The 69,154-nt window shown below is 46.9% G+C and overlaps 1 protein-coding gene across 8 annotated transcripts; it reads left to right on the forward strand.

Annotated features, from left to right (window-relative positions):
- The first annotated feature begins 5,893 nt into the window (after positions 1-5,893).
- Positions 5,894-60,403, forward strand: JDP2 (Jun dimerization protein 2). Of its 8 annotated transcripts, none has more exons than XM_065595533.1 (4): positions 5,894-6,046; positions 47,096-47,319; positions 53,598-53,702; positions 59,234-60,403. In XM_065595533.1, the coding sequence occupies exons 1-4, from the start codon at positions 6,004-6,006 to the stop codon at positions 59,417-59,419; spliced, it is 558 nt and encodes a 185-aa protein (XP_065451605.1). In that variant the 5' UTR covers positions 5,894-6,003; the 3' UTR covers positions 59,420-60,403. The 8 variants fall into 8 exon arrangements, with proteins under 8 accessions (XP_065451605.1, XP_065451608.1, XP_065451606.1 ...); XM_065595536.1 differs by lacking the exon at positions 5,894-6,046 and adding an exon at positions 32,909-33,017; XM_065595532.1 differs by lacking the exon at positions 5,894-6,046 and adding an exon at positions 33,699-33,782.
- The last annotated feature ends 8,751 nt before the right edge of the window (positions 60,404-69,154 follow it).

Consider the following 69,154-nt stretch of genomic DNA (forward strand, 5'->3'; position numbering starts at 1 on the left):
ACTGGCCCTTTGTATGCACAAATACCTGTTTTGTGCAAGTAGTCATGATAATTGTGTGTGCTAAATAGGCATGCAGTTGCATGCATGTTTTATCATGCAGCGCTGGACTCCTGCCTTTTGAAAATCAGGCCCTGGATAATTAAGGTTTTTGGATTCACTTTCAAGTTCCCTGTTCGTGTAATCCCTGAGACCCTCCTTCCTCCATTTTCAGAGGCAGCTGGTGAACGGATTTGTCTATAGATTATGCATTTTATACTCGTGCTTCTACAAAGCTCTCTGGGCGCAAAGAGAATTCTAGCTGCAGTTATGTCTGTTGTGGAATTCTCAAGATTCTCACCACCACTCTCGTTTAAACATCCACCAACCCTGCTATAAACAACTGAAAGAAGGTCGCCTTGTATCTTGGCTGACAGCCAGGGGTAGAGGCAGCTCTGGTGAGTGGTGTGAGACAGAAAGTAAGCAAAAAGTAGTGTCAAACCATGAATAATCTCAGTGAGGACTGACAGTAACCAAGCCAGACAACCATGGTGCTAGATTCTTAATATATAATTTATTTCACTGTGAAGATACAAAATGCGCTGCAGTCACAGCCAAACTGAAAGTGGGGAAACATGATAGTGGCAGGCAACTCCTTTTGCACAGCCCATATGATTATGTCCCCACCTTTTGTCCTTTTAGAACAAGGTGCATGCAACTCTTGAAGGGCTGTACAAATGTAGAATCTGCCCATTAGATGTTTCTCTGGTCTAGGATTCTCATGGATACTGGAGTTAAAACAGGAAGCACTGATTGTATCTTGTTAGTGCTGGAAAGAAAGCTGGACAGTCTCTGCTTGTGAACAGGGCCTAGGCCCCAGACTAAAGGACTGGATCAAACTAACCCGACAATAAGCACTAATGCAGCAAGTAACATACTGTCTGAGACAGGATCCTGATGGTTTTGAGGATCAGTGGGCTCCATTCTCGGCTACGTGGACAAACACTGGTTGCATCGCCACCCCACCCCATAACCAGATCTGACCCCTGGAAAGTGATATACCTGGTGATGCTCCCCAATGTCCCACTGCCCCGTCTCCACTGGCTGGTGTTATCGAACCCCATCTTTGTTATTCTAGTCAATAGTAAAATAGAGTTTTTAAAAAACACTAATATCCCCAGCCTAATACATTTCTCTAGCCCCCAACTGGATTAAGGGGCTGTCACCGTGCAGAGCCCTCTCGCACTGCAACATCCAGTAGCTGTTAGCACCAGGCATATGATCAGTCACATGGATGTTATCCCAGCTAACGGGCCCTACAGTGTAGGGAAGAGAGATTGCAGCTGCAGGGCCCTCCTGGCTGCAACAGCTGCACAGCTGCCAAACTGAGGGCCACATTGGCAACAGGTGAGGAGCCCAAGGGCTGCACCTAACTTCATTAAGATCAAACAGAGTGAAGCCGTCTTTTGTAGTTCTGCAGAGCTGGAGTATGCAGAGCTGTGGCACACAAAGCTGAAGTACGCAGTCTGCACCCAGGGAGCCTGCGGGGGCAGCCCATTCTTAGGGCAATTCACCAGTGGGGAGCGCAGTAGGTGATACCATTTTACTCTCTGCCAGGTAGCTTTAAGTTCCAACCAGGGCTAACAGTGGCTGCTTGGGAGATGGACTGAGTCAACGCATCTTCACATACCCTGGCAATGTCCTCTCTGATGATCCCAGCCCACTTGGGAAGCTGAACTGCTCAGCTCTGGGACCCTGGCAGAACAGGGGTTTGCAAGTGGTTTGCACCTCTGTGCTGCTCTGAAGGCAGACTATCCACTGCCGGTTGAGCTCAAGCAGTGAATTTGGCCTTCACAGTCCCAACGTGCAATGTGTCAGCTTGATCTGAGTGGCCTGGAGGCTCTGTAGGGGCCACATTTCTGTATTAAAGGTGAGGATGGATGTGGGCTTCAATGTTGAAATACCTGGGTCACGTGCTGGGCCATCCCTAAGTCTCCTAGGGGAATAATACAGAAATTATGGAGATGCTGTGGGATCAAAGGACCATGTGGGGCTGTGGAGTGGCTGAGCAGAAACATGTGCTGTCCCAGTGCCAGTCCTTTGCAGTTCATCACCACCTCCCTTGGAATGAAAGCTTTTCCTTAGAACTTGTCGACACAGGAACATGGCTTGTGAGCACCTTTTGGTTTTTCAGGATAAGCGGCTTTCATCCACACACACATTCTTTTTTCTTTATGTTGCATCTTTATCTCACTATAATGAATCCACTTAGGAAGTGCCATAGCTCTATTTCAAACTCACTTATGCTGCAATGTTTGTGTGGACACATCCCCATGATGAATTAACTATACCTCTTCAGCTAGTCCTCCGACTTCTATCCCACTCCATTGTTTCACATCTGAATTGGCCTGTCAGGTTACCTGCACACTATCTGCTGCTCCAGGGTCATCTTCACAGCATGTCCCATTCTCTTTTTTAAATGCCAGCATACATCCAAGTGCATCTATTTGTGGCTCCAGCTGACATCAAGTTCATAGACCTCTAGTCCATTAGAGCCATCGTGCCCCAGTTTTCCCTGTGGTTGTGACAGGAGATCCTAGGCTTCCTTGCCAGAGGGAGGCAAGTTCAGTCTTATCTTTCTACTAGTCCCTAGAATGCAAAGTCCTACAAGCTGCTAGCAGAGCAGAAGCAGAAGAAGAGGTTCTCCTGGGACATGTGCCAGGCCAAAGCCAAGGAGCTGTGGCAGAAGTATGAAAATGCCAAAGACAAAAACAAGAGTTCCAGGAATGCTCCCAGTACCTCGAGTAAGACTCCCAGTCCACATGTACACTATGAGGACCCCGACCAGATTTTTGCCCGATGCTGTACACTTACTTTGGAAAATTACAGTGCTGAGTGGATGCTGTTGTTCCCAAGGGAAATAGCTTGAGACATTATAGATAAAGATGTGTGAACACATGATTTAGGAAAATTATAGAAAACCAACCCCCCCCCAAAAAAACAAACAAACAAAAAAACCCCCACAAACAATGCCAAAACAGCTTTCCCTTTTAGATCAGGTCTTTAAAGAAAGGAGTCAACAAGGAATCAGTCCTTGCAGGAGAACAGGGTCTGTGGCCGAGACAGAGGGAGAGAGGCCCTAGAAGTATCAGTTGGTGAGTGTCTCTCTCAGCACTCAGCTGAGTCACTCATAAAAAAGAGGAAATCAGGAGCAGCAAAAAGCTGTCAGAATAATGGCAAAGCAGAGCCATCTAGGAGGAAGGCTATGTAGGACAAAGGGCTGCCAGCCATGGAGTTTTGTGGTTAATCTGCTTTGGTAGAATCCGCATACCCTGGCATGTACTTTGTCTTTCTCATCAATGTTCTGCTCACTGAATGGGACCATCAGCCCCAGGCAACAGGCAGAGTGGTGGTGCTTAGACCAGTATCCTAGCAGGAACGTGACTGAGTTGTTCATTGAAATGCTGGACTCAAACCAAAACCAGTCCTGTTTTGGAACAGCTACAATATCCTCTGGATTGGAAAACAACACTGGGGGCACCTTGACCAAGGTTTCTGGAGAGCAAATACCAGGGAGTTTCCATCCAAGAAAGATCCAGGCAACATCTCCTTACTGTAAACAGAACAAAAGTGTTACAGTTCTCTGATTCTTAAGCACAGGAGGGTGTTGAAAAGGCTGTTGAATAGGAGCGCTGAGCACCTTGTGGGGTTTTATGCTGACTGAGGGAGTTGTGAGTGCATCTGTAGGCTGAGCTGCCAGTCTGTGTCATAATCACCAGCTCTGAGCCCCCCTCTGCTCCTGAGTTCTAAAGATCTCCAGAGGCTCGTAGCATCTTCGTGGACACCCCTGCAGGCCGGGAAGCAGACCAAAACATCAGCAGTATTAGCAACAAATCTGCCATCTGGCCCTAGGCAGCAGAGCAACTCAGGAGTTTGGCTTTATTTATTTTTCTTTTGCCTTTGGAGCCTTCACTCTTCATAGAAGAGGGTCTGAGTCTGTCACCAACACACATTGTGAGCTTAGAGATACATAAAACCCTGACTATTCTAAGGAACCCAGCTCAGGCATGTTTAAAAATAATTGTTTCTCATAATTCTTTGACAAACTGAAGCTAAAATCTCATTCCCCATGGCCTTGTTTTGTCCGTTGTGCAAGAGTGCTGCTTTGTGGCTGCAGACCTTTGATATATCTAAACACTCTGAGTCTGTTCTTGCTCACCCTGACTTTACACCCATATGAAACCTCATTGATACCAGTGGAGCTGTTCCTTGTTTACCTTGGTATAAAATAGGGGCCTGATTCTGATCATACAGTACATATATAGTATAGCTATATCTCTCCTTCTGCACCAAATAACAAGATCCAGGCAATAGAGATGAGCTTGATGGAGTGCAGAAACTGAGCATGTAACAGTCAGATTGTAGTGCAAACAGTGGTCCTTGCTCAGGCCTGTAAGCAGCTTCACTGAAAGGCAGATTTTCATAGGGGCATGTGACTCGCCCAGCGATTGCTCTGCAGTCCCAGGGAAATGGTCTTTGGTTTGAGCATTATCCTTCAGGAGAAGTTCTTCAGAGCCACCCAACCTTCCTTTTCCTCCTATATGTTCTGGTGCCTGGGTCATGAGTCTCTGCTCCTGTGAGCTGAAAGACAGTGGAACGTTCAGAGCTTTAAAACCTTTGGAACAATTTGTCTATATTTTTAGCAGAGCTGCTTTTGAAGGCAGTTGAGCAGGCGCAGGTATTGCATCCAGGGATGAAGTCACTGTGGCTTCCTGGCTTCCTAGATAATAAGCGGCACTTTGAGTTCAGCAGTGGGAGGTTCACTAATCCCAGGGGATGTTTCTGGGAGAAGGAGGAGGGAGGAGAGGGTGTAACTGGTAAAATCTGCAGGCAGCCAAAACCCGGTGTTGTAATGTCTGAGTTTGGAAAGAGCCCCGCTGATATCACCCTGTGGAACTGTTAAGAGGCAAAATGCAAGAAAGGAAATGAAGTCCTTTCCAAACACTGCAAATGAGAGAAATTAATACCCACTCCTCCCACCCTATAACTGAGCTTGAAAACTTCTTTCACAGCAAGCCAGACATCCAATAGAGCAATCCTTCATCTTTTCCCCTCTCCCTACAACTTCTCTCTATCTATCCTTACTTATATTTGTGACAGAGGCTATACCACCGTATCTGAGCTCTTCCCAAGTAATTAAAAATAGACTTTTTAATTGCAAGACCTTTCACACTCATGGTGCATCAAACCAGGATAACACACGGTTCTGTTGCTTAATGAAGAGCCTTTATGGAAATGAAGTCAGGCTAAACACTGATTATTAATCTTCAGTGTGCGTTGTTTTGCTGATATGGTCCATCTTCTGTCACAGGATCCTAGGGAAGAGATGAACATGTTCAAAATAGTAACCAGTTAATCTGGAATATATGTTCAATACTTCATGGCACTAGCAGTGTAAACAGTGACATCACCCAGTGAACATTTGAACCAAGTGATTGATTATTGCCTTGATTTTTCTCAGCTAGAATGTGGAGAACATGAGCATTAAATATTTTCCCCTTAGTGCTTTCTGCTGGCTGGTGTGCCTTGCTGAGAACAAGTAAAAACAATGCACCGTAGTTTGCTTTGGAGAGGCGCGCATTCTCTTTTAACAGGTTGCTGGCTGTGCCTAGAATTCCTACTCAGCTCCTCAGACTGTGCTTAGGAAAGTTGGCTGATCCTCCCCCCCACCCCCAACATCTGTGATGGGGAGGGATATTATTCCGAGTTTGGCATGGTTCCTATAACAGGGTGGCCTGCCCCTTTAAGGGTCAAGAGGCCTTGGGCCAGTCAGTCCTGTTCAATCAGCTGTGCCCTGCTACACCTGTGCAGGGTTGGATTTAAGAGGAAGGAACTTGGAAGGCCAGCAGTGGAGGGCTGGCTGGAAAGCAAAGCAGAAGGCTGTGAAGAGCTAGAGGAGAGCACAAGGGACATAGAGGCCAGTGGAAGACTCCAGGCAGGAAGGCCTGGGAATGAGGCTGAGGGGAGATGTGGAAAGGAGCGCAGGAAGGGCAAAGGATGAGTGCAAAGGGTAAGTAGAGGAGTGTTTGAGTCAGAGAAGTGAAGACCGACCTCTGAGGAAGGAATAGTGTTACCACCTGGCTGGTCTTTTTGTGGAGTTGCCAGTTGCCAGAAAAATAATTTAATCTGCCATTTTTTTTATGTGGATCTAAAGGTTTGCGTTATTATCACAATACACTGGGATATCTAAGGTTAAACGTTTCTGTGTCCAGCTAAAGATGCTACAATGTTGCTGTTAAAAATAAGAAATTGCTGGAATTGGCAAAATCAAATGGCAAATACAAATTCAAGAAATAGACTCAATGGATTTTCTTTATGTATAATGTTCCAAAACATTCACATTCAAGCATGTAGTTTAAATTATTTTTTCCCCAAGCAGCATTAATTCTATAATCTCAGTGAAGACAGACACAAACAAAGCAGTTTGGAGAAACATGACCAAGGTAAGAAAATGATGTTATCAATGTGTTCTCTCTCTAGATATAAGTGGCTGTTGAAGGGGGGCGGGGTGGACTGCCTTGTGGTTGAGTGTTGGGGTTGCAGCAGGCTTTCCTTGTGTGTTTGGGGCATTTTTTGCATTTCAAAGGTGGTAACCCTAGGCAGGAGGAGCTGGGCCCAATTTGAGGCTTGGGCAAAGACTCTGTTTTGTGTTTGGTTTTGGATTTGTATAACCTGGAAGGAATGGGTTTTTGTTAACGACTTAGCAGGAGGGTCAAGTTGCTGAGGGGAAACTGCAGGCCCACCCCATGCCACCAGAGGGTGCTCTGAAGGCAGCAACCCTGTTAGCCCCGACCTGGTCTCCTATTCTCATGCCTGTTAGATGGGGAATGTCCCATAACCTCAGTAAGGCAATCTGGGAAACAATGGATATGATGACTACCAGGGAACAATTTGTATAGTGGGGGTGCTGAGAGCCATTGAACCAAACTATAAACCCTGTATATGATGGAAACCACTTCAAGCCAGGGGGTGCGGCAGCACCCCTAGTTCCAGCACCTATGATGACTACAAAAAGAACAGGAGTCTTTGTGGCACCTTAGAGACTAACAAATGTATTTGAGCATAACTTTTGTGGGCTACAGCTCAACGAGAAACTGCTGAACTCGAATTAATATGCAAACTAGATACCATCAATTTAGGCTTGAATAGAGACTGGGAATGGCTGACCCATTACACACGTTGAATCTATTTCCCCATGTTAAGTATCCTCACACTTCCTTGTCAAACTGTCTGAAATGGGCTATCTTGATTATCCCTACAAAAGTTTTTTCTCTTAATAAATTAGCCTCTTAGAGTTGGTAGGGCAACTCCCACCTTTTCATGTTTTGTGTGTGTGTGTGTGTGTGTGTATGTATATATGTATGTATATATATATAATCCTCACTATATGTTCCATTCTATGCATCCAATGAAGTGGGCTGTAGCCCACAAAAGCTTATGCTCAAATAAATTTGTTAGTCTCTAAGGTGCCACAAGTACTCCTGTTCTTTTTGCGGATACAGACTAACACGGCTGCTACTCTGAAACCTATGATGACTACAAGCCACTTTCCTGGATGTTCCATGGCATGTTGTCCTCCAGGCCTCACAGACCTCAGCAAGACAGACCACAGAGCTTCACATACAGTCTTCAGCCCTCCATAGATCCTAGGCTCATCTTGTCTGATGTAGACACATGGATGTAGATACCAGCTGGAGGTGGAGGAGGAGAGCAGATGTGATGTTTATACTCCAGCCTACTAGCAGCACTGTGCTAGTTAGTATAATACTGTCCCTGAGGAGATAAAAGTAGCCAATTGAAATTAACTTTCTAAAATCCCTCACTACTTCCTCCTTTTTTTTTTTTTTTAAACATCTAAGGATGGTGGACAGTAAATTAGACGGGAGTCTGCACTGTGTTATGGCTGCAGAAAAGGCCACTAGGATTGTGCAGAGTAGTCCAGAGAAGGGAAGTGATAATCCCTGTCTATACAGCTCTGGGGCAGTCTCACATAGAATATTGTGTTCTGTAGTGGAGAGAGAGATTAGATCTGAGTCTTGGCTAAATGATAACCAAGGTGGAAACCTGCAAATAACTGCAAGAGGGGCTCGGGGGTTATTTAGGGTGGAGCATGAGTTGTGAGTATGAGTAATGGAATGACATTAATAAAAGAGAAAATTTAAAGTGAAGAAGTACAAGATTTCTGCAAATAAGAGGTATGGGACTGTGGGATTATCTCCTAGGGGATGGAAGCCCAATATCTGTCAAGATGTTCATAGCAATCATTAATAATTATAATTAATAATAACCAATAATGTAAAACTCGACTTGACAAAGTGCCAGGGCTGTATAATAGAGAGAACAAGTACAAACTAGAGTAATAGACCAGATGGGAGCTAATGGGTTTTTCTGATTCTTACTGAGGATTGGACCTGGGGGTTGGACTGAAGAAGCTGCGACATGCAAGTGAGTTCTAATTACCTCCCTGCTGTAATGAAATTTAGGCTGAGTCAGTTAAGTCCCTTGGGCTGAGAGATGAATTTGCCTCTCAGGCCTCTTGGCTGAGGCTGCTCAGTTGCAGAAGGTGAGTGTCTTCTGGTGTCAGTTTTGACTGTATTTGATGGAAGCGGATCTCCAAGACCCTTGAGCTGGTTTATTACACAATCATACCATAGTTGCCATCCTCTCTTCCTCAGCCCTTTGGTACCACTGTGATAGGGGCTGTGTAAAAATGCATGAGAGAGCATTAAGAATAAATAAATTTCCCACTAAAGAATGGCTGCAGAGCGTGTGAGCGGCAGCTCCTCCAGGTGCCCAGGAGAGGCCTCCCTCTGGGACAGGGCTCAAGTCCACTGAAGCCCAGGACTGAATTAGCACTTCTTGTGGAATGGTCCCTGACTAACCTGGACTTGAGAGTGAGCTCTATGAGCAGGAATGTGTCAATGATATGCCAAACTGTGGGAAGTGAAACCTGGCTCTTCTTGCTCCCTGTCCCGACAGGCTCCAGCCCCGTGGTGGCATCACACCAGCTGGCGGGGATTGCTCAGAGTAAAACAGGAACTGTCTGCTTTATGTTTGAGTCCCAAGCCCATCTGAGGTCTCAGCCTGCAGTGAGTTAAACTGCTAGGCCATGAGGCAGGCAGGGGAGGATGTAAAGGACACAGCAGCAGGTGTGTGGGAAACAATTGGAATCTGTGACCCAGGGGAACAGCTTGGCACCTGCCTTCTCCAACCAACCTTCATGTCTCATACTGTTGCTATGACTCATCACTACCTCTTAGAATCATAGAAGATTAGGGTTAGAAGAGATCTCAGGAGGCCATCCAGTCCAACCCCCTGCTCAAAGCAGGACCAACACCAACTAAATCATCCCAGCCAGGGCTTTGTCAAGCCAGGCCTTAAAAACCTCTGAGGATGGAGATTCCACCACCTCCCTTGGTAACCCATTCCAGTGCTTCACCATCCTCCTAGTGAAATAGTGTTTCCTAATATCAAACCTAGACTTCCTGCACTGCAACTTGAGACCATTGCTCCTTGTTCTGTCATCTGCCACCACTGAGAACAGCCTAGCTCCATCCTCTTTGGAACCACCCTTCAGGTAGTTGAAGGCTGCTATCAAATCCCCCCTCACTCTTCTCTTCTGGAGACTAAACAAGCCCAGTTCCCTCAGCCTCTCCTCGTAAGTCATGTGCCCCAGCCCCTGATAATTTTTGTTGCCCTCTGCTGCTGGACTCTCTCCAATTTGTCCATATCCTTTCTGTAGGGGGGGGGGGGGCAAAACTGGACTCAGTACTCCAGATGTAGCCTCAACAGTGCCAAATAGAGGGGAATAATCACTTCCCTCGATCTGCTGGCAATGCTCCTACTAATGCAGCCCAATATGCCATTAGCCTTCTTGGCGACAAGGGCACACTGCTGACTCATATCCAGCTTCTCGTCCACTGTAATCCCCAGGTCCTTTTCTGCAGAACTGCTGCTTAGCCAGTCGGTCCCCAGCCTGTAGCAGTGCATGGGATTCTTCCGTCCTACGTACAGTGATCACGTATGTTTAATTCCTGTCCTGTCTCTGTGAGGTTCTTAAAAAGAAGCCAGAGAGCTTCACAACAGTCCCCATCCCCAGCACCAGAGTTAGGGTCTGAGTGAGAATCTCTACCTGAGCACTGATTGACAGCTACCCCAGCATCAGACATCCTGGGTATCCTGGCCTGGCCCACTAGTTCAGTTGATGATTATCTCATTCTAATGGGAAGTCATAAGATCAGAGGGAAAATGTGAATGAGAGGGTGATGGAGGACTGACTGTGCCCTGAATGCAACTTGTCTGATTCGGGAGAGGGAACTGGTGATTCAGGATCTGAGGAGACCAGCACAGATTGAACAACTGTAGCTGTTTTGCAGGTCCCAGACCCACTGAGCTCCACTCATGGGCAATTGGCCATGGCACAAGGGAAACCCTGTAGCGATTGTAAGGATGAGGGTAGGATTTTCAGCAGTCTATGTGGAATCCCCTTCTGTTGTTTGGTCTCTGCCTCACAGACTTTCATTCTAAATTCTACTTGACACAGAGAGGGACAAAGATAGGCAAAAATGGGGGAAAGGAGAGGAAGGATTGGGGGGAATGAGAGAGGTCCCCTTGTGACCCAGCTCAAGGCAGCATGTGCGCATCTTGGTGGGTCTGTTAAACTATTTTTGGCTTTTTGTTACCTTTCCTCCCTCTTCATGTTTCGTTGTCATAGCAGGAGGGAGCTTGAGGAAGGGATTTTAATAAGGTGAGGGAAGTATCTTGGTGAACATGTCTGAAGAATGTTGCAAGTATAAGGGGTAGCATGGAAGGAGACATGGAGAAACCTGTGAGATAAGAATGGAGGCTGGCATCATTGGTGGAGCAGAGAGTACATGGGGAATACAAATGGAGCCTAGGCCTAAGATGTAGGGGTTGCATGATATTGGGCTTTGAAATCAACAGGGAAGTGATAACACAGCAAGATGAGATCTGCAATGTCAGCCAGAGCAAGTTAATGGAGGACCTAATCTGCTGCTGCACGTGTCTGCTGCTCCACTTCACCACTTGCATTCTCCTGACTTTGGCTTCCTCTGGTTACAAGCCCTCCTTAGCCTTTTTCACCATGGGGCAGTAGAAGCCTGTGCCCAGCAGCTTTCTCTAGATATGTGTAGCTTCTACTGCTGCTGTGAAGGGATCAGTTCATGGGACGTCTTTGTCAAGAACCTCTGGAACTGAATGAACAGATGACACTTCAAGTGCAATTTTACATAGTGTGCACCTTTTTAGGTCACCGAAATCCTGGTCTGCAACATTCAGAGGCTCATTAGGCACTTGAGAGCCAGCCTGAGCATCCCACTGCCAGATATGGACCTCCTTTTAATATGCCCACGCTGGAAAATGGGGTCGTCCTTCATGTTCCTCCCCCATTTCTTTACCATCATTGCAGTTTACTCAATACTAAAGCAGCTTCCACTCCTGGTGTCTTTATATAATAATAAAATGACTGTTGAATGAATGGGGAGTCCCATGAGGCCAGAGTGTAGATTTTCCCTAGAAAAGACCTGCCCTGGGAAGAATGCTGGAGGAAGAGAATCTCATGCCACAACTGTGGAGATGTCTGTGATCTGGTGGGTTTAGGTTCTTTCCACAGAGGCTGCTATTTCTGCACTATCTGATCTGGGTGCGATGATTCCTTGCTCTATGAATCACCATGCATTGCATCCCTTGTTTTCTGTGGACAGTCCATTGTGCTTTGTGATGACATTTTGCTCAGCAGAGAGTGACCGATTGTGATGACTTTGTGGTGGTTAGTACATTTCCACTTACTCTTAATAAAAAGCCTGTAAAATATGTGATCTATGAAATGGTACTTGTCATAATAAAACATTCTCAGGGTTGGTAGCAGTGAGTGTAATACAGGGAGCCCACATATTGCCCAGCCAAGGGCCACACTGGCAGTTTGCCAGGTTGACTAATTCCCCTAAAGTAGAGCCAGTTGCATCCACCTTCATCAATAACCTGGCAGGGAAGGCTGCATGATGCATCAGCCAATGGGACATGGTTGATCACATCAACACTAAACATGGCTAGCTGGGAAATAGACTGTATAGGCTTCATGTCTGTATTAAGAATGAAGACCGATACAGGCTGCACAGTAGAACTCCTCTCAGGAATCTATATTTTATTGTCTTCTAAAAGGCTCTTGGAGGTCTGCAAGGCTCATAGGAAGCCCCTCTTCTGCCAGCCAGAGGGAAAAATCTTTGCCTAAAAATAAATCAAAGGCTGGTCATCCATGACCGTGCAGTTGCTGCCTTCCTCGCTAGTGTGGGCAGCACCCCATGCAAAAATCCTGTGTGATCATTTTGCCTAGCCCCTAGCTCTGGGACTGGCCTTCTTAACCCACACAGCATCTGATCTGATGGCTAAAACCTGAGAAGCTGCAGATTCCTGAGCCGGAGGCACTGGGCCCTGGTACCAGATTAGCTTTTTTTTTTTTATTTCCTTTCATTTAGCAGGATCCTGCAGAGCTGGGCAACTGCCAGTCTGTCTGTCAAGAAGGGAACTATTTTGGGAATTTTTATGATGGAACAATATTTTTTTGGTAAACAAACGGAAAGCTGTTAAACAGGGACCTTCACCTCTCAGCTCTCGGTTCACCTCCCTCACTGCTGAGATGCCACAGTGACTGCACTGTCCAACTCGAAGAGCTCCCTTCGCAGCTCTGGCAGGGGCAAAACAAATAGCAGAGTTTTTTCCTTCCTTTCATTAACTGCTCAACAAAAAATGTGGGGAAGAAAGAGGTGTTTTGGTTCATGTGATGGAAGCATTTACAGAGGGTGTTAACGCCTCAGGTGCCTGAGGGCACACTGGGTATATATCCAAAGATCAGGGGCTCTGTGGACTTGCCCACACTGCATCAGTGAGAACATCTGACCCCTTAATTGAAAGCACTAGAGTTGTTGCAGTTTGGGACATATTACAGCCTCTTTGTGTGTCAGTCTTGGAATGAGTTAGAGTTCTGCTTCTCTGCTACACTGTTAAATGGGCAGGGATGTATTGGGAGGATGAGCTTATTAATCTATTTCGCCCTCCTGTCTGACATGTTCTCTGAGCCTTTAACAGACTTGGAGAACTAGTAGGTAAAGTCAGAAAATCTAAGGGGAAAAGGAGTTCTGGAGAGCTGGCAGTTTCTCGAAGTTTGCAGTTGTGCCTTTAATACTGTCTATCTGATGCAAAGGGAAGATGAAAAGAATAGTAAAGATGGCTGCATCAGGAGCTCTTTAATTTTGTGAAAATCAAAAAGGAATCCTATAAAAAGTGAAAACATGCATGAATTGCTTAGGAGTTCAAAAGAAGGACACAAGCATGTAGAGACAATCAGAAAGACTAAGGGATAAAATAAGTTACATCTAGCAAGAGACATAAAAGAAAATAAGAGGCTCTATAAATACAGTAGGAGCAAAGAAAAAGACAAAGGAAAGCGTTCTTCCTCTGTTTAGTGAGGAAGAAGAACTAATAACTGATGACATCAAGATAGCTGAGGTGTTTGAAGCAAACCAGGCATTAATCTTTCACTAAAAAGGTTAATGGTGACTAGGTACTTAACACAATTAATATCAACAAGGGGGAAGTAACACAAGCCAAAATAGGGAAAGAACGGGTTAAAGAATATTTAGATAAAGCCCTGCCAACTCGAATACTTCTAATTTATTAAATTCATCCTACAGTACTTCAGGAACTAGCTGAAGAAATCTCAGAACTGTCAGAATCTTTGAGAACTCATGGAGGATGGGGGAGGTCCTAGACGACTGGAGAAAGGCAAACCTAGTATGTCCTTAAAAAGAGGAACAAAGAGGATCCAGGGAATTATAGACCTGTCAGCCTCACTTTGATACCTGGAAAGTTACTGGAATAAATTATTAAACAAATGTGTAAGCACCTGGAGGTTAATAGGGTTATAAGGACTAGCCAGCATGAATTTTAAAAGACAAATCATGCCAAACCAACCCAATTTCCTTCTTTGGCAGGGTTACTGCCTAGTGGATAGGGGAGAAGCAGTAGATGTGATATATCTTGATTATAGTAAGGCTTTTGGTACAGTCCCACATGACAGTCTCATCATCAAATTAGGGAACTGTGGTCTAGATTAATTTACTATAAGGTGGGTGCACAACTAGTTGAAAGGCTGTACTCAAAGACTAGTTTTCAATGGTTTGTCAAATTGGGCGGTCCGACAGGGATCAGTCCTGAGTCCACTACTATTCAATATTTTCATTAATAACTTGGATGATGGAGAGTATGCTTAAAAAATTTGCAGATGACACCAAGTTGGGAGGGGTTGCAAGCCCTTTGGAGGACAGAATTAAAATTCAAAATGACTTTGACAAATTGGAGAATTGGTCCAAAATTAAAAGATGAAATCCAGTAAATGTAAGTGCAAAGTACTTCACTTAAAAAGGGAAAATCAAATCCACAACTACAAAATGGGGAATAGCTGGCTAGCTGGTAGTACTGCAGAAAAGGATCTGGGGGCTATGGTGTATCACAAATTGAATATGGGTCAACAATGTGATAGTTTCAAAAAAGGCTAATATCATTCTGGAGTGTCATGTAAGACATGGGAGGTAATTGTCCAGTGAGGCCTCAGCTGGAGTACTGTGTCCAGTTCTGGGTGCCACACTTTAAGAAAGATGTGGACAAATTGGAGGAGTCCAGAGGAGAGCGAAAGAAATTATAAAAGGTTTAGAAAACCTGACCTATGAGGAAAGGTTAAAAAAACTGGGCATGTTTAGTCTTGAGAAAAGCAGACTGATGGGGGAGCTGATAATAGTCTGCAAATATGTTAAGGGGTGCTATAAAGAAGACCGTGATCAACTGTTCTCCATTTCCACAGAATGTAGGACAAGAAGTAATGGTCTTAAGCTGCAGCAAGGGAGATTTAGGTTAGACATTAGGAAAAACTTTCTAACTACCAGGGTAGTTATGCTCTGGAATGGGCTTCCAAAGGATGTTGTGGAATCCCCATCACTGGAGGTTTTAAAGAACAGTTTGGACCAACACCTGTTAGTGATGGTCTAGGTTGACTTGGTCCTGCCTCAGTGCAGAGGGCTGGACCTGGGTGACATCTGGAGGTCCCTTCCAGCCCTACATTTCTATGATTCAATGATACTATGTAGATTGTGAACTGTCTGTGGCAGGGACTGTCATCTTTGTTACTTGTCTGTACAGCATTTATCACAATAAGCCCCTGATACTTATTAGTCACTATTGTAATACAAATAAAAAATGAGTCAGCTGACTTGCCACCTGAAAGAAAGCCTTCCACCTTTGAAGTGTCCATTAGTAGGAAATGTTAGTGTAGTCAGGAGCTGACAGGGTCAGGACAGGCGGCATATGTGGGCAATTGAGGAGTTAGAGGATGTGTTGAGGGAGATATAGGATTGGGTGTTTGTCTAAAAGACTGAAGCTAGCAATGAGAAGGGCAGAGTCTTGCAGCATTTCATAGTGGTGGGACCATAAAATAATTTGTCTTTGAAGGAACCTTTAGTGGGTCAAGTAGTCCATCTTCCTATACTGAGCTAGGTTTGATTTAATGGAGCATCCAGTCTCACTTTGGATACGTGTGCACTGGAATCTTTTTAACTGGAATCGGTTGCCAATTAAATTGAGTGAGCCAACACATTTGTACATGCTAGCCTGGATACTCCACAAACATCTGTTCCGGGGCACAAATGTTTGGACTGTCCAGACTAACTTGTACAGACATGTTGGCTAACTCAGTTTAACTGACAGTAAGTTAACTGGAGTTAATACACTCTAGTGTAGACAGCCCTTTCAATTCTCTCCAGTGATGGTGATTCTCTTCCTTACCTACCACCTTGTTTCATTGTCAAACTGTTTTGATAGTGGTCAAGTCTTCCCTACCGTTTAACTTATGCTTGCTTTTCTGCAGGCTCATCCTGTGCTCTCCTCATTGACTAGCAAGAATTGCTGGTGTGAACACACATTATGGGATCTTTCACCTGTCCTGTCCTGCTTCTGCCTTGGGATCTCTCCCTGACCTCATTAACTCTTCTTGCATTGAAACTTTTGTTACTAAAGGCTTTTGCTTCATTAAAAAAAAAAAAAATAGCCTTCTCCCCTTCCTGGGCAGTAGCAGCCCCTCAATTTCCTTTGTCATCCTGTGGCTTAACCTGTTTCTTTTCTTCCCTTCTGCAGCAGGCTCAGCAGGATGGTTGGAGCCTTTGCCTGTTTGCACCATCCTCCTGTACGCGGCCCCTGGCATGTCTCCTTTGCCTGGTTTTTTAACTTGATCCCAATTTCACTTTCAGGTCTTTAAAAATCTCCTGGTGCCGCCTCTTTATCCCAATGCAAAGGGTAAGTAGAAGTAACATTGGGATGGTCTTCTGCCCTGCTGTGGTATTCTGCTCCTCAGCATGGATCTATCTAGGCACCTCACATATTAATGTAGTGAGGGAAGATGAAGAGGAAGGATGGCCCAATGGTTAAGACACTAATGTAGGACGTGGGAGACCTGGGTGCAAGTCCCAGTTCTGCCACAGATTTCCTGTGTGATGCTGAGCAAGTCACTTAGCCTCCCTGTGCCTGAGGAGTAATTATGCGGCTAATAGTGCTACCCTACTTCACTGGTGGATTGGGAGGATAAATACATTAAAGACTGAGGTGCTCAGCTGCTATAATAACAGGGACCATATAAGACAGACCTATGGTCACACTGCTCCTGGGAGGTATGACAGTATGATTACCCTATTTTGCACAGGGGGAACTGAGGCACAGAGAGAGACTTGCCCAAGGTCACACAGCAAATCTTGTGATCCTAGATCTTCTTGTTCCCAGTGCTATGCCCTTAAACAGATACCTGGGAAGAAACCGTCCATGTGACTCCCATTTCCTGTGATTGCAACACTTACTAACTGTTTAGGAACCTCTTCTATCTCCTCTTCCTGCTTTGGGATCTATAGCATCCACTCTCCCCTACTGCCGACTTCCCCTCTCTTCTTTTCTCCCTTGGTTTTAACCCAGAGATATTCAGCATGCGTATCTCTCATGCCCATCTGCCCCTCTGAGCATGTGTTATATCCCTGATAACTAACCCAGCTCCATTCCTCTTTATCTCTCACTACTGACATGCTCATGCCCTTCTGTAGTTTATCATCTTACTAGGTCTCTGTGATGCACCCAAATCAGTGTTGTTCATGCATGACACCCTCAGTTCCTCCTGTCAACTCCTATTCATGCCATAAAGATGGCTACAGTTTTGCTTTACATTACGTGCTTCTGCAATTTTGTTCTTTCTCCTTTGTCCATCTCCATATCCCCCATTTCAATCTGGAATTTTACCCTTATGTGCCAGTTTGGAGCCTTGTATTCCAGACGTGCAACCACATTTTAAAAAAAAACACCTGGGGTGGGAGCTGGTGATTATCATCTTTGATATTCAAGATGATTAAATAGGGAGGTTTAAAAACAGAAACATGCTCATTTTCTAGCTCCAGAGCTAGCCCTAGTGGCCCTAGTGCTGGCATTGGGAACCCATCCTGCTGAGCCTTCTCAGCATCACAGGTCCTCAGACTCCATAAAGATCCCACAATTGGAAGTGAGCTGGCCCTTTTGTTGCTGATGCATGAGGCAGAGTGGACTCCAGGATGGGTTTTCTGCAGCTAGAAGGGCTCCACAGGGTAGAAAAGCCTTGCTGGGTCTGAGTTGAGGGGGATGTAGGGAACCACATGTAGGTGGTAGCAAGGGCCCATTTTTACAGTGTCCCTTTCCTCATCTTAAAACCCCTGTTGCTGTGGCTACCTGACCCCTTCACCTTGAGCCTGTATAAATACACCCATTAGGTTGGAATAGAGTCTGGTACCTACTGCTGCCTCCCTTCCCCCTGTTACCATGGCTACCCACACAACTGGGAATGATATCACTCTGGTCAGCAGCACATCCAATGGCTGCAGCGTCCTCAGGAAGCAGCTTTCAAGGGGACTCTCCCGTGGAGGGAGGTATGAGGGAAAGCCCTAGGATGGTGGCATAGGAAACCAGTCCCCTCCACCAGGAGTCTTTGGGATCCTCTTTGTTGTTACTGTAGCTGATTGTGGGCTTGACTTTCTCTTTCCCAGCCTCCAGCCCATGGGCACCTCCTTGTCCTGTGTTTATGACATTATTTCCAAGACAACAGATTATAATGGATGTTCTATCCCAAGTGTAGCCTATGACTTCACTGCAGGATAAGGCAGGAGAAGCAGATAGTTCTATCATCTATTATATTGCATTTCCCTTATCCTACTATCTCATTGGAAAACAGGGATCCATGATTCAGCACAAATATCTCTGGAGGGTATCTTTCTAACGATTTAAAATACATGTCTGTTGGGTTAAGATATGGCTGATGTCACTACTTTGGTGGCTTATACATTGAAATTGATCAAAACTAGAAGAATCACAAGTTACCAAATTACATGGCCCTATGCCCTCTCCCTCCCCCCACCAGCACCATTTCTTGCTGTCCTCATTGGTGTATTTGAGTGCTGAGGGGATGGGGAGGCTTTACTCCTCAATCCCTATTGGCTGTGTCTCTTCAAAAACCCTCAGGCTTCTGCTGGGTTACTTTATTGTTTCACACGTTGAACCTGTGAACCTGAATTGTTTCTCCTTCTTCATGCAGCCACCATGTGTCCCTGGCCTACAAATCTCCTAGACTGGAACCCTGCTAGTCGGGGCCAGTTTGGCTGCAGTCATGCCATGTACAGCCTAGGCTGTCAGGGAACCAGATGGAATCTGGTGCTTCCTGCAGATGATCTGTCCCTAGAATTTGTGTTCAGAAGAACTGGTGGTGGAGAGGGCTTGGTAAGCACACAGGGACTAGGAGGCTCTTGGGTGAATAAAGAGCTGTAGGGGTTTGGTAGAACAAAGGATAGAGGGGGACCAGAAGTGGCTTGGGGGAATTGGACCTTCCAAATTTAAAGACGGATCTGATTTGCCTACAGATTTCAGTTTTTTGTTTCTACAGGCTGTTCTGCTCTGTGCCAGTCTATTCTGTTCCATTTAGGTTTGTATACTGTACCTATTGCTGGGACAGCTGAATGCTTTAACTAGCCAGAAAACTACATTTAAAAATGAGTTTTGAAATTTGCTTTTCCTGGGGGATTGCCACTTTGTAGCTCCTTTAGGCTGAGCTCCCTGCATACAGCAGGGACCCCTTACCTCCCATCCCTCCATTCCCCCCACAAGCTCCCTGTGGGCTACCCTCCTATCCCCTGCCAGAGTTTCTGTGTGCCTTCTATTCTCCCCTTGTCCCATAGTAGATTCCCCCAACCATGCTCCCCTCAGGGCTCCCCCTATGGTAGGGATTCTCTGATCCCCCATTCTCACCTTTCCCCCATGCTAGAGGCTGTATGTGCCTCCCTTTTCCCCTCCCTCCCACGTCAGGGGCTGTGTGCATAGCCACCCCCTACTATTATTTCTTCTGAGTGATAAGTTTAACATGTTGACACCCTGAATAAGTATTGTGAGGATGAGCAGAGATGAGATGGGATTGGTTATGCTGAAAGGCATTAATGGGTGCCATCCATCAGTCTACAGGCGAGTCTCATCTTACGCGGGGGTTCCGTTCCGCGGTTAGCGCGTAAAGCGAAAACCGCGTATAGTCAAAACTACATTGAGTTGAATGGCAGGCGAAATCGCCTACAGGTACAGTATTAAAATTGTTGTTTTTTCTCTTTTTTTTTTTTTTTTTTTTTTTTTTTTGCTGACTGCGTAAAGCTGAAATCGCACATGTTAAGATATGACAGACCTGTATAGACAATGGCTGTGGTTTTGCTTAAGAGCTGGCAGAGGCTTCATGTGGCCCCCATTTCCCACCTTTTGGTTTTCCCATTTCCCCCCAAACCAATAGGGTTCTACCAACTAATGTCTAGAACATTCCCTGAAATTTTGGAATTGATTCTACGAAGCATTTGAAAGTTTTTGAATTACATGCAGCCAGACAAACCAAGAAATGCCGTTGAATAGAGCGTGAGAGGCCTTCACAAGCACAGCCAGTAAACTGGATAATTCTCCTTTATGATTTAAAACCCGGAAATGGAAAAGTGGATTAAAAGCAGGTTCCCTTTAGTTGATCTATGGGATTCGTTTGCTGCGAGTTCATAGAAAAATGGTAAAATTGGATTATGGAAAGGGGTAAAACTCCTGTAATTTGGGATTGAGGTGAAAGGATGGAGCTGGGCGAGGGGAGGTTGGGATTGAGGTGCATGGGTGGATCTGTAGTTGGGGACGGAGGTGGGCTTGAGATGCCTGAGCTGAGCTGTGGTAAGGAGGATGCACTGTGCTGCTCACACTATTGCCTAGTTCAGGGCTTCTCAACCTTTGTCTTTCTGAGGCTCCCCCATGATATAAAAAATTCCACATTCCACCTGTGCCACAACAACTGTTTTTCTGCATATCCAGTAGACTAAAAGCCAGGGCTGGTGTTAGGGGGTAGCCAGCAGGGCAGTTGCCCCAGGGCCCCATGCCACAGGGGGCCCTGCAAAGCTGAGTTGTTCAGGCTTTGGCATCAGCCCCGGGCGGTGGGGCTCGGGCTTCGGCTTTTTACTCTGGACCCCAGTGAGTCTAACGCTAGCCCTGTTCTCTGGCTTATTTTACGGATCCCCTGAATCCTGATCATGGTCCCCATGGTTGAGAACCGCTGTTTACATCTAAAAGTTGGGTTGACCTACCTACATTGTTCAAGACTCTGAAAAATGTCATGCCCTGTGCGATGTAGTTAGGTTGATCTAACTCCCACTGTGGATGCAGCTAGGTCAACTGAGGAAATTCTTCCATCAACCTAGCTACCATCTCTTGGAGAGGTGGATTAACTACCTTGATAGAAAACCCCTATCTTCTGCTGATGTAAGAACCATCTACACTACAGCAGCACGGCTGCAGTCACAGTGCTGTAACTAGTACAGCACCACACAGACACACCCTGTATCTAGCTCTGGTGTTGTACTCCCTCATTTTCAAGCATACTGAAGTTACCCTTTTTGTAATGGGTAACTTACTAAGTTGTCTCCTGCTGCCCCGTTAACCTGAGGCTTTACATTAACAGGGACCTACATACTGGCACTCCAGGAACCCCCGTGCTGAGCACGAGGGATTCCTGACACCAGGCACTATGGAGTTAAGTGGTAGGACTGGAGAGTTTGCATACAAAACCTGTACTAACAACCCCCTTTGTGTCACAGGCTCCTGAGTCTTCCGATTTCTCACCTGTCCAGACTGGTTCAGAGAGAAAATGTCTACTTAGAGTTGAAAAGAAAACCACACCTATTTACAGTGGGATTCCCCAGTGCTCACCCCTGGAGTATTAACCCTTCACCCTCAGGCAGGGAGATTACTATGTGTGCTCCCCTGGGCCATTGACCCTTCCCCCTCTAATATAGCAATTGCCCTGAGATCTCAGCTTTTTCTCACCATCTATACAGAGATTCCCCTCTCTTTACATCATCATGTATTAGGGTGACCATATTTCCCAAAGGGAAAATGGGACATAGTGCGGGACTGGCCCTCACTCTCACCCGCCCCCTCAGGGCTCTCTCGTGCCACTCGCCAGAGCCCCCTTCCTCGCATGGGGGGCAGGCAGGGCTCGGGCGTGTACATACTAGATAGGGTGAACGTATTTCCCACAGGCTGGGGCTGGCATCACTGCTCACTCAAGCCCTCTCTGCCCCCTACCTGAGCCCTGCCTCCCCCATGCACAGGGCTGGTATCACCACACACACGTACCTCACTTTTTTGACAAAATTTGGTATTTATTCCATTTGCTCTTGCAAACTGATCAAGTTGGCAAGAGCAAACTGGACAAATGCCCACTTTTGCCAAAAAGGTCAGGATGGCCGGGACAGGGCTTAAAAAAGTGATTGTCTCTGCCAAAATGGGATGTATGGTCACCCTATCATGTATAAAAGTTTTGGGTCCTGTTAGACTTTTCCAACCAGTAAGCCTTTTTCTAAGGGAGCAGAACTCTCACTGATATGTTTAGGTGGGAGCCTCCATCACTTCTGTGTTTTGTCTCTGACCCTAGCAGGTTTCCCCCCTTGAAACATTCCTGCTTTCTTCCCGGCCTGCCTCCCTTTTTGCTTTCTCTCTTTCCCCTGACTTCTGAGTTTTCTCAGAAGGAATCCCAATCTCTGGCCTCCCTCAGGCGGGAGTGTTGTTGTTTTTTCCTTTGGTCGCTATGGGCAGGGATTTCAAATACTGAGCCAGAGAGGAGGGGGAGTAAAGGGGAGGGACAAAGAGTAAAAAAAGTGAGAAAACTAAGTGTTGGGGCAAGTGTGTGACAGTGAGGTGGTGGGGGTGGGAAGAGCTTTATGGGGGAAGAGGTTCTGAACAAGAAATGAAAACTTTTTTTCTTACCCTTTCATTAATAGCATTCTACTAAAGAGCACAAAGGAAGGCAAAAAACCCAGTCTGAATAAATGCAAGTGCAAGAGGTTATTCAAACCAAAGAGGTATCATTCAGAAAATGAAAATCCAACCCTAGCAAAGCTACTAGAAGAATAAACTACAGTGGGTAAAACATAAGAGGGATGCAGGAAGCCCGAGAGGGAATTTTAAGAGCAAACAGACACAAATAACAAGACATTCTTTAGAGAGACAAGGTGGTGAGGTAATATTTTTTTATTGGACCAGCTTGTGTTGGTGAGAGAGAAGAGCTTACACCAAGAAGAGCTCTGTGTAAGATCGAAAGCTTGTCTCTCTCACCAACAGAAGCTGGTCCAATAAAAGATATTACCTCACCCACCTTCTATCTCTAATATGCTGGGACCAACCCAGCTCCAACAACACTGCATACAATACATTCTTTAAATATAGTGGAAGCAGGAACCCTGCAAGAGATGTAGTGGCTCTGCTGGACTACAAGGGCAAAGGGGAACAATTAAGGAGAATAAGGACAGTGCAGAGATCCTAAATGATTTTGTCAGCAGAGGATGTTGGGGAGATACATGCCCCAGAATTACTCTTTTCAGGTAACAGAGATGAAGCACTGTCGGACAGTGAGGTGTCACAAAGGAGGCACTGAATGAACTGATTTATTATAGAACCAGAAATCCCCAGGACCAGACAATATTCATGCTAGCATACTGCAAGAGATTAAGAAAGAAGTGTTTGAGCGACTAATGAAAATACACAATCTCATTAAAATCAGTTACTATACTAGTGGAAGGCAGGTAGCAAATGTTATACTACTTTGGGGGAAAAAAAGTGCTAGGGGTAATCCAAGGAATCATAGGCCAGTGAGTCTTACTTCAGTCCCAGGTAGATTGATTGAAAGTATAATTAAAGCCAGGATTATAAAACATCTACATGACCATACTATCATAGAAACATAGGTCTGAAAGGGACCTTGAGAGGTCATCTAGTCCAGCCCTCTGCGCCAAGGCAGAAGCAAGTATACTTTGACCATCCCTGACAGATGTAAAGGAAAATTGCACCTTTCTAATCTATTAGAATTATTTGAGTGTGTCAATAGAATAGGGAATGAAGAGAGAGATGGAAACCAAATTGATTTGGAGTTTCAAAAAGCCTTTGACAGAGTCCATCACAAGTGTCTATTAAGGAAATTAAGTAGCCATGAGGTGAGCAGGTAGATACTGTAATTGATTAAATACTGGCTAAGAGACAGAAAACATAGGTCCCAAGCATTCGGAGCAATTTGTGTGTGTGTTTGTGCATATGAGGGTCCAAGCAAAGTTAGTTTTGTGCTTCCTCAATCCAGCCACTCTGTGCTGGATCACTGCCTCAATGCAAGGTGGAGCAGCCCAGGATGTGTTCTATGTGCATTAGCAGCCAAAAAGCAAACAAAATGTTAGGATGCATAAGTAGTAGGATGGAAAATAATACAGAAAATATAATGCCACTGTATAAATCAGTGGTTGCCCTCACCTGGAACACTGTGTTCAGTTCAGGTCACCCCTATCTGGAAAAAAAAAAAAGGAGATACAGAGACAACACAATGAAAATTATTTAAAAGTATGAATGTAGTGGTGTTGAAGCCATGTCAGTCCCAGTATATTAGAGAGACAAGGTGGGTGAGGACCCATTATTGGACCAACTTCTGTTGTGTGAGAGCTCTGTGTTCCATAACTGACTGTCCATTATAAGGTTTCTTGCACCTTCCTCTAAAGCATGTCATTCTGTGCACCCTCAGAGACAGGATACTAGACTAGGTGAACTAGTGGTCTGATCTATTATTTCATTATTCCTATGTTCATAAATAACACTGCTCTACAGCCAAAATGCTTCTGAAATAAATGTAGTCAAACTCTACTAATTCTGGGTCACTGAGAACGAAAATGATGCTTAAAATTGTTGTTTTGGCTCTAGTTTTCAAGATATGCTATTGGGTCAGTATATACGACCCTTGACTTGGGAATGGCAGAGGATAAGTGAGTTATAAAGGGAAGGGATCTCAATTTAAACCAGAAATGACTAAAATACATCTTTGACTGGATCTATGAATAAATCTATGACTGGGTTTGGACAGTACTTGCTTTTTAGGCAAAACAATGAATGATGCAATGATGCTGGTATTACGTCCTACATGATATGAATTGCATCATGTTATTCCTAGAAGTCATGGATGATGCAATCATAACGAAGCTTACATCACTCTGCTGAACAAATTGCCCTATATCAGCTCTAGAAATCATACAGTGTCGTGCTCTCTTATTTGTCAGTGTTTGATTTAGCAAAGGGACACATTTCTGTTTAGCCAAAGTGAGCAGAGATGCCTCGTACTTGTGTGAACAGTGCAGATAACTTCTGCTATGTTTGTGGTGAAGTGACTTTTGCATCACAAAAGCGCAGTATAACCACTATGGTTAAGAAAGCCTATCACCTGTATTTTGGCTGCAAAATTGGAGATCAGGACAAGAGGTGGGCCCCACACATATGCTGCAACACTTGTGCAATAAATCTTCGCCAGTGGTTGAACAGGAAAAGGAAATCTATGCCTTTTGCAGTGCCAATGATTTGGAGAGAGCCAACAGATTATACCAAGAATATATTATATCAAGAATGAGCTCTCAGAACTGGAGACTCTCATACAATACCAGCCTTCTACACAAACTTCCACGTGGCTGGACTTTACAAAAATGAGACAAGCCATTTACAATGCACATTTCACTTCTCTACAGAGGAAAAAGGACTGTAAGCTATCTAAACTAATACCTGCCACTGGGGGCTATAACAATGGTACCCTCAACTCCTCTAACAACATTGTCAATCTTTCCAACCACACACTTAGCCCAGCAGAAGAGTCTGTCCTATCTCGGGGACTCTCTTTCTGTCCCACCATCCCCACGAACATGATACAGTTCTGCGGTGATCTGGAAGCCTACTTTCGTCGTCTCCGACTCAAGGAATATTTTCAACGCACCACTGAACAGTGCACTGACCCACAGGAACCCTCCTACCAACACTACAAGAAGAAGAACTCTGCGTGGACTCCTCCTGACGGTCGAAATGACAGACTGGACCTCTACATAGAGTGTTTCCGCAGACGTGCACAGGCTGAAATTGTGGACAAACAACATCACTTGTCCCATAACCTCAGCCGTACAGAACGCAATGCCATCCACAGCCTCAGAAACAACTCTGACATTATCATCAAAGGGGCCAACAAAGGAGGTGCTGTAGTCATAATGAACAGGTCAGATTATGAACAGGAGGCTGCCAGGCAACTCTCCAAGACCACATTCTACAGGCCACTATCCTCTGATCCCACTGAGGAATACCAAAAGAAACTACACCATCTGCTCAAGAAACTCCCAGCTACAGTACGGGAACAAATCTACATGGACACACCCCCAGAACCCCGACCAGGGGTATTCTATCTGCTACCCAAGATCCATAAACCCGGAAACCCTGGACGCCCCATCATCTCAGGCATTGGCACTCTGACAGCAGGATTATCTGGCTATTTGGACTCTCTCCTCAGACCCTACGCTACCAGCACTCCCAGCTATCTTCGAGACACCACCGACTTCCTGAGGAAACTACAATGCATTGATGTTCTTCCTGAAAACACCATCCTGGCCACCATGGATGTAGAAGCACTTTATACCAATATTCCACATGAGGATGGACTACAAGCTGTCAGGAACAGTATCCCTGATGAGGCCACAGCAAGCCTGGTGGCTGAGCTTTGTGACTTTGTCCTCACCCACAACCACTTCAGATTTGGGGACAACTTATACCTTCAAGTCAGTGGCACTGCTATGGGTACCCGCATGGCCCCACAGTATGCCAACATTTTTATGGCTGACTTAGAACAACGCTTCCTCAGCTCTCATCCCCTAGTACCCCTCCTCTACTTGCGCTACACTGATGACATCTTCATCATATGGACCCACGGAAAGGAGGCCCTTGAAGAATTTCACCTGGACTTCAACAATTTCCACCCTACCATCAATCTCAGCCTGGACCAGTCCACACAAGAGATCCACTTCCTGGACACTACAGTACAAATAAGTGATGGTCACATAAACACCACCCTATACCGGAAACCTACTGACCTCTATACGTACCTACATGCCTCCAGCTTCCATCCAAGACACATCACACGATCCATTGTCTACAGCCAAGCCCTAAGATACAACCGAATTTGCTCCAACCCCTCAGACAGAGACAAACACCTACAAGATCTTTATCAAGCATTCGTAAAACTACAATACCCACCTGGGGAAGTGAGGAAACAGATTGACAGAGCAAGACGGGTACCCAGAAATCACCTACTACAGGACAGGCCCAACAAGGACAATAACAGAACACCACTGGCCATCACATACAGCCCCCAGCTAAAACCTCTCCAGCGCATTATCCACGATCTACAACCTATCCTGGAAAATGATCCCTCACTCTCACAGACCTTGGGAGGCAGGCCAGTCCTCGCTTACAGACAACCCCCCAACCTGAAGCAAATACTCACCAGCAACTACACACCACACCACAGAAACACCAACCCAGGAACCTATCCCTGTAGCAAACCTCGTTGCCTACTCTGTCCGCATATCTACTCTGGCAACAGCATCAGAGGACCCAACCACATCAACCACACCATCAGGGGCTCATTCACCTGCACATCCACTAATGTCATATATGCCATCATGTGCCAGCAATGCCCCTCTGCCATGTACATTGGCCAAACCGGACAGTCCCTCCGCAAAAGAATAAATGGACACAAATCGGACATCAGGAATGGTAACATACACAAGCCAGTAAGTGAACACTTCAATCTCCCTGGTCATTCTATTACAGATTTAAAAGTCACTATCATTGAACAAAAAAACTTCAGAAACAGACTTCAAAGAGAAACAGCAGAACTAAAATTCAATTGCAAATTCAACACCATTAATCTGGGCTTGAATAGGGACTGGGAGTGGCTGGCTCACTACAGAAGCAGCTTTTCCTCTCCTGGAATTGACACCTCCTCATCTATTATTGGGAGTGGACTACATCCACCCTGATTGAATTGGCCCTGTCAACACTGGTTCTCCACTTGTGAAGTAACTCCCTGCTCTCCATGTGTCAGTATATAATGCCTGCATCTGTAACTTTCACTCTATGCATCCGAAGAAGTGAGGTTTTTACTCACGAAAGCTTATGCCCAAATAAATCTGTTAGTCTTTAAGGTGCCACCAGACTCCTTGTTGTTTTAACAGATTATACCAGCAATTGTTACTTCTGCATGGTGCCTCCAGTTGGGAAAGGTGTGTCAAAGAAGAAAAAGTGGACTGTGCATTATCCAAACATTCCATCAGCTATACGCCCAGTACCCCACGGAGAAGGACTGCCGGTTCCTGATGCACCAGAATCATTCTCACTTGAGTCAGACGAGGAAGAGGAAGAGGATGAAACTTCTGGTCCTGAACCATCAATGTCACAGGACCCACATTTTCTCCCATCCTCCTCCTCTGAACCACACCTCATAACACAAGGTGAACTGAATGACCTTGTCGGGGATTTGGAACTACCTAAGAGTAAGGCAGAGCTGTTGGGCTCCAGACTACAGCAGTGGAATCTCCTGGCAGGTGATGTTAGGGTTTCCATGTTCCGTGACTGTCAAAAGGATCTTGTCCCATTCTTCTTCATGGAAGGTGATCTTGTAGCCTGCAACAACATCGATGGTATGATGGCAGCCCTCAACATCGTTCACGATCCAGATGAGTGGAGACTGTTCATTGATTCATCGAAGACGAGTCTTAAAGCTGTTTTACTGCATAATGGCAATGTTTTTGCCATCAATTCCAGTTGGTCATGCAGTCCATATGAAGGAAACCTATGACAACATGAAACAACTTTTGAGGTGCATAAACTATGACCAACATCAGTGGCAGCTTTCTGACTATTTGAAGGTTGTTGCTCTCTTGCTTGGTCTGCAGACTGGATACACAAAGTACTGCTGTTTTCCCTGCGAATGGGATAGTCGTGCAAGAGATTCCCACTACATCAAGAAAGATTGGCCACTCCGACAGTCATTGGAGCCTGGGAGGAAAAGTGTTCAGCATCCACCACTTGTTGAATCAAGGAAGATTTTGTTACCACCCTTACACATCAAGCTGGGTCTGATGAAGAACTTTGTCAAGGCCATTGACAAAACACAAGCAGCTTTCAAGTACCTCCGTGGAAAATTTCCAAGGTTAAGTGAAGCTAAGATAAAGGAAGGTGTCTTTGTTGGTCCTCAGATTCGTGAACTTCTTCGAGATTATGCAATTGACCATGCACTGCGTGGCAAGAAAAAGACAGCATGGAAAGCCTTCCAGTTAGTGGCAATAAATTTTCTCGGAAACAACAAAGCAGACAACTACAGGTTGTTGGTGGAAAACCTCCTCAAAGCATACAAAAGCCTTGGTTGCAACATGTCACTAAAGATACATTTTTGCACTCTCATCTAGATGTTTTTCCACCGAACTGCGGAGCAGTGAGCGACGAGCACGGTGAGCGATTTCACCAGGACATTGCAACAATGGAGAAACGCTATCAGGGCAAATGGAGCCCATCAATGCTTGCAGACTATTGCTGGACAGTGACAAGAGATGCTCCATTTAATGAATACAAGAGCCAAGAAGCGCCGAGTAGACACTGAATAGGACTAAACTATGTACATAGTTTTTTGCCTTTGTTTCATAATAAATTTTATTTATATAACCCTTCTGCTGATTTTTAAAGTGTTACATAAACAGGACAGGTGAAATATTATCATGTAAAGCAACCATAAACACATGAAAAGACCTAGGTTTACAAAATTTATGATTAAAACTCTACTATCTACACAATATACATAGACATAAAATGTAAAAACTTAAATGTCTTAGAAACAGTAGCCAATCAGTTGTTTTAATTGTCATATTTGAATTCAGCACATCAAAATACATAATAAATAGCACATTTTATCTCTGAAGCAGACGACTTCTCAAAAATTGTAGACCAGTGTAAGTGGTCTGGACTTCAGTCACTCCCTCTGTTGTGTGTAAGTCATTGAGAGCTGTGGGTGTTCAGTACCTTGCAAAATCAATTTGAAAACTTTGCTCATGTTTGAAAATTTTGACTTAAACGACTTGACCAAGGTCACACAGCACATCAGTGGCAGAGGAGGGAATAGACTTTGGAAGTCCTGAGTCCCATTCCTGTGCCTTAGCCCATGGAATAGGCTTGATGTTAAGAGGCTAGGATACTGAATAGAAAACTGGCTTAAGTGAGAAGCAAAGGGAAGTGACTGATAGAAACATTTCTGTTGGAAAAGGGTAACTATTGGCAAACTCTAGGGGTCAGTTTTAGTGACAGTGTTGCTCATAATAAACAAGTTATTTGGATGAGGGTTTTGGAAATAAGATCTCCAGGTTTTCAAATGCTGGAGGCAGAGCAAATGAGGAGGAGCATTTGAACTGTATTCCAGAGGATTTGGATGGTTTAGTGATTGGGCAACAGATGGCAAATACCACTTAATGTAGAAAGATATTAGATAATTAGTCTGGAAGCTAGGAGCCAATCTGGGGAATCGGAGCTAAATGGAGCAATCACACTGCCTGCTGATCCCAAGTGGGCAGAGAGAAAATCATTAACCCCATCAGCTCTGTGCAGAGCAGCAATGAAAAGCCACATACAAGATGTGCGTGCATGCATGTCTGTTTAGGCATTTCTATATACATATCACTGTGCTACCCAGCTGTAATAAAGAGGGGTGAGGTTGCAGTGCACAAGACCCTTGTTGTAGTAATTAACTACTCAGAATTGTGCTAGATGTTGCAAATAGATCTATGTCTAGTCTACACTTGACTTTTGCCAAATGTTTTCCACTGATGCCCCCGCCCCCAGTTCACCTCCACCAGTTCATCTCCCTAGGGCAGTGGTTCCCAAACTTAACAACCTGTGAACCCCTTTCACAAAAATGTCAAGTCTCGTGAACCCCCTCCTAAAAATGAATATTTCCAGGGATTTTCTCCTTTACCTGAGTATAAATTATAAGAGCAGTGATCTTGGAAATATAAAATTTGTTTTTATGACATGCTTATTACACACTCTATTATTAATTATTATTTTCATTACAGTATTATTACATTATGAAAATAGCAACACTCTTCCAAGATCTCACTTTCATAGCTTGTATCACTTTGAATAAGTCTGTTATAAGACAAGGCTCCTATGTTTCATCAAGGAGTATCAGATGTGAAACAGCATGAAGGTATTTAAGAAGCCAACTCAAAGAGTTCCTCCTACACAAGCAATCAGGTCTTGAGCAGTCCAGGCAAACAACACACATTACAACAAAGCTTAAACTTGTTCTTCATAATAATTTTAAAAACAATACTAGCTGACTGGTTTTTTTTAAAAAACAGCAAAAAAATATCCACCTCCCTTTCCATTTCTTATAAGGAGTCTTGAAGTTTAAATCTCCTCAGTGTGATAGAGATGCTTGCTTTGATCTGCTTAGCTCTTGGAAGTCCAGGGGCTCCAGGCTGCTGGCCCCGTGCTGTCTGGGGTCCCTAGGGACAGCTCTGTCCACCATTAGGGAATTTTTTCCCCAAGAACCCCCTGTAACATTTTGTGAACCCCCAGGGGTTCACGAACCCCAGTTTGGGAACCACTGCCCTCGGATATACAAAGTGCTGGCATAGGCAGCATTTTAAGTACTGTGGGCTGTAGATCTGCTCTGATCAGGATTGGATGAGATGGTGCTTAAAATGCCAGTGGCCATTAGGAGCACTGTCTACATTGTTGTCCTACCATTTGTGGAGCTGGAACAGCAGTAGCAAAGTTGAGAATTTTTTGGCCAAAAAGGCTAGTGTAAACATACCGATAGAAGAGCCCTGCCCCTGCCCCTGGGAGCATACAATCTAAATGTGAAATGTGTCACGAGTAAAGGTGACAGTCAAAAGGAACAGGGTGAGAAAGGACAAAGTTCACAGCAATTCAGTCATACTATCACTTGTTCTTGGCACATGCACAGCTTAGGGTTCTGTAAATGTACATATAAGGAAGATGGAAAAAATGTGAAAATAATTGATTCCCTTATTGAAGGCCTGGCAGACAACGTGAATTAACTCCCACTTAACTGCTTTACCTTTCCGCAAAACTGGGATCAAATTGTCTTCAGTTAAAACTGCTTTGTTGATTGTAGATTCTCTCTGTTTATAGAGCTTTCCATACATACTTCATATTTTTTTTCCTCCTGTGTCTATTGTATTGCTTCATTTTCATACCCGCTTCCTTTATCCTTCCATATACTCTTCATTGCACAAAAATACATAATTTATGTGGACACAAATAAAAATGTACAGTGTTGAGGTATCATCTGTTTATTATATTTTGTGTTCTAGTATTTTTGGTTGTTCCCAACCTCCCATGCAGCTATCACGCTTTAGCAAAGGTTCAGTTTGTCCGTATAAGTGTTTCCCTTGCAATTGCATAGAAAAATATGGTTGTGTGCATAGGAAGAAGTTACTCCTTTTTTAGGCTGTCTGCTTTAGAGACTAGTAGACTAAAGGACTGAGATGAGGAGGAAGGTAGGGATGAAGGTAAGAGTGACCTCCCAGGGTCACAAAAGTCCAATTATATAGTCAAACCAAAATATCCCCAAACAAATACTGCTTTTGCTCTTCTTGGATTAATCTGACCATTCCCCACAGTTTCTTCACAGGGATCCCTCACTGCATTCTCTGCACAAGGACCCCAGAAACTGCTCCTAGCCATCTCCTTGTTTTCTCCAAGCCCCAACCCAGGATATCCTCTAAGAATCTGCTTTACTTCCTCTCTACAGGAGAGACCTACCTTCATCATACTTCACCCCTCTAGTGAGTGTCCTCAGCCTACATATAAGGCCCAGGTAGCTAATGGATTCATCATTCTCCACTAACTCCATCCCCTCTGTCCAGAAAACAAACATTCAATTACCAACAGGTGTGGAGCTTTTCTCTAATTGGGGTTCCCTTCCATGTCTTCGCTAATAGGTGATGGGGCGGGGGGAGAGAAACCCTATCACAGAGTCAGATTCTCCCATCAGTTTCAATAGGATGATTTGTAGAGGCTGGAAGAATGAAGCCCATAATGAATACAAGAGTTCCTGAGGATTGAATTGTGGCAAATGTCCCAGCCACTGTCATCTTTCATGGAGCTCTAGACGAAGAAGAGGAGGATGGGAATGAAGATGTTTGTGAAGAAGAACAGTTCAGGCTTTCTCTTTTGCTTCCCTTCTATGGATGATGAAAAGAAGTGAATGATAAGGAATCAAAAGGAAAAGAAGAATGAGGATGATAGTATCTATCTATCTAGCTAACTAGCATTATTACTATAGTCTCTGGACATGGATTATTAGTTACAGTGAGCTCTGCCCATATGGGACTACTAATTCTCCATCCTACTCTTTGAGTTAGCCATTAGGTTCTTGAGCAGATATCAAGGTTTTCTTGTGCTCAGAGTATCTGGCAAATAATTTTGGTGAAGAGGTGAGTTTAGCAGCACACTACGAGTGGGGCAAGGGTTGGACTCATGTCAATCTTCTTTGGGAAGGAGTCTAGAGATTTGTACCTGCTGTTCAGAAGGCTCTGCCTCTGGTTCCCTACCCAGACTCAGTGAGTTATAGTGTGCCAAAGCATTGCAGCTGCTATGATAGATTTAAGGAGTGTTGATTCTTGAGCTAGCATGGGCCTTTCTCAGCAGTTCTGAAAATGTGATCCATGGACCACATGCTGGAAGTCTAAGGAGAATCTGCATAGTGCTGGCTCCTTATTACAGTTTCCTGCTGTTAAAACTCATTAAAGGGAACTAAAAATGTGACTTTTCCAAGGGAGTGATTGCTGTAGTTGTCCCAAGGCTGTTGTGATCAAGGACAGGAAATCATCCGTATGATTGTGAATGAGAAGGGATGTGGGCTGGGTGATTGTCTCATGCACACACTCCCACATTAACTATCTTTCACTTGAGACATTGTACCCATTATGAAAAATTCTGAGAACCCTAATGTGTGTCAATAAAAGATCAGTACCAGAAAGTGGACATGAATGCTCATCCAGTCTAGTTTATGGAGCACTGGTGTAATATGATCTCTGCAGTTTGTCCTGCTTAGAGGACAGGTGTAATGTATTACCTGCACCTTCCTGATGATCTCATAAGAACGGCCATACTGGGTCAGACCAAAAGTCCATCCAGCCCAGTATCCTGTCTGCCGACAGTGGCCAATGTCAGGTCCCCAGAGGGAGTGAATCTAACAGGTAATGATCAAGTGATCTCTCTCCTGCCATCCATCTCCACCCTCTGACAAACAGACTAGGGACACCATTCCTTACCCATCCTGGCTAATAGTCATTAATGGACTTAACTAGATACATTCATGGAGGTTATCTTTTAACCCCCCTTTTCCCCCTGCCTTCACAACCTCCTCAGGCAAGGAGTTCCTTTCATTTGTTTTAAACCTGCTGCTCATTAATTTCATTTGGTGGCCCCTAGTTCTTATATTATGGGAACAAGTAAGTAACTTTTCCTTATTCACTTTCTCCACACCACTCATGATTTTATATATCTCTATCATATACCCCCTTAGTCTCCTCTTTTCCAAGCTGAAAAGTCCTAGCTTCTTTAATCTCTCCTCATATGGGACTCATTCCAAACCCCTAATCATTTTAGTTGCCCTTCTCTGAACCTTTTCTAATGCCAGTATATCTTTTTTGAGATGAGGAGACCACATCTGTACACAGTATTCAAGATGTGGGTGTACCATGGATTTATATAAGGGCAATAAGATATTCTCCATCTTATTCTCTATTGCTTTTTTTAAATGATTCACACAATGCACACTGTGTGGACGTCTTCAGAGAACTATCCACGATGACTCCAAGATCTCTTTCCTGATTACTTGTAGCTAAATATTTCTATCTTTAGTCTTGGGGGGGGGGGGGCGATTACATACTGCAGGCTGAAGGGATGAACTCATTAACCGCTGGAGCCAGGAGGTCCTCATCAGAGAAAAAGGTGTAGAATATTCTTACCACTGTAAGGTGGAAAATGGTACTTTTGGCAAGTAGAGCTGTTTGAGTATCTAGAAAATCCATGACAAGTCCACTATGATCCTGAAGGCTGGGCATTGTGGCCTTGAAAACCCTGTATGATCTGGCAAATGTGGGTGAGATAGGTGACAAATATGTTAGGGGAGGAAGATGAAGGTGAGTCAAATCATTGCATATAAATTATCCAGAAGGCCTCAGTCTTCTTTTCTGCCTGCTACCTTGTCTGCTTTTAATATTGTGGTGTAAGAGGATTAGGAGAAGTATAAGTGTGGCTGTGTACATATGGAGGATTTGAAGAGAGCCTAGTCTCCCATTAGATCCAGATGATAGAGAAGGGGAGGTGACCTGTTGATGTCCCTTCCTGTCCTACATTTCTGTGATTCTATGATATACAGTTGCTGTATGGAGGTAGCCTTAAAAGTCCTGCTTTCTGTTTGCCTCTTTGCACCCTTCTCAGAGTTCTGGGTGGAGAGAAGGACACAAAACTGAGAGCAAGAAGGTTGATGACCCTTTGTATGTTTATGGTGAAGGAGCCAGCCCGGGCTGCACCTCTCAGATGTGAGTGAGGGTGAAGATCGAGAGCAAGATGAAGCTCAGTGGGTGCCTAGATGTGTGTGCGGACTCATTGCAGCCCCCTCCCTCCTTCCACCTTTCTCTGCTCATTGTCTGGCCCTCACACGTAGGTGGGATGCAGTCTGTTCAGCAGTTCCATGTGATTCTCTCAACTCTTCCCTCCCCCTCCCCGTTTCCAACCAGTAGAAATGAGAAGTGGGAGATCTGGAACAGCCACCCTCAAGGTCTCGCCTCCAAGCCCCGCCGCCCCCCAAAACGGAGCGCTGATGTGGTGGAGAGGCTGGAACACGATGCAACTCCTTCCTGCCCTGGCGGAGATGTGGATAATGCAGAAGAGGGGGCGAGGCAGGCACTGAAGGTCAGGGAGCCTGACAATTCCACCCTCTTCGCCTTCCGTTCTCCCAAAATGTGGGCGGTGAAGAGGGCGATGCACGGGGAGAGCCGTGCGCGCCTGTCTCACGTTGTGTAGCTGACTCCCTAGATCCCCTCTGATCTACAGTGCAAGGCGGCCGCGGCGGCGCGTATGCAGCATGCAGCCGGCTCCTCCATTCCCCCCAGCCTGCTCGCTGGGATGCACGGAGTGAGAAAGAGGAGGAGGAGGAGGTATGTGTCATGCCATGTAGCCACTGCCCCCCACCTCCCGGATGTAGGGCGCGAAGAAGAGGAGTTCATTTGTAGCTGATCCGCCCTTCCCGGGTGTGCAGGGCGAAGGAGGGCCGCAGTGGGTGTGCAGCGCGCTCTGGCTCCCGGGGATGTGCGGAGGGGAGGAGGGGGGTGGAGGTCACTGTCTCTGTAGAGCTGGTCCCACCCCCGGCCTGCGCTCTCCTCCCCTGCGGTCCCCTCTTCTCCACCCTCCCTGACGTCTGGAGCTGGCAGCCCGGCCGGTTCCGCATTCCCGACCCCTCCCCGCAGCCCAGGGGCCGCTATATAACCGGGGCTGATGCAACCCACCCAGCCGCCCGCCACAGCTTGTGGGAGGGACGCACCGGGGCAGCGACGGGGGGCGGCGGCTGTGGTGGCGGTGGCTGCTGGCCAGGCGCCCCGGGGGCGGCAGCTGCTCCGGCTCCTCCCGGGACCAGACTCGGCAGGACGGGCCTGGGGACAGGGGCAGAGCACCGGAGCCAGGCGGCAGCGGAGGGGCTGAGCGTGCAGCCTGTCTCCGGCTCCTGCAGCCGGGCCCCGGGGGCACCTCGGCCGCCTTCTCCCTCTGCACGGTGGGTCTGGGCGGAGCGGGGAGAGTGGGGGGCGGCTCGGTGCGGGGCCGGGAGCGGCACCGGGCAAAACAGGGATCGAGACGTGGAGGGTCGGGAATCTCCGGGCTCCCTCCCGGGGGTAGCATCTGGGACTGGCCTGGCCGGGACCCGGGAGAGCTACAGGCTAGCTGCAAAGCCCGGCCCGGAACCTACACCAGCCGGGGTCAGGGGGGAAGCGTCGGGGGCTCTGGGCCTCTCTCCACATCCTTGGAGCGATCGGCCAGAGGGGGACGATGCTGCCTGTTGCCCCAGGGCTGGGCTGTGCTCTGGGGTCTGCCGTGCTGCCCCCGTCCCCACACGCATGGGGGCGCTCAGGAGTCCAGGGTCTCCTTGTGGTTTCCCATGGGCTGGGGGCTGCCGCGTTCCTCCCCGTGGCCAGAGCAGGGCCGCTGCGTGTCCCCCTATTGACCCCAGGGACCGCCTGCCCGTCATGCCCCCGGAATGTGTGCTGGTCCTGGGAGCTGCTGAGCGGGGTCCGGCCCCTTCTCACCCCCCTGCTGCCGCCCGGGAACGCGCCCAGGGGGCTGCTGGGCAGGGGGCGCTGACTTTCTCTTTTGGAAGGGAAGCTCAGCCTAGAGTTTAGGCAAAGCCTGGTCCCTATCCCTGTCCCTGCTAGTTGGTGTGAAGACTCCCTGGAGTGTGTAGGGCCTGGTGCCAGGTACCGATTGCTTTTATTTCTGTCAAGCCAGTGGTGTGTTAGGGGCTTTATAAGGCTTTGCCCTCAGCAACTTACAGTCCAGCTAGACAAGGGAAGGGAAACAACAAAAGGGAGGTGAAGCCTGGGGCACCCAGGGGTGCTGGAATAATTTGTATATTGGGGTGCTGTGAGCATTGAACCAAACTGTAAACCCTGTATATGATGGAAATCACTTCAAGCCAGGGTCTGGCAACACCCCTAGTTCCAGCACCTATCACCTGTGGCTTTGGGTGCTAGAACTTTATGCATGCTTGGGTGTCCGCACAGCTTCTGGTAGGATAAGGATGGTGGGCTGATAGGGTAGGGCTAAGGCTGACAGACCTTCTTAAAATGCAAAGATAGAAGCTTCCTGTAGGGCTGGCTCCAGAGCCTGAGGGGGAGGGGTAGCTCAGTGGTTTGAGCATTAGCCTACTAAACCCAGCGTTGTGAGCTCAGTCCTTGAGGGGGCCATTTAGGGATCTGGGGCAAAACTTGAGGATTTGTCCTGCTTTGAGCAGGGGGTTGGACTAGATGACCTCCTGAGGTCCCTTCCAACCCTGATATTCTATGATATACTGTGTCTACAAGCAAAATTCTCCTCTTAGGTGCACCTGGACATTCTGTTCTCCTTCTGTGCAAGGAACTTTCACTGTTGTCCCTGGTATCTAGATACTGCACAGATGGGCGCATCACAAAGGGAAAAGGGTATGCCTACACTAGACCCATGGCATTGCTGCAGCTTGGGCTCACGGGGCTAAAAATTGCAGTGGACGTTCAGGCTTGGGCTGGAGCTCAGGCTCTGAAACCCTGCGCCAGGGGTGGGTTTTGGAGCCCAGGCCACAGGCTGAGCCTAAATGGCTCTATGCTGCAATTTTTAGGCCTGTAGCCAGAGTCAGTTGACCCAAGCGCTGAGACTTAGTGCTGTAGGGTTCTTTACTGTAGTGTAGAGGTACCCAAATGAGACCTGCACACGCATGGAGAGGAGAGTCCAGGTTCACAGATGCAGTATTTTGCCCTAACTCTAGCCATATATTTTGGTTAATGCCTGGTTTTGACAGGTTCTGGTAATGCAACTCATTTCAGTTTGGTGCCACAGTGGGGAGTGGGTTTTAGCATCTCTGTAGATTTTGTTTTTTAATTCACCTGTCCACACAGTGAATGTGTGGGTTAAGAATAAGAGAATCTGAATTCCGAAAGTCCCACTTTAGTTTAGTTACAAGGAGAGTTTCAATGTGTTCTGCTATCCCATGAGTGTACTTCCTCCTACTTGCTCTCTATGCCCTTGAAAGGGAGGGAGCCCCTAGAGATTCCCTCTGCTCACTCAGTCCCAAGTCCATTTTAGTAGCCAGGCATAGAACTGAATGGAAGTCACATTCTTTTGTGCTTTCTGCTCCAGAAGGCATTCTTCTATTTCAGTGGTAGCGAAATAGCTTTGAGAGCAAATTGGGGGAAAGGGAGAAATATCGAGACAGAGAGAGAGAGACACACACACATTATGTTTCCATTTTCCTTTAATGAAGGCCCTGTGGAGGTGTATTTGAAAACACAGGGTCTCCTATGCCTTCAAGGAGGGTGAGAACACTCTCTTGGCTGGTTCCAGGGCCATATGCAGTGTATGGTGGGCCAATGAAATGGGGCCTGGCTCATTCTTTTGCTTGTCTTGGCAGCCTGCTTCATGGCTTGTATTACCAGCTCTGGAACGCAACCACTGCCAAACTCTGTGTGTGTGTTTCTGTGCGCGCGCATGTGCACGATCACTGAGAGCACAGAAGAGACAAATGCTTCAGCAACTCAGATAGAAATTTTCATGCAAGTTTCAAGAAACATGCTAAAAATTCTGATCTGGAGGCCTTTGCCAGAAGTCTGCCTTGGGAATTTGCTAGTTAGTTCTTACATGGGGATGTCTAGGAATGCCACTTGTTTGAGAGCAAATTCTTAGTCTAACTCCCACAAATTAAAAGAGAAATACCCATTTATAGGGTGGGTAGGTGTTGTGCAGGGGCTGCAGTCCAAATCAGCCCTGTTCAGAGCACCAATTGGCTGTCCCAGGTTTACTTGCAGTGTAGTTGTAGCTGTATTGGTCCCAGGATGTTAGAGAGACAAGGTGCGTGAGGTAATGTCTTGTATGGGGCCAACTTTTGAAAGTTATCACCTTACCCACCTTGTCTCCTGGGGTTATTTGGCTTTTGGGGATTTAACAGAATCCCAAGAAATGAAGTGCAAACTGCTGTCTCTTTCTGTGGCTCGTCGCCTTGTGCCCTTAAAGCCCCTATGGATATATCTGCGCCTTTCACACAATCTAGTATTCCCCTCCTCGCAGTGTTTTGAGGTCCTGTGTTATGGCCCCTGCTAAAGAGGAGTAAATAGCAAAACTGATGGATATGGGGGGGGGTCCTAACTAGCCAATATCAGAATGGGCAGCTTTGAGCCTGTACAATTGTTCCTCTCACCTCCTTTCTCCCCCACACTCTGGGCTGAGTTCGCTGCTCCTGCTGCACTTCAGTGGCTGGATATCCAGAAGAGTTCAGTATGGTGCTAAGCTCTTTTGAGATTCTGGCCCTTAGTATAACCATGAGAGGTGTGCAGGATGTTGAGTACTTTTGGAAAATCTGGCCCCAAATCTGCTGTCCTAGAGAGTGAGACCTGTAGTGCACAGCACTAGCCACTGTGTTCGGCTACACGGTTCCTCCTTTGGCATTAGAGCAACCCACAGAGGAAGAAGGGGGTGTGGAGTTCCATCTATCACTGACTGGTCTAATGGATTTCCCAGTTGCCGTTAGTGTTCAGAATATTGATCCAAACATCGAAGGATAATTAACCTGCAGCCAGACAACCTAAGGGTACGAATGGGCTTGTCTGCTGAGCAGGTTGAGTATAAACTGACTAGTGCTGGTCATTATTTGGATGGGAGACTTTTAAGGAACACCCCAGGGTTGCAGGAAGTGTTTTGAAGAATATGTACAGGGCATTCTCCTCTCTAGTCAGTGCTGATCCTAGGTCCTCAGTGCAGTGCTAGATGGTGCTGGGCTGCTGGAAGTGCCAGCCTTTCTGATGAAATGTCTTTTAAAAATAAACTCCAGTTCTGACCACTTGTGGTCGTTAAATGTTCCAGGGGATTTTTCACAAGAGTCAGGTTGTTAGCCTCAGTGTCCAGATCTAATTCCAGCTGAGATCATTACTCTTTCCCTCCCTAAATTCCCCCAGCTGTTTCAGTTGGAAATAAGATGGTTCTTATCTTCGTGTCCTAAACTGCTTGTAGCTGTGCATTGTGGTGTTAAACATCTGTCCTGTTCCACTCCAGAGATGATGATGATTTGTATGTGGTAGAGCCTAGGTGCCCTAGTCACTGACCAGAACCCTGTAGTGCTAGACATTGTACAAACACAAAACAGAAAGACAGCCCCTGCCCCAAAGAACTCACAAGCTAACTAGACGGCTGCGTAGCAATGGTGGAAGAGTGTGAGCTTGATGTATAACTTGTTTAGTAGTTTAAAGCTTGGGAATCATTGGGATGGAAGTTGCTAGAGAAATAGGAGGAACAAGAGCTGATTGTTTAGCTCATGGCAGTTAAGGGTTTACTTTCAGATTAGTACATGTGATGGACATGGTAGGGAAGAATCCTTGCGGGGGGAGGCAAGGAGGAGCCATATGATATGATCTGTATCCAGAGCAAGGGATGCCACATGAAGGGGACTGATAACTACCAAGTTAGAAAGCAGTAGGGATGGTTGCTGTGGGAGGGCTTGTGCTTTTGGAGAGCTCTAATGCAGCAGCCCTGAGCTGTAGTTGGGGGTTTAGTGTTGGACTGGGCATGTCTGACAGATGGAGGGCTGATGGGTCACTCCCAGGGGATGGCTGCTCCAGTGGGCTCTGCCGATGGCTGAGCTTTACCTCTGTGGATTTGTAACAAATGTTCTCTTTTAAAAGGTCCTGTTTGCAGCAGCATTGGAGATAACATTCCCAAGTGCAGCCCAGGGGCACTGGAACAATTTGTATAGTGCGGGTGCTGAGAGCCATTGAACCAAACAGTAAACCCTGTATATAATGGAAACCACTTCAAGTCAGGGGGTGCTGCAGCACCCCCCGCACCCCTAGTTCCAGCACCTACTGCAGCCCAAGAGGCTGGGCTGGGCAGCATGGCCAAGCAGTGGGGCTTTCTGCTGAGCGGTGGGACTGGGGAATAGCACTTTCTCTGCTGGGGAGTCTCTCACTGATAGGGAGGAAGGGGTGGAGCTGTCTCTCTGATGGGGTTTGAGGGCAGCCAGTGGATCTCTCACTCACACATCAAGGAGTGGAGGCAGACAGCAAGGCTGTTTGCTTGGATTCGTGCTCTAGTAAAGCCTTCATAAAAAGCCCAAAGGCAGAGCTGTCTCTCTGTGAGACTCTTGTGGTATTTCTGCCATCTGTGTGAAAATAAACAGAAGTTCAAGGCAGAGCCAGACCCTTCCCACACCGGAAATGGGCTCTGGCTTCTATCTCCTGGGGAGCAATCCCCCTCAGCTACTTTGTCTCACTGCCACAGTCATCAGGGCAATGAGGGTCTATTCCTTGGGGCCCAAGAATTCTTGAACAAGGCATTGCAGGGAAGGGTGTTTATAAAGTCTGCTGCATATGACTATTCACATTCTATCCTCTTGCAAGGGCATCTGCGTGGGTGTCTCTGGGAAGGGCATTGATGCTGCTTCTTAAGCCAGCACAGATCCAGGGTCTGACTCTAGGAGTTGCTTTTCTGACTCTTGCTGGAAAGTCTGTTGCCCTTATAGGTAACTCGTGCAATATTAGGCATACAGAAGCTGCCATATTGCAGCAGACTCCTGGTTCAGCTACCTGGCAGCCTGTCTCTGACAGTGACTTATAGCGCTTCTACTATATCCTTGGTAGAGAGAGGGGGATTATTTCCTGAGCTGTCCCAGCTGGTGACTACCTTGAGAGCCCAGAGCGCCTTTGCAGTTTTGTCTTAGCTGATGTCCTACAGCTGATTTCTTCGATGCACTAAACATACTTGACTCCTTTTCATCAGGAAGATCCACTGATTTAATACAGAGCACACAAAAGGTCAGTGGCTTCCATTAAAATTAGCATTTGCCAGTACCTAGCACACCATAGGATGCAACTGCAGGTCTTGGAGACTGCTGTGTTTTGGTTACTGGCAAATAATTTAATGATGGCCACTGTCTGTCATTTTACCAATTTAGACTGCATTTCTGTGGCATTCTTCTGAGCATTCATTACCCTGCAGTCCACAAGAGATCTAAGGTTTAAAGTTATTGCTTTTTAAAGTAACGTGCCTTCTTGTGCTTGTATTGCAGGACTAGGTAAATAATACCGGGCCTTCTATAAACCATTTATTTGAAATATATAATATACTGCATTCATGATGAACAAAGTGAGGAACAGTTGCATGGGAATATCGGATAACAAAGGAAAACTCTATTGCATGCTAAGGCACTCAGCGTATTGAAAGCTTAGTTTTTGCTTAATTTCTATAAATTAATAACATTTAACATAGCAATTTCCTGGGGCCTATCCTTGATGGGGTGGGAAGGCTTGTATGCTCCTGTGACCCTGAGAGCTATGCCATTGGGAGTTTTCACTCCCTGTCAGGATCACCCAAGCAGATTGGTCAAAGAATAGGGACCAGATGAAAAGGAATCCACTGGTCTTCCAGATTGGGAGTTGAGTGATAGGCCAACAACCTATTGTTTAAAAAAAAAAAAAAAAAAAAAAAGTTGAGTTGTGGAAACACAACAAGGTAGCCATTCAGACAAACAACATGCCAAAATAATGGACTCTGTCTTGACAGAAATGACAAGGGAAGCCATCAGGAACCCAAGATTCTGACAGGTTCTTTATTGAAGGTAAAATGAACTAGGAAAGTAGGTTTCTGCAACACTTGAACAACAACCAAAGTAACGCAAACAACCAAACAGATAGACAAATATAATCTCAAAATCAGTGTTTAAGCAACTGTCAATGGTCTGGAGCTGACAAAAAACACTTAAAAATTAAAATATAGCCATAATAAATTCAGGGAGGTAAGATCGGTGCCACTCAGAGGGTACAGCATTAATTATGACTTCCAATATTGACAGACATGGGTTGCCAAAATCAGAATGGTGAAAGATAGGTAGAACTGTGCCTGGTATCAGGGATCATAATTGGTGGAACACTGTTCCTCTACAAATATATCCACAAGGTAATTTGGAATTCCCCAGCTGGAGTTACCAGGAACAAGACTGACTATCTGTGTTTTGGAATGAAATTTAGATCTACTCTCTAGGATGTCAGAGCATACAGAGGAGCTAGTATCTGAAGCGACTACAATTTGTGTGGCAACATTGAAGATCTAATTCTTCTGTACTTTCCTTCATCTTTCTCTCGCTCCTAATATATTTACAGAACCTCTTCTTACTGTTTTTTATGTCCCTTGCTAGGTATAACTCATTTTGTGCCTTAGCCTTTTTTATTTTGTTCCTACATGATTTTTTTTTTATTCATCCATAGCAATTTGTTCATGTTTCCACTTTTTGTAGGATTCCTTTTTGATATTCACATCATTAAAGAGCTCCTGATGGAACCATTTTGACTTCTTACTACCTTTTTATCTTTCCTTTGCATCGGGATAGTTTGCTGTTTTGTCTTTAATATTGTCTCTTTAATTGCCCTGCATTCTCGTGAACTCCTTTTTCCCTTAGATTTGCTTACCGGGAGAGGTTGCCTACTAGTTGTCTTTAGAAACCATGTCTAGGAAATGTCTAACTTGTAGATACATATAGAAATCCCAAAAAGGGTTGTGTGCCCTGGAAAAAGTCTCCAAAGGTCAACTGTTCTTTGGCAGCCCACGTTTTTGAAATTAGTATCTTTCTAACCTAGAGGGACAGTTTATTCAGGAAGTCATCGAGAATTTTGGGATGGTACCAGGGCACTTGACTGCACTTTTCAAAGTGGTGCCTCGGACAGGACATTGTCTGATCTCTTGAGGCAGCAAAGTGTTGTAGCCATAAATCAGGCTAGAAAGAATAAAAGGAGAGTGATCTGCTGCATCACTGGTCTGCTGTGTGTGAGGTATTGTTTTGAATTTCTGTAAAATGTAGCCAGTTCCAAATGTGGAATTTAGAGCTGACCAGTGATAGAATTTCCAGGTCGGGAGGTTACTATCTTATTTTGTTTTCTGTCTTTGCAGCCTCAACCAGGCCAACTGATAATCTGTCTCTTCTCAGGCCATGTAAAATTACTACATATTTTCTCTCTAGTTCTCTTTTATACCCAGTAGGTAGGAGTACTGGAAAAACATCCATTTTTATCAAGTAGCATCAGCCCAACAAGACTATTCATTAGTTGAGATTCTGCATCTTTTATTTATTTATTCATTTTCTCCTTTCCAAACTAAAATGTCCTAGTCTCTGAGGTCATTTTGTATTGAACACTCCCTTCCCCAGTGCCTTACCTTTTTCTTTCTGCTCTCTGCTCCTGTGGAGTTGATGGCCAAAGCTGAGTGCTGGATTCCTGGTGAGGACACACCCTGATTTACAATAATGCCCTTATCAGGTTTCCCCTACTACTTTGTTCCTTGACATTGTTGCTTTTGTTACTGTTGCTGTGTGGTGAGCAGATGCCCTTCTCTGAACTGCTCACTGTGACCTCTCGCATTAGAGGTTGCCACCAGTTCGGAGCCCATTAGGGAGCATAAAGATTTAAAATTGTTCTTTACAATGTGAGCCACATTATCACCTGCCACCATGCTGTCCGTTTCCCTAGTGGTGTTGGTATTGGTATTGTACTCTGGCAGCTGCCAAGGCTGGCTTCATATAACTAGCTTTAAAATTATTGCTAGGCTGTGCAGAATGGGACCCTCTAACTCTCCTTGTTTAGCTGGTCCTCCTTCCTCCCAGCTCTCTGGATAACAGGACAACCCAAAGTGCATTGCCCCACATTCTCCTGCACTGTGTACATGGTTCTGTGTACACTCTCCCTTGCTGAGGAAGTATGGGATAGAAGCCCTGACTTTCCCAGAGTCCATTGATGAAAATCCAGTTAGGCACAGTCATGAGTGCATGGATTAACATGGTGACATGGTTGTGTTGTGAAAAAAGCTGCTGCATGGACACAACTGAACCATGTATGTTGTAACTGGGTCATTTGCGAGTGTCAGCCTTGTTACACAAACATAGATGTAGTTACAGTGTAGATGGTACCCAGCTGTTCTCTGTGCACTCAGTTGGTCTCACAGCCCCATTCACTCTTCCATGGGCTTCCTGCTTCTCATCTAATTAAAGAACTTATTATTATTTTTCATAGCTTGGCTACTTCTTCATATTTCCTCTTAGCTCCCCTCATTCTCCAGCTTGTAACTGACCTGCCAGAGTTTGCCCCAGTCTATTTGCCTTATTTGGCCTGGATTTCTTCCCTCCCCTCTCTTTTTGTATTTGTTGTTGGCCAAAATAAACTATTGTACCTGTGGATTTTTCCTTCCCTTTTTCCTTCCTTTTATTTGTTCTGGAGGATGGATCCCATCTGTGATTTTTAAGTTAGTCTTATGCAGCCTCCATGCTGATTCTGTGTTCTTTAAGTTCCTAGCATTTTCCTTTATCTTCACTCATGCAAAGTTTCCCTGCTTGAATTTCAGTGTCAGACTTGGCTGTCAGTCTGATCCTCTGGAGAGGATGTCGGAGCCAGTGCACATTATGGTCATTGTTGATGGCTCCACTGTCCTTCCTGCACCAACACCTGAAAATTATTCAGAACTATGTTTAGAGTAGTCTCTGATCTTGTCAGATCCAGAACAAGATGTTCCAAGAAACAGTCACCCATAGTATCAAGAAATTGTTTCTTCAGGCCACATCCTGAAGGGACCATTGATCAGTTGACCTCCTAAGTAGCTGAAGTTGCCCCTTATCACTCTTGTAGTACTTTGTTGCCCCTGTCTGATTTCTCTCCTCATCCTGATCTGCAGGTATGTCCTTCCTACTAGAATTAATTTCTTTTGACCTAGGGATTTTATCCACATGGATTCTGTCTGATGCTCCCCCTCTTGTTGGCAATCTCTCTCAAGGAGACTGTAGAATCCTGTGTGGGCAACACTGGTGGCTCCCCAGCCTCTGTGACCAAACCTAACTTTGCTCTGTCATTCATAGTCAGGATCTGCAATATCCCAACCGAGTCTTACTTGTGAGCTTCATGCACTGGTACGTATAGTTGTTCTTGTGCCTCTTTTCCTGCACTGCCTCCCTCCCCTGCAGCCTTCCTTGGGAACAACTAGTTACTGATTGATATTGGTGCCCCCAAAGCCCCTTATCTGCAGCTCTTTCCTTTCTACCCTAGGCTCCCTGGAATATGCATGATTACTGTTCAGGCAATGTGTTTAATCTGCTTGACGCGGCCACAGAGCTGGGGAGTGGGAGGTCCCATGGCATAGCTGGGCCTGTTCATCTACTTGATAGTGTAGCCCTCTGCAGACATCTGTCAGATGTGGTCGTGACTCTGCGCTCTTATGGGAGGACTCTCAAACGTTGGGAGATTTCATGTCCTTGCTGCTCTCCTGCTGGGACTTGAGTGTCCATCACCAATTACAATATGCAAGGAGTGTTAGAGCTGGGGAATGGTTCCTCTTCCTCAAATAACTTTGCCTGTTGTAGGGAACAGGAGAGTACAATGGCCTTGCTGGTGTTTGTGTGTGCTGGGAAGGGTGGGATGAGATGCAGTGCTTCTGCCACAGGCTCAAATTGCAGCGTCAGAGCAGAGACCTGGGGGAATTGGCTCCTCATTGCTCTGAGCAGTATATGTCTCTTCACCCCCTCAGTGGCACCAGAAAGATGTGGGTAGGGATCCTCATAACAGATTAGGTGAGCGGCCCTGGTACCTGTTGTTCCAGAGGTTTGGGAGTGAGGGCAGAAAGGGAGAGAGCTGCTGCTTCCCTTGGTTCATACCCTGTTGGGTTTTGGAGTAAGCTGTGCTTGCTCCCACTTGTGGGACTCCCTGGCTAAATCCCTGTAACAGCCTGTGTCTCGGTCTCTCCCTAGAGCGAGGAGCTGCTTGCCCTGCTATGATGCCAGGGCAGATTCCGGATCCATCCCTGACAGCTGGAGCTCTACCTGGGCTTGGCCCCTTGACAGGACTCCCGGGCACCACCTTGACGGTGGAAGAGCTGAAGTACGCTGACATCCGCAACATTGGGGCTATGATCTCACCACTGCATTTCTTGGAGGTCAAACTTGGGAAAAGACCCCAGCCTGTGAAAAGTGAGGTGAGTTCTGAGGGGAATTCCCCACGCCCTGCTTGCCTCCGGGGGGCTGCTCTAAAGGCACTGTAGACCGATGTCCTCTCTATCCATGGGTAATAGCAGGACAAGCTTTCCCCTCTCATGCTACCTCCGCCTCTTCCTTCCCCCTCCCCCCCCAATGTCCATCCTCGGACAATTCCATTTTGATAGGCTGTTCAGTCACTGGTCTGTCTGCCAGGATGGCCCAAAAAGTTTTTAATGAGCTAAGCATGCTGAAAACTGGACTGAGATGACCCTCCTCCCCTTCATCTCCTGCCACTCTGGCCTGGGGTGGGTGTGAACCACTGACCCAGCAGCAAAAGGCTCCATATCCCAGTCCAGCCCTCATGATACATGAGTAAATTCAGACTCTGGCTCAGAGGAGAGAGGCCTCGGTCACCCACCCACTTTACAACTTGAGGAGCCAGTCAGGAACTGAAGCCATGTGGCCTTTTGTCTATTGAGCTGTTACGGTAAATCTTCTCATCTGCTGTGAGAATGAGCCTTTGGTCACATAAGGGTTGGCATTCGGGCTCCTTGCTCCCTGGATGGCTCCCTCCATGGCCTTAGGCACCTCTCTTAATCTCTTTGTGCCTCTGCTTTCTCATCTGTACAATGGTGGTCATGCTCTACTCCTCTCCCTGTGCCAGCGGGTTCTGTGCGACTACTCCATTAATGTCCATGACTCACTCAATAGCAGAGAGTCCTCTAGCCAGCTTTTGGATGCTCTTTGCATGTCTTGTTTACCGTGTCTGTGGTGGGAGTGGGGAGAGGAGATGCATTCTGCCCGGCTCTGCTCTAACATAGAGCAAGTACTGAAAGAGTTTCCTTAGAACTTTAAGTCAGCAAACATCATGCAACGAAAAAGGGGAAATCCAAATGGCACATGCCAGAACCCAGGTGCATTGCTGTAACATGTTCCTCAGCCGCACTAGTCCTAAAGGCAGCAAGTTGAGGATAGTAAATGAAGCTGTTCAAAGCAGAGGTTTTGCAGCTGCAGCCTGGGTAAGCCAAAACTGCGTATCCCAGGAGTGGCCAAAGAGCAGCCTACGCACTTGTTACAATGCAGTCCAAAGCTGCCTTCATCTCTAGGGGAGGTGCAACTCAGACCCTACAGACATCAGCATGCCTGGCTCCCCTGGCACTAGGATGAATAGACTGCTTCCTAAACCTTACTGAACGGAGCAGCCCTACCTGGGGTGTGTCTGTACTTCTGGAAAGCTCAGCATGGAGGTGGGAAGGCACTTGGATTGGCTGCACAGGGACGTTCAAAACAGTCACTGCTGGGCTCTGGAAATCTTCCCCTCCAAACCAGAGCAGGGATCTCCCCAGACTGAAGCCCTTCTCCTGAGGCCGCTATCTGTAGGGAAATTCATGTTAGTCGTAGTCTGCACTGTGAAGAAGGCAACTACAGCCTCCTCCTGAATTGGAGGGAATGGGAGGACCTTAACCATGAAATAAAACTCTTTAGCCCCTCTCCCCACAGGGAATCTCTTCTTCTCTCTTCTTCTCACCCCCCCCTGCCCCGCCCACTGTGTCTTGTTTAACCCTTTAGCTACTTAAATTCTTTCCTGTATGATAACCCAATGCCCCCTCTAGAGCCTCCTATATATAGATTTCACTGAGCTTTAGAAACATGAATTAAGTCTCGACCCCTGGCAGAGAAGGCCAGTGCCAGTATCCCCATTTTATTAATGGGAAAACACGAGGCGCCCTCTTTTGTCAGGCCATGGCACAAGAAGTGGGCCTGCCTCAGTATCCCCTTGGAATCCACCCATGCAAAGGAATAGTGTCTCTGCAGCACATTGAAATCCTTTTAGTTATGTAAAATGCCACAGTCTGCAGATCCCTCACAGTAAAAACAGCTCCTCTCAAACCCCTCAAGGGTTACTCACAGCACCTCTTCAGTCCCATTCCTACATCACTCACCCTGACACAAGTCATTAACTGCTCTGTCCCAGCTCCTGTGGCCCCTGTTTGAGGTCCCCACTCTCCAGGCCTCCTACCTTAGCATCCCAAGACCCACATTTCTCCCACAAGCCTTCTCCTGGAGCCCCAAGACAGAATGCCGGTGGCATTCCATGTAGCTACCCCTGCTCTGAGATCAACCTCCCCCTTGTTTTGGGCTCAGCTTCTCCTAACCAGGATAGTTCTTCCCCTTCTTCACAGAGGCCTCCACATGAGCTCTTCTGTAACTCAGCTGGGGTTCTCCAGCTTTGGCCAGTCCTCACAATCAACCTCTTGCTCTTGTCAATGGCTCTCTCTCTACTAACTTTGCTCTCCTCTCCTATTGCTGCTCTCTGGATCTCCCTTTCCTCTTCAGGAGTCCCACCTGCCCTTCTCTCAGTGCACTCAGGCCTCTTGCCCTTCTAGGGCCCCGGTGCCTTCTTTTAAGTCCAATTTGAGTCAGCTGACTAGTCATAGGTGCACTTTTTTCCCTCTTAAAAGGGCTAGTGTCACCCTATGATAGGCAGAAAGAGGGAAAGTGACTTGCCTGAGGCCACAGTATCTGTGAAGAAATCACGAGACCCCAGGAGTCCCAACGCCCACTCTCTTGTTGCCCCTGCTAAGCCACATGCCCAGAGCTTCTGTAACCTGTCTAGGAGATGTGACCCTTCTCTGTACTGTGTTCTCTGAACTGTTAGGATGGATGGGGTAGTTTCTGTTTGACTGATCAGTGAGATGAGGACAGGGGAAGGATCAATCACTCCCTTTTCTGTGCCTGACCTGGCCAGAGCAGACCACAAAAATGTGTCAATCAGCTGAGAATCACGGACAGCATGTATTGTCCCACCAATGGTATTGCTCCTTATTGCTGCCACAATTAACCATCTGCTTTGCAGCAAACATGGGGGAATGTTTTTGCATGTTAAAAAGCAAGTGGGTTGTGATGAGTGGGGAGTTGAGAGCACATGTCCTCTCTTCTCTGTGCTCTTTCTTGCACTCAGCAGGCTGCTTTTAATAGCTCCTCTCGGCTCTGAGACAAATCAGTAGCTGGTGGAAGCTATGCTAATGAGAGTGGAATGGTGATTACGCTGACCTCTAAAACGCTGCTTAATTTTGCACAGATTTGTTAGAGTTGCTTGTGCCCTTAACTCTGAAATTCTTACTCTTTCAAGAATCCAAAAGGAAGAATCTGGGGGCTACTTGAACTATTGGCCAAGTGAGGGGTCAAAAGCCTCTTTCCATTCACCTCCCTGCAAATGTTAGAAACACGGGAGTTTAACTGTGTGTAGAAAGACTTGGCAACCTTATTTACATTAACGTGTACTGTGAGATCTAAATCTGTTCTCCTTGCCTGACACCTTACACTGTCACTTGCACGTCTGCAAAGCGAGTGTAAGACATTCTGTCTGATTTGATGCCCCCTTTGCACAGGAGTGAATGACATGCAGAGCAGGGGAGAGTTGGCCCTTCTGTGGATATTTTAATGGAAAATGCTCTTATTGAAACTGGCCTTGTTTAATATTTTATTCCTAGACAAAATACTTCCCTAAACTGGAACTAGGAATGTAAGTGTATCAGTTATTTAAGGGGGGAAAAGCCTTGAAGAGAACTCTGTAACTGTCTGAAATGTTGGGAAGTCAATGTCTTGGTTACCCTTAAAACCCAAACATTAGAGATGCCCAGTGAATTTCATCCAGTCACCTTAACTCGGACCCATCCCTGTGACCATCCCATCTCACGTGTGTGTCACATGGAGACATTTTGATTAAAGGGGTGTGGGCTTTATAAAGTTGGCAACTTGTATAGTTTCCCTAGGTAGGAGACCAGGAGCCCTGGAACGTGTGGGTTTGGTTTCATAGACATGTCTGTGGTACTCAGTTGGTTAACCCAACATTGCACTGCTGGTGGATAAACTACCAAATATTCCCTCTAGTTCATAAGAGGTTCCTAATCCCAGTCACAGTAGCTACATGTCACTGCTGAGCTTCATAGAACAACAATGTTTAGAACACCCTGTACTTGTAGGGAATTGTCCTTAGTATGGTCCATTTTGGCTTAGAGATGTACAAATCTGTCTTGTCAATGACTGCAGTTGGCTATAGAGAAGGCAGGAGTAGTTTGCTGAAGTGATGACAAGACGTGCCACTGCAGCATTTAAACAGAAACCATGTGACTTGACCATGCACAAGTGAGAGGCAGTTTAGTTTGATAACTTCTCAGAGTCCCTGATGTGATGGAGATGGGGAGTATATGTGGCTAAGGGCATGTCTACTCTTCAGTCATGGGGGTGATTGCAGCACATGTAGACCTACTTGAGCTAGGTTTGATCTACCTAGCTCAGGTACCAATACCAGTAAAGCCATGGCAGCATGGGCTTCAGCTTGGGCTATACAAGCCTGCCAAGGAGCATGGGGTACTTACTTGGGCAGCTAGTCCCTGGTGCTGTGGCTTCACTGCTATTGGTACCCAAGCTAGGTAGATTAAAGCATAGCTTGTGTATGTTTACATGTGCTGCATTCACACCTCCAGCTGGAGTGTAGACCGATCTTAAGACTGGTTCCTGGTTTTCGTTGTGCTGCAGGCATTGGCACAGAGGCAATTAAGGCTGCTTGAGTGACTTTCTCTTGCAGTTCCAGATCCCTGATTTTAAAGTGTAACCTGAATGTTGAATTTCCAGGCATTGTAAGGCTTGTAATTTTCTCAAAAGATACAATGTTTGCTTAAAGGTAAAAGGCCCACTTCCTCAAAAGGTATTTAGGCACCTGCTTCCATTTATTTCAATGGGAGTTAGGCAGCTAAATATCTTTGAGGATTTGAGTCAGCATCCTTAAGTAATAGATGAACTGTACCATAACAAAGGGCTTGGGGTGGGTTTTTTGATGGGTTACTGCCCTAGGTTTTTGAAGTAATGCCCCTGATACTTTGATGGTGGCTTTCTGACTGTGTGATGTAGGGTTAACACAGCAAGTTTGAGTCAGTTAGCATAGAACAATGGAGTCATGAAGTAAAATGCAGAAATGTATGTCTTTGCTCAATGCTACAATGGGATCTGGGTATCTTGCTGCACCCTCCTTATACACCACACTCTGCACTAGGGCCTTTTATTACTCACTATGCTCCAAGCAGGACTGGCTCTAGGTTTTTTTGCTGCCCCAAGCAAAAAAACAAAACAAAACAAAAAACACCCACCTCCGAGAGCGCAACTGCCGAAGCGCAAAAAAAAAGCCGGAATGCCACCCCTGGAATTGTGCCGCCCCAAGCACGTGCTTGGTTTGCTGGTGCCTAGAGCCAGTCCTGGCTCCAAGGAAACAGGTCTGAGCACTCTGAGCCCAGAATGCTGAACATGTTGCATGAGCAGGAAATGAATGTAACCAATCAGGGAATGGCTCATTCAGGTCTTCAAGGCTCTCTTGGGCCTGGCTAGTTGTTTGATACTCCTGGAATGAGAGCACTCCCTTCAGCTGCCCCCAGCCCTTACTAACTGTCAGTGTAGACTTCACACATCTACAGCTGTAGACTGAACTGTCTCTTGCACTGAGATCCCTGCTTAGAACACTCTGATCTGATCAAGCCACCCATGTGCTTTGAATAGCCACTAAAGAAAATACTTTCCTTGCAATACTGTATCTGCCTGTTACAGTATCAGCTCAGGGTTAGTTAACATGAGATAGGGAAGAGAGTAGAAGTCTCTCCCATTTGCTGCCCCCCCCCCCCCCCCAACAGGGCTGCACTGGACTAATCGCAGAGCTAAGGTCTGTGCGTGTGGCTGGGCTGAGTGTAGCAGGGGAACTTGGCAGCATGAGGAGAGGCCCCCTCTCTGGGGGGCTGTTCTTGCTCTCAGCCATGGGAAGGTCAGCGTTGCTCCTAGCACATGAGACCACTACTATACTCCCACACATCCGTGTTAGGGGCAGGGGAATCTCTGTTGTTGCACAAGACCCTTCTCTTCATGGATTACACATTTCTGTGGTGAAATTAGTTTGTCTCACTCTAGAGTCCACATTACAGAAAGGGAGTAATTTATCACAAGTGGGAGTGATCAGCAATCTGTGCTCCAAAGAGCCCAGAACTGGACCTAGCAGGTGGAGTTGCAGGGCAGGACTGAGCTGCACTGATAGCAGCGTGCGAGGCAGGGAAGGGGAGGACAGACCAAAATAGCCAGGGATACTGCAGATCGGGACTGAGGAGAATCAGCTGAGGTGTGGGGGGAGGCTTGCACAGCCACTGCTGCCAGTGAGACCTAGCGAGGGGGCTATTGCCAGCTGCATCACTCCCCAGTCTGGCTGTTCTAACGCGGGGCCTGTGTCCTGTTCCAGCTGGATGAGGAAGAGGAGAGGAGGAAAAGGCGCCGTGAGAAAAACAAAGTAGCAGCAGCTCGATGTCGCAACAAGAAGAAGGAGAGGACAGAGTTCCTGCAGCGGGTGAGTGCCCCGTGCCCTTTCCCCAGCAGGCTTGGTATAGCCTCCCTCTCCAGCTATGCTTCACTGCAGTAGGCACCCCTCTGTCCTCTCCAAGTGGGGAGGACAAAGGTGGATTGTACACCCACTCCCAAGGCTATTAAAGTCTCTTCAGCAATTGACCAGAGGGGCTGTTCATTCTGCTGAATCTCACTTCTTGCCCAACTGCAAGGTTCAAAGAGTTCCCTCCTCCAGTCAGTCACCTCCTCTCCCTGCATCTGGGAGCCCAGCAGCTGCCCACAGATCCTGAGGCATGGTGCCTGGCAGATGCAATCTCTCATTTGGCAGTTGCATGGGAGGACATAAGGCCACTCTCCCATTTTTCCCCGGCTGGTCCTGCTGGGTAAATGGACCGTGACCTCATGTGTCTGTTACCAGCTAGAGCAGGTAGCTAGCTGAACCCACTCTTGTAGCATGGGGTGTGCTGGGGCAGGAAGGCATCTGACACATTTACCTCAGGTATGTGAGCTGAATTCCATGTCCTAGCACTGTGTGCAGCCCTGCACAGAGTGCATATCTCACCCAAATAACCACAAGGGGCCACAAACCCAACCAGTGCAACACAAACAGGTGCCCAGAGGATACACAGTGAGTACCAGGATAGACTCTAGAGACTTGTCAGCCCCTGACATGCAGTAGTGGAATGCCCATGGGCTGGTCACTTCTCCCAAAGCCTGGAGATTCCTAGTCTGTACACTAAAGACACATGAAACTCTCTCTCCCAGAGTGATTCCCATACAGTACACACATGTACTCTTCCTCCTACAGTGCATGGTGCCACCCCAAAGATATCTCTCTCACTCACACACACCATTGCACTCCCACCCCCTCCACAGGGATGCACCTCACATTCCCACACAGTCATGTGCAGCGAGGGGCACCTCTTGGACATGGGGCTCTTGGACACAAGAATCTTTTTAAAGCAAATTCTCTCAATAAGACAAGCCAGTAAAATATGAACCATAAAAAGATCAGAAATCCTTGTTGCTGCTTTTCTCCCTGAGAAGCTGGGTCTCCCTTAGTTACTGGTTCCTCTTTACTTCAGGGCAGAAAAATACTTCTAGTGCAATACATCTTTTCTGTAGTGTTCAGTTCAGTTTTATTAGATTGCATATGACGTGTCTTTTGTGAACATGAGAAAAACATACACAGTCTAAAACAGCAACATCCCTATAATACATTCAAATGTCATTCAGAACTCTCTTCTCGGCACAGTGCTAAAAGGCCAAAAATTGCCACTGATTTAATTACTACTGGGGATTGAGAAAATACTAAAAACCATTGTCCTTTGAGGTGGTGGTAAAGAATTTATTTATTTTTAATAAAAAGAGGTATAATCCAGCGTGTTCTCAGAAGCTGGGATATTCTACAGGCCAAAAGATAATGAGGTAGATCTTCGAACACTCTAGATTTACATGGGCAAATCTGAAGATGTGAAGGAACTTTTTCCATATCTACCTTTTAAGGGCAGCAGTTTAGGGTATGTCTACACTACGGGATTACTCCGAATTTACAGGTTTCAGAGTAGCAGCCGTGTTAGTCTGTATCCGCAAAAAGAACAGGAGTACTTGTGGCACCTTAGAGACTAACAAATTTATTAGAGCATAAGCTTTCGTGGACTACAGCCCACTTCTTCGGATGCATCCGAAGAAGTGGGCTGTAGTCCACGAAAGCTTATGCTCTAATAAATTTGTTAGTCTCTAAGGTGCCACAAGTACTCCTGTTCTTTTTCCGAATTTACAGAATTCGATTTTTGGCAACCGATTGTATAAAGTCGAGTGCATGCGGCCACACTAAGCACATTAATTCGGCGGTGTGCGTCCATGTACCGAGAGTAGCGTCGACTTCCGGAGCGTTGCACTGTGGGTAGCTATCCCATAGTTCCTGCAGTCTCCCCCGCCCATTGGAATTCTGGGTTGAGATCCCAATGCCTGATGGGGCCAAAAATTTGTCGTGGGTGGTTATGGGTAAATGTCGTCAGTCAGTCCTCCCTCCGTGAAAGCAACGGCAGACAACCATTTCGTGCCCTTTTCCCTGGATTGCCTGGGCAGACGCCATAGCACGGCAACCATGGAACCCGTTCAGCCTTTTTTCACTGTCACCGTATGTCTACTGGATGCTGCTGACAGACGTGGTACTGCAGCGCTACACAGCAGCATCCCCTTGCCTTTGCAAGTTAGCAAAGACGGTTACCAGCCATACTGTACCGTCTGCTGCTGTCCTGGACAGCCTCGGTGAGGTCAGTCGGGGGCACCTAGACAAAAATGGGAATGACTCCCCAGGTCATTCTCTTCTTTAAGTTTTGTCTACTGGAGAGTCAGTCCTGAATATCAGGCAAGCCTACTAAAGAACCAGAGAGACAAACGGCCGCTCCGGGTCAGAGCCCCAGGCATCCCGCAGAAATGATGAGCTGCATGCCATTCTAGGGGGTGCCCCTACAACAAGCCCACCCATTGCTTCCCTCCTCCCCCACCCGTCCCGGGCTACCTTGGCAGTTATCCCCCCGTTTGTGTGATGAAGTAATAAAGAATGCATGAATTTGAAACAACACATACTTTATTGCCTCTGCAAGCAGAGATCAAAGGGGGGAGGGGAGGGTGGTTGGCTTATAGCGAAGTCAAGTGAACCACCATTCTGCACTTGCTCAGCCTATAGCTGAAAATGGGAATCTGTGATAAGCACTAGGATAGAAGCACAGGCAGGACTGAATCCCCATTTGTGTGTGGGCCTTTGGTTGACACTGGTAAAATACAAAATGTCCCAGGATATGTATGTTGGGGGACAGTTCTAAAGGGCAGCTTTATTTTTATATTTGCAGCAAAAAGTATCTGATTGTGAGCCCTGGGAGAAAGGGGTAGGATGGGGTAGGTGCGACCGCGCGGTGCTGCCGACTGGGAGAGCAGCCTGAGGCAGAAGCCTCCAACTGGCATGATATTCCAGGCAGGACTGAATCTCCATTACACAAAACGTAAAGAAGAGAATGACCTGGAGTCATTCCCATTTTTGTCAATGTGCCCCCGACCGACCTCACCAAGGCCAGCCAGGAGCACCCATATCTGCCCAGGCGCCCCCGACCAACCTCACCGAGGCCAGCCAGGAGCACCCACGGGACGACTATGACTGTTACCAGTCATACTGTACCGTCTGCCGTCCGCAAGGCAAGGGGCTGCTGCTGTGTAGCGCTGCAGCACCACGTGTGCCAGCAGCATCCAGTAGACCTACGGTGACAGTGAAAAAAGGCGAGAAACTATTTTTTTCCCTTTGCTTTCGGGGGGGGCGGCTGACGACATATACCCTGAACCACCCGTGACAATGTTTTTGACCCTTCAGGCATTGGGAGCTCAACCGAGAATTCAAATGGTTTTCGGAGAGTGCGGGAACTGTGGGATAGCTACAGTTGTCAGTCGCCCCTCCCTCTGTGAGCGTCCATTTGATTCCTTGGCTTTCTGGTACGCTTGTCTCAGCTCCTTAAGTTTCACCCAGCACTGTGTTGAGTGCCTGTTGTGGCCTCTGTCCATCATGGCCTTGGAGATTTTTTTCAAATGTTTTGGCATTTTGTCTTTTGGAACGGAGTTCTGATAGAACAGATTCATCTCTCCCTACAGAGATCAGATTCAGTATTTCCCGTTCAGTCCATGCTGGAGCTCTTTTTTGATTCCGGGACTGCATGGTCACCTGTGCTGATCAGCGCTCCACGCTAGGCAAACAGAAAAGGAAAGTCAAAAGTTCGCGGGGCTTTTCCTGTCTACCTGGCCAGTGCATCCGAGTTCAGATTGCTGTCCAGAGTGGTCACAATGATGCACTGTGGGATAGCTCCCAGAGGCCAATACCGTCGAATTGCAGCCACACTAACCCTAATTGGAAATGGCAATGTCGATTTCGGCGCTACTCCCCTCGTCGGGGAGGAGTACAGAAATCAATTTTAAGAGCCTTTATGTCAAAGTAAATGGCTTCATTGTGTGGACGGGTGCAGGGTTAATTCGATTTAACGCTGCTAAATTCTAACTAAACTCGTAGTTTAGACCAGGCCTGTGGTTTGGAATCTTCGCCGAATATATGCCTTAAGTAAATGCAGATTGGACAACTTTTTCAAATATGGTTCAAAACCATGGGCCATCTTCAGAGTAGAAAAATCAAATGACTAACATTGAATCATAGCCAGATCTTCTTGTTGAGGAATATCGATCACTCTGTGTGAGTCGTTGATTTAAAGATACTGACAATAAGCAAGTAGTAGAAAAACTCAACTTAGCTAAACTCAGTTGGAGGGTGTCACACCAGGAAAATAAGGAGTCACAGGTTGTTCCTCCATCTCCTGAAGGCAAAGACAGAGCGATCTGTAATCTGGAAGAGTACAATTCTTAGACCAAAATTTAAGAAAAGCAGTACAAGCTCTGCTGCTTACAGAAAACACCCACCTCTGCATTTAAAAATGAGGCAGGGAGAATTAAGTCTCCTCAAAGTTATTTTGAACTATCTCTAAGGCCAGAGTTGTCTGTAGAGATTGATGGGGACATAATTTCTGAGTAACTCAACTGCACAAACGAAGACCTGATATGATTTACACCTGTTAACGATCACAAAAGCAGTGTTAGTTGTAGATTTAAGCCATTTGCCCCCAAGACGGAGGTAGATACCCAATAAAGGTGCCGATTAATCTTCATCCTACTGGAACACCAGTCTACTTCGCTTGGATCATTGGGCACTAACCAGGACAAAACATTTAGTAAATGTGCGGTAGGGAACAGTCTTGCTTTGGGTCCCAGGGAATGGCCAGGAGGGAAAGTCCCATTTGATCCCAGCACTAGATTCTACTCACCAATAGGAATAAAGTCTGGCCAGAAGAGTTGGCTGTCACTGAAAGTTTTCTTGCGGCTCCCTGTGCTGTATGGCCATCAGTTTCACACTGGGGTGGTTTGCAAACAGACCTTTGTTTGGTCGAGGGCCAGGTGTGAAAGTAACTTAAAGGACTTACTGGTACGCCAGAGTTCTGAGCAGAGTGTGTGGCCTCAACCAGAAGAGGCGGGGCCTTTTAAAGGGCCTGGGTATTTAATCAAGATTTAAAGGCCTAGGGGCTCTGGCTGCAGAGGCGGCTGGGAGCTCAGGGGCGATTTAAAGGGCCCAGGGCTCCGGCCGCCACTACCGCAGCTGAGCCCCTGGCCCTTTAAATCACCGCCAGAGCCCTGCTGCTGCTACCCCAGGGCTCTGGCAGCGGGGCTCGGGTGGAGATTTAAAAGGCCCGGGGCTCCCCACAGCGGCTGGAGCCCCGGGCCCTTTAAATCGCCAGCCTGGGGAAGCCGGTCCGGTCTGGCACAGCGTACTGGCCCGGACTGGCTTACTTTCACCTCTGTCGAGGGCAGTTTCTCTTTGTGTATTGTGCATGCAGGAGAGGGAGATTCAATGGTGGGCACTGGGTACCGTAGAGCAGGTTGTTCTTTCCCCCACACCTATGAGCTGACAGATTAAAGCTGTATCCGTGTCTCTGGCCCTGCTAGGAGTCCGAGCGTCTGGAGCTCATGAATGCCGAGCTGAAAGCCCAGATAGAGGAGCTGAAGCAGGAGAGGCAGCAGCTGATTCTAATGCTGAACAGACACCGTCCCACTTGCATTGTGCGGACAGACAGCATCAAGACACCAGAGAGCGAAGCCAACCCACTGCTTGAACAACTAGAGAAAAAGTGAAGGTGGCACTGGCCAGGACAAGGAGGAGACAACAAATTGGGGTCTCCAAAAAGTCGCCTATGTACTGTATGAAGAACTGTGCACCGAGGCCTTGTCCAGCCAGAACCCAGTGGGCTTTCTTGGGGATTACAGGCCAACCAAATAAGAGGAAGGAGAAGATCAGGAACCTGCCATTCATCCCACTCTGAGGCTGAAGCTGGGATGGGTCTAGCAGCTGTGGTGAGGGCAACCCCTTGCAATACCTCTTCATGGCCCTTCAGCCTGCTCATCAGCCCCAGGGATCAAGCAAGCAGCCCGTTTCAGGGCATCCTGAAGCTGGATCACGTTGAGATACGGGGAGGGGAAGTTGCAGCTTCTTCTCTTCCCACACCTACTGGTATGCACCTAGCTGGGAGTGGAGGCTTGACCCAGGAGAAATGAACATGTGTGGGAGATGGATGGCAGGCAAAGACATGCTGGCTATATCTCCCAGGACTGTCCTATCTCCGTCCCTCTGGATCCTGCCACTGCTCCTTGCGCACACTCCGGAATGGAATCCGAAACAAAGAATTGCAAACACTTGACACAAGCCCTGCCTTGCGGCTGGGCCTGTCCATGGCACTGTGGCGCAGGCGCCCCACAAGCACACTCAGTATAATGTTTACAGCCCAGCTGTCCCTGTCGGCCGTGCTTTTGAATGCACATTTTTACACTTTTTTATATTTTTTACAAAGTTTTTATACAGCTGTCTCTATATGGATTTATATAATCACTAGACGTGATCCCATAGAAATGTATGATATAATGGCCCGTTTGTTACAAATGCATATGCCACAGTTATCTCATTGTGTTACTTGTTAGGTGGTGTCTGGCTCCTTTCCCCTCGGCATGCTGGAAAAGGGGCCCATGCAGCCCTCCACACTGGCTCCGCTACCATCTCCATCCATGTACGTTTTTCGTAATACGCAGTCCTGTATCTCTCAGTAAATGTTACTTTGACTTATTCCCCCTGCCTCCTTTGCTTTGTCTGGATTGTGTCCCGGTGCTCACTGGGCTGGGCACAGACTGTGGTCAGCCCTTTGCACCAGCGCAGCAACTGTCAGCTTCCCTCCCATGCTGACTACAGTTCTGGCTGGCGGACACTGGCTGAGTGGGCTAGTTCCTGACCCATGACGATGGGTGTATGCATTAGTAATGGTGGCATAGGCCTAAAAGTGGTTCACTCCTTGGCTGAGCAGGAGGCAAATGCCTAGATGTAAGGTGGTGTAACTCAAGCCCATGTACACATGGGGTGTAACTTACCCCAGAGCCAGCAGGTGAGAGTTAGAGGCCATCCCATTTTGAGCCCTCCTCTGAGTTGCTCCACTCCTGTCCCCGTCCTGTGAGGTGCACAGAAGCATTGGTGACCACCTTCGGGGAGGTGAAGTGGGCAAGCGTCATGTGCACATGGAAGAAGGTGATGTAAGACTTCTCTGACCCTGTTCCCAGGTCCCTAACATGCCTCCTTCCGCCAGCCATAGGATGAGCCCAAGCCCCTCTCTAGCCTCTGAACATGCTGCTGTGGAGGGTGAAGGGATAAAGGTCAAACCATGACTCCTCTATTTCCAGTGTGCAGGTGGGTGCCCCAGCTGAGGTCTTACTGGTATAAACATTTCTGTAACAACAAGGCTAGTAACTCTGTCCACATGTGTTTGGGCCAGAGCCTCCAATACAAGTGTCCTTTACAGCACACCATTGAGAAATGGGGCTCAAACCCAACATGTTGTCCCTGCTCCAAGCAGGGGTAGAACCGTTGGAAAAACATCTGCCCTTAGTCTACGCCAGTGCTCTAACACATCACGAACGTGAGTGGAGCCGCATTGGTGCTAGATCCATGAGGAGAGAACTGCTAGGAGTTCTGTGCAGATGCACTATTAGGGCTACCCTGGCTCCTAGCATCCATTCACCCTCCATTCTGGAAAGCTGAAGTGGGCAGAAGGGAAACAAGGCTGACTTAAACTCAATCATCTTTAAAGGGGGAAAGCCTTGTCTGAATGTGGCTGTGCAAAAAGTCAGTCCTGCCAGGGAGCACCCTCCGGCAGCAGGTCACAGCATGATAGGCACACCTGCCTCAGTTTCCCTCTTAGGTAACCCTAGGGCTCCAGGCCAGTCTCTCTTGCTTCAACAACACCCCTCCTAGGAGCCAGTTTGTTACAAAATATAGTGCAAGTGAACCCATAACAAAAGTCCCAAAACTGCATATTACCCCCACACCAGCCTCTCTGCGGGGAGTGCATCCTTACCATAATCCGGTGTTTCCTGCCACATCTAGGCTCCTTGCTGGTCCACTTCCATCCTTCTGCCAGGACAGTCACTCCAACCTTTGCAGCTGGAGTGCAACACTGTTCTTCCCAGCAGGAACCTGCACAGATTTTCTGCTAGGAGGTGATCTTTACCAGGAGCATCCCTCACTCCCCCTGATCCTCTCACTGTTCCCTTGGGTCTAGCTCTCCTGTGTGGAGACATTAGTGGGTAAGCCCATCCGCTGCTTCCCTGCCTTCAGCCCTCACCAGGGCCTTTGGCTTCAGCTCTGTGGTTTAGACCCAGCAAGTATCACTCCTCCTGCCTTCAGCCCCTTGACCCGGGCTTGGGAAGTCAGAGAGTAAAGCTGTCTTGCTGCTCTCCTGCCACCAGTCTCCCCCCAGAGAACCACTTTCTGCTTCCTTGCAGGATTTCTCCAGTCCCCAGTAGCTCTTCTCAACTGCCCTTCTCCTGACTGACCCAGTCTGCTCTGACTCACTGGGACTCTCCCACTCACTGGGTCTCTTTTCCATCGGGTCTCTCCCAGCAGGTTCCCTCTGACCAGGCTGTTAAAAGTCCGGTTGGCAGCGCAGCAGGGGGCAGGGCTAAGGCAGGCTTTCTACCTGCCCTGGCTCCGCACTGCTTCCGGAAGCAGCTGCCAGGTCCCTGCAGCCCCTAGGTGCTAGGGCAGCCAGGGACTGAGAGGCTCCGTGCGCTGCTCCTGCCCCGAGTACCAGCTCCGTAGCTCCCATTGGCAGGGAACCATGACTAATGGGAGCTGCGGGAGGTAGTGCCTACACACGTGAAGGCAGCACCCACTGTGCAGAGCTACTTGGCCACGCCTCTGCCTAGAGGTCACAGGGACATGGTAGCCGCTTCCTCCGAGCCACGGTAAGTGCCAGCAGGATGCCGCACACGCCCTGCGCCCCAAATCCCCGGCCCAGCCCAGAGTCCCCATCTGCACTCCAAACCCCCCATCCCCAGCCAGAGCCCTCACTGCACCCCAACCCCCTGCCACAGCCCAGAGCCCCTCCTGCACCCCAACCCCCTCATCCCTGATCCCACCCCAGAGCCCTCACCCCCCACTGCACCCCAACACCCTAGCCCAGCCCATACCCCCTCCTGTACCCTCCCCCCCTCCCCCAGCCCGGTGAAGGTGGGGAATAGTGAGCAAGGGACGGAGAGGGGATGGAGCGAGTGGAGGGTGGGACCTCAGAGAAGGGGTGGGGCATGGGTAGGGCCTCAGAGAAGGGGCAGGGGTGTTCGGTTTTGTGTGATTAGAAAGTTGGCGACCCTATTCCTGCTTCTGGCCTGTCTCCCCATATCTGCACACTCTGTCCCTTAGGCCCAATTCATCCAGGCTTCCTCTCCCTAGGTCTCTTTCCTCCCTGCTTTAGGCCCAGCTGCCCTCTTTAAAGCCCTTTTATTTGCCTTATGAGCACACTCTGATTTGATCACAGATACACTGGCCCTGCTCCCTCTGAAAGAGCCAGTGTCACCCTGTGACTGGCTGCATCTCTAGTTCATGCATATAATTTCTCTATATCACCCTGCATCCCCCTTGGTGTTTGGTATCAGCCATAGCCCACTACCTCTCCACCCAGACTTTCTCCCTGGCTTGCCCTTCCCTCTCTTCAATCTTTCTGTTAGGGGCTTCCCAGAAATATTGCTCCTAGACCAATCACTTATCTAGCACCAAAGTGTGCCTGGTATTTTACAGATGAGCTCCTTGCCCTGAGAGGCTCACAAAGTGAAAAGCTACAGATACAATATAAAATTAAAGTGACTGAGCCGTGTCATTCTCTCCACCATCCCTTTGCCAGCTCCCTCCCACCCCCACACATAACTCCCAGTGCATTGCCTTCTGCACAGGATCTGCTGTAGCAGAGCAGACCTGCTCCATCTTGTCTATTAACTTGCCTCTGGCAGTAGCCAACATTTGATGCTCCAGAGGAATATGACCCCTTCTCTTCCCATAAGGCATTTGCCCATTGTGCTGCATCAAGGGGGTTGAGAACACTTTTTCCTGACTCCTAGGGGATCATGTTCTGGCCTATGGAACTGAGTCCCTCAGCAGAGCTTACATGCCTGTCTAGGTTATTGTAGTGAATCTGCAGGGTCCCTACCAGCATCCCCCGTCGTGAAGGGCCTGAAGTTTACATGTTATTGGACAGGGAATGGAGAGTCTGGCAGGTCTACTCTAACAACCATAGCTTTGCCATGAGCTGAAGGTGTTCCCTGCAGGCGTTAAGATGGTTCAGTCTCAGGTTCCTTCTAGCTTCCTCATGGTGCTCAGACATCCTGGCCTCAGTAACCAGAAATGCCTTCTACTTGCACCACCTCCACCTGGCAGGAAGCTGCTCCTCTCCCAGTCTGATGCAGACCTGGACCCAGTGATCTATCTGACTCTCACTTCCAGGTTTAGCTATTGCAACACACAATACCATGGACTGAAGGGGCTGACTTTAAAGAAGCTCCAGATGTTACAATGTGCACCAGCCTGTGTTCCATCCAGCAAGGGACACTGACAACACATCACCCCAGTGCTCTACAAGCTGCACTGAATCCCTGGCCAGTACAGACCCCAGTTATCTGAGAGGTCATCTCCCTTGCTGTGACCCTCTCCTACTCCGCCCATTGCATTTTCAAGGTTTCTAGAGCTAACAATGCTAAAGGTGACACAGGTGCAGGGAGTGGGCCTTCTTTGGCAAATTACCATTGTGATGGGGCATCCACCCCACACAAGGCCTGAAGGGGTTAAAGTGGCCAGGTGGGCCAATTAACTGCCTAGGCTGCACCTGGAGGAGTCAGGGAACAAGGACTAATTAGAGCGGAGGCTCAGCTGGGCAGGAACAGGAGGGGCCTGTATAAAGCCCAGTAGCTAAGCATAGAAGAGGGCTGCAGTTATTCTCAGGGTGAGAAAAGGTAAGATAAGAAGAAGCCCAGGGATACAGCAATATGGTTCAGGACTGTGTGGACCTTGATTTCTTGTTGTAGGCTCCTTGGGCTGGAACCAGTGTAGAGGGCAGGCCTGGGTCCCCCTACTAGTCACTGGGGAAGTGGCACCGTTAAGGGGCAGAGAAAGAGAAGACTGTCTCGGACAGCAGGCCTGGAGAGACTGAGATGTGGGTTTCCCCTTCCAGGAAAACTGCATAGTGACCAAGCCACAAAGCAGGAGCAGCTGAGTCCTGGACGAGAGAGAGGTTGAGAGTGACAAAGTTCAACTGCAGGAGGGGGTGTTGGCCTTGCAGAGCTAATCCTCAGATGTGGCCAGAAGGAGGTGCTCTAGCAGTGAGCAGAGCACCCTGTGATAGCCATGAAGCTTCCCTGTCACACAAGGCTATAAGGGCAACAGCGCTTACTACCTTTAGGTAAAAATATAAGACCCAGCCATTCCCATGTTAAAAAAACAATCATGCCACATGCAGCTGCCACTAGGCGAGCGGGGCGGGGGGGACATAAACTTTGGACTGTTTATATGTTGCAATGCTCAGCCACCATGGCGTGGGGTGCCAATAAATGCCTACACAGACAGAGTGGCTATTCAGGACTGATCCATCAGCTCCTCCCTGAGTGGGCTGGCTGTGCAGGGGATTCTGGGTAAAGCCTATTCTTTCTAATTCACCTCAGAACATGGTCCCTTTGCTGCTCTTCAGTTAATGCCTAGTTGGCTGCAATTCAGCTTAGGTCATTTTGTCAGTCATACTTGGCTAGGTCTCAGCTATGAGCAAATGAGACTAATGAAGAGAGTTTGGGCTGTGTAGAAAAGTGAGTACAGGCAGATCTGATCTGCAGAAAATAGCGCACACAGGCAATCAGATCACACAAGGGAGGCAGGTGCAGCCCCAGAACAGGCCCCAGGCTCGTGTAACCTCCAGAAAAAGCCAGAGGTGACCACAAAGTGAGAGGCTCATGGGGCCTGCCTCGATACCCAGGTAGTATAGCGCATTTATTTCTGTAGCAGCTGAGTACGTGGTGTGGCTGGAAGATGGAGACTCGTTAGCCATCCACGGAGACTTGGTGTATGTAACTAGTGGAAAACATAATAAATAGATGTAATCTAGGTAGAGGGGAGGTAAGTCAGTCTACTTAGCCATTCTGTGCTATGGAATTCCTCTCTCTGACTTAAGGTATTTGCACAGACCATGCAAGAGACTACAGATGGATTTCTATAGGAACCTTTTCAATACTAAAAATGGAAATTATAATAGGATTCACTTTCTTTCTCTTCTTAGGAACCAAGGACCAGTCTTTGCCACAAGACAGTTACACGCACACATAATAATTTCACACTCTTTTTTCATGAATAACACTCCAAAGATACATCATTACAGTGCAGCAGTTACAGTGCACCCACATCACTAACTAGAGATTTGTTAATTTCCCTTAAATGAAGATTATAACACAGGACCTAAACCCCAATACATATATATAATACCTTACAAAGTAAATACAGGGATGGGGACTTCTGACGATGGAAGATCTGCTGCTTTCATGTAGCCTCACCCTGGGTATTATATTGACAAGTAGATGAAACATTTAGTTGTACCACATAACCAGTTGTTTCAGCATCCACGCTACTGAGCATGTACACAACTTCAAATAACAAAGAAAGAAAACTTGACAATTAATGCAGCTGTTAGGCTCACATGTTGTCTCCGTTCAGTGATGTAGTAGTTCACCTCCTGAAGATATTTGGCCTCCAGTCTGCGATTCCTCCTTCAGGGTGTTTCCCAGTCTAAATCTCATTGACTTCTGTAAAATTACAGATAACTGCATTGACATCCAACCCCCCAGATTTCAGTCTGAGTTATCCTGGACAGCTCTATCTTTTCCCTGCAGGGCTGGGCTGGGCTGAACAGGTGCTGTACCAGTCAAGGCAGGGCCATGTCTTGGGTCTCAACAATATATATATTCACACAAATACAACTGCCCTACTTACTTAATTCTAAGTTTGTGTCTTAGAATAACAAGAGGAAGACACCAGCCTTTTAGGCAAGTTGCAAACTTCCCTAGTCCTTTAACTATAACCCACTGCTATGTAAAAAATACTTATTTCCCCCCTTGGGACTAAGGACTGTACTGTTATCTTAACATATAACTGCTGCAGATCAATACTATCCAATTAACCAGTACAATTATAGGAAACTGCATTGAGATCCAACCAACCCACAGATCAGTCTGGGTTCCCCTTGGCAGCTCGAGCTTCCCCTGCAGGACTGAGCTGGATCTGATGGGTGCTCAAAAGGGCTGACAGTTTTGTACCCCTGACAGAACTCAGTACCGACTGGCGAGGGGCTTCCAGCTTCTAACTAAGAGGGTATGTGTGTACATGCAGGAATATCTGCTCTCAATGAAGTTTTCCACGGGAGCTTCAGAACAGTGTGGTTAACAACTTCCTGCACTCCCTCTAGTGTGTTGAAATAGCAATTACTACTTTGCAGTTACTCAAGGCTCTGCCACCTTCACTGGGAATGTTTCCGTATCGACTCAGAGCAAGTAGAAACAGCAGCTGTAATTGCAGTACTAAGTGTCTTTGGGTGAACACACTGAAATAAGAAAAAGAAATAGGGGTTACATAGCGAACTAGACACTATAAGATGGTGAATTTAAGAACATAACATAAGAACGGCCGTACCGGGTCAGACCAAAGGTCCATCTAGCCCAGTATCCTGTCTTCCGACAGTGGCCAATGCCAAGTGCCCCAGAGCAAATGAACAGAACAGGTAATCATCCAGTGATCCATCCCCTGTTGCCCAGTCCCAGGTTCTGGCAAACAGAGGCTAGGGATGCCATCCCTTTCCATCCTGGCTAATAGCCATTGAGGGACCTATCCTCCAGGAATTTATCTAGTTATTTTTTGCACTCTGTTATAGTCTTGGCCTTCACAACATCCTCTGGCAAAGAGTTCCACAGATTGACTGTGCATTGTTTGAAGAAATACTTCCTTTTGTTTGTTTTAAATCTGCTGACTATTAATTTCAGTTGGTGACCCCTAGTTCTTGTGGTACAAGAAGGAGTAAATAACACTTCCTTATTTACTTTCTCCACCAGTCATGATTTTATAGACCTCAATCATATCCCTCCTTAGTCGTCTCTTTTCCAAGCTGAAAAGTCCAAGTCTTATTAATCTCGCCTCATATGGAAGCTGTTCTATACCTCTAATCATTTTTGTTTCCTTTTTCTGAATCTTTTCCAATTCTAATATATCTTTTTTTTGAGATGGGGCGACCACATCTGCACGCAGTATTCAAGATGTGGGCGTACCATGGGTTTATATAGAGACAATATGATATTTTCTGTCATATTATCTATCTCTTTCCTAATGATTCCTAATATTCTGTTAGCTTTTTTGACTGCTGTTGCACACTGGTAGGGAGGAGCTGGCGCTAGGGGGACAGCGTCTCAGCATGGCTTGACTCTGGTGGGGAGACCGGCAGCTCAGCCCAGCCCGGCGCTGGGGGGGGAAGGGGGCGTCAGGGGCGCAGGTCCGGGGGCTTGGCCTGGCACTCGGGGTGGGGGCTGGCAGCAGTGGCTTGGCCCGATGTGGTTGGGGACTGCGGACTGGGGATCCTCTGGTCACAGGGGGCCCTCAGAGTCAGGGCTTCTCCTAGCCTCCCCAAAGCAGGGGTTCACCCACGACCCATGCATATAGTGTACTTAGATTTTCAGAAAACCTTTGACAAGGTCCCTCACCAAAGGCTCTTAAGCAAAGTAAGATTCATGGGATAAGAGGGAAGGTCCTCTCATGGATTGGTAACTGGTTAAAAGATCAGAAACAAAGGGTAGGAATAAATGGTCAGTTTTCAGAATGGAGAGAGGTAAATAGTGGTGTCCCCCAGGGGTCTGTACTGGGACCAGTACTATTCTATATATTCATAAATGATCTGGAAAAAAGGGGTAACCATCTAGAGAGAGAACAAAGCCGTCTGAGCTGGTGAGACAGCAAAACTTAGAGCAACTTAACAAATTTGAAAAACCTGAAACTAGAAACTGTAAACAGACACTTGAGTGTTTAAAGTCATTATCATAAAAACCCTGAGTCAAGGAGAGAGGACTCCCAGGCTAAGAGGGACAAATTCCAGCCTATCTGCACAAAGTGTGGAAAAACTCTTTCTCAAGAGAGGATACATGGCCAGCTAAAGGCATATGGTGTAATAAATGCATGAAATATGAACATTTTGCAGCTGTTTGCCACACCAAAGCAGGCAGGGAGTTGACTTATATTACAGACAATCAAGAGCCATTGTTTCTGGGATCTAGCACATGTGATGACATAGAGCCTGCGTGGAGAGTGAAAATGAATATTCATGGCAAATAAAACTGACTCAGAAGCTGATGTGACAATCATCTCAAAAGGGACTTCCAATCACCTATAACCCCTCCCAAAGCTGAAGTCACCTGCCACAGCTCTGACTAGCCCTGGAGATATTTTGGACTGCACGGGCCAGTTCACCACAGAAACAACTTACAACG

This window comes from Chrysemys picta, chromosome 4, assembly GCF_011386835.1.
Source record: "Chrysemys picta bellii isolate R12L10 chromosome 4, ASM1138683v2, whole genome shotgun sequence".
NCBI classification, from domain to species: domain Eukaryota; kingdom Metazoa; phylum Chordata; order Testudines; family Emydidae; genus Chrysemys; species Chrysemys picta.

Coding starts and splice junctions, on each gene's coding strand:
- JDP2 (XM_065595533.1), top strand. CDS start 6,004: ATGTGGAAAGGAGCGCAGGAAGGGCAAAGGATGAGTGCAAAGG. Junction 47,320..53,597: donor CCCAGCCTGTGAAAAGTGAG/GTGAGTTCTGAG, acceptor GTCCTGTTCCAG/CTGGATGAGGAAGAGGAGAG. Junction 53,703..59,233: donor GGACAGAGTTCCTGCAGCGG/GTGAGTGCCCCG, acceptor TGGCCCTGCTAG/GAGTCCGAGCGTCTGGAGCT.